The sequence below is a fragment of the Micropterus salmoides genome, unplaced genomic scaffold (genome assembly GCF_014851395.1).
Source record: "Micropterus salmoides isolate LMB-PRFRI ecotype aquatic unplaced genomic scaffold, ASM1485139v1 Ms_hic_scaffold_7, whole genome shotgun sequence".
NCBI lineage: Eukaryota > Metazoa > Chordata > Actinopteri > Centrarchiformes > Centrarchidae > Micropterus > Micropterus salmoides.
In genome coordinates this window covers 35,134,566-35,193,560 of record NW_024044459.1, presented here as the reverse complement: position 1 = coordinate 35,193,560, position 58,995 = coordinate 35,134,566, and the positions used below count along the sequence as shown (strand labels likewise).

Here is a 58,995-nt window from a genome sequence, read left to right as displayed (position 1 = left end):
TGTAAATGTGCACAGCTCTTTGTTGCAACATTTTAGGGTTTATGATCGCTCAACTTTTTTAACTTACCGCGGTGGTTCACTGTATGACTATGGCAACCACAGAAAGCAGCCTACTACACTATACAGTCCTCTTGACACCCACACAGTAGCTACAGACTCGCTTCATTCAAATGAAGGTGGGTCAGCACGTTAAAGTAGTATCTCTGACAGTTTAAGCCAAGAGCTGTTCTTAAATCAACAGTGGGGATTAAAGTTGATGGGAAACTCAAACGAAATGGTGGACTTTAATCTGATTTACAGTCATTTTGAGGTTTGGGGAAAAATTCACACCACTCCCAAACGTTTTGTCCTGATCTTTTATTTTCAAGTTACAAAAAGGCAGTCAGGTAATACAAGAAGAAAATGTTCTGAGGTCATTTGGTGCACAGTGTCATGTCTTGTCCTCACTGCTATGTGCGATCAGAGTATAAAACAACAGACAGCACGTTTATTATACTGATAACATGTCAAAGTCTCTGAGGATTCCTTTCCAACATAGAGGTCTACTTTCACTTTGGGATCTAAAGGCATTAGACATTTGTTTCAACTTGTTCAGCGCTTAAAAGGAAAACTGAAGACTTAAATAAACCACTAGATGTTTTTAGAAAATACACAGCATAAGAACTTCATGCTCAACTTTCAGTATGGTGGTCGGGTAACAGCGGGGTTGTGAAAGTTGAAATTGAGAAGCGGTGGCTTTCATTGTGATTGACAGCCCTTTAGCTTTTGGCTAACTCCGAAATATTTTATTCTCAACCTTTGCTTTGAGTAATTACAAAATGGCACACAGCAAATATAAGATGGTGCTTTTTACTTAGAGAAAACAACAACAGATTGATGATATGAAGAACAGGTCAGAATCTCTGTTGAGAAATAATAACAATTAATTTGATTTATACAGCGCTTTTCCAAGTACACACAGATGTATACTGGCAGTAAGATTTAAGATTAAAGTTATTGGTTAAAATAAAAAATAAAAATAATAATAATCACCTAAATTAAACATTTAAATCCAGGGATCAAGAATCAATCTTATCTACTTTCCCTTGGGGATTTAAAGTGTTACGGGGTGTGGTGTGTGGACAGAGAGGACCCAAATGCTGCACTCAGAGGGAAGGAGGTTTATTGAGGGACGTACAGGCACGGGGAACCAAGGAGACAGGGGGCCAGGGAGCCGGGGAACACAGGGGCCGAGGAAGCGAGGAGAGGCGGGAGAACAGGGAGGACGCCGTGAGGGAAGTCCGGAGAGGAGTGGGCCAGTGGACGAGCCCAGCCAAACGGAGAACGAGGGTGAGTGTACCTGGGAGGGAAACAGACAGAGAAGCAAGGTTAGGGAAGACAAAGACAAGGCACAGGGTAAGTGTGAAAAAACAAGAAACATGGAAGCTTGAACACGGAAGTGGCACCAGGTATGGAGCAGCGACGATCAAGCAAGGATGGTGTGGAGAACCGGGGTTGAAATACAGGCTGGGATGAGGTTGATTACTGGCAGGTGTGGCAGGCTGACGAGGTGGATGATGGGTTGCAGGTGCAGGTAGTTGGCTGGGCTCAGGAGCAGAGGGAGAGAGAGCACACGGGGGAGAAAACACAGAGAGGCGGGCAGAGAACAGGAAACCAAGGGAAAAAGCAGAAAAACTGATAAAAAGTAGAAAAAAACCAGGACACTCACCGTCAGCCGGGCTGCCACCACAACATAAAGTCCTTTATACATACAGTAAGAGACCTAAGAGCTGTCACTTTGAGGGTCTCCCACTTTATACAGACTTTGTGAGATTACATAAACCTGAAAACATGTGTCAGGTGGGACCGTATTGTTCCTCATCTGATTTTGAACTTGTTTTAGCAGCTTTAAGCATTTTACAAAGTGACAAAAAGACTCAAGATTGAATTTTACATGTTTTGTTTTGTGTGTGTTATTCTGTGTATTTAAAACATGATGGTTTTGACTTGTTTACAATTTATTTTCGACTCTGACGTGTATAGCAATTGCAAGTCGCTTTGGATAAAAGTGTCAGCTAAATGAATAAATGTGGATGTTGCAGGAGTGTTACAAATACTTCTTTTGGCCCAAATGAAATGTTTGCCTGGTCTACCTGCCCACGAACATGTGTTTTGTGGGAGTGGCTCTGGAGAGAGGCCAGTTCATCTCCTCTGGTGACTATAACGATGATGAAATATCCAGACAATCTGCAGCATCAGCAGGAACTCATGATGTCCAGGAGACAACATGCTGAAGCATTTGTAGAGCTCCTGTTGAATTTCATCATCATAGAAAGTTGTTTTAATCATTGCGGGGGTGTCAACCACAGCGACAGGCCGTCCATCAATCTCTCCTGTTGCTTTCTCACAGGACTTGGGGACAGTCTTCTGGAGGGATTTAAAATGTTCTTTGCCTAAAATGGTGTTTCCTGTTGCACTCTTCCCACTGCCAGTCTTCCCAACCAGCACCATCCTGAGAGGCTCTCTGCTGTGATCATCTATTCCTTTCTCACTTTGGCGCAGTTCAGCTTTAAGTCTTGTGTTAATGTTCTCCTGCTCTACAGCCTTCTCCATCAGAGCCCTGGTGAACATGTCCTTTGTGAAACATCTGGATCCTGCAACTCTCATCTTTTCCACCATGTCCAGCAGCTCTGGGATCTGCTGCTTGTCCTTGATGTTGAGAACAACATATCTTCCTCCACAGCTCTGACGGAGCTCCTGGATGTCCTTGTTTTCCTTTAGAAAGTTAACAACAGCTGGAGCTGCAGGATCTGACTCCACAGTGAACAGAATCATGGTGAAGTCATAACTCAAGAGCTGAATGTGTTCTGGATGGTCTTTAACTCTCCCTTGTCTTCATCAGTGAGGGGACCCACAGGTAGGACCAGGATGAAGAACCAGGTTTAAAGCTGGTTTGATGTGTTCAGACTTTGGTCTGATGGTCTCTTCAGTGAAGGTGAGGAAGGCTCCTCTGTTTTCATGAACAATGTTCTCAATGTTCTCCATTCACAGTCTGCGGTCATTTTCCAACATCCTGTAGTGTCTTCCTCCACAGTCTTCAAGCAGCTGACTGACCATTGAGTGTTTAAAAGCATCTTGAACAAACAAACTCAGGATGAACTTCAGTGTTTGTCTGTTCTCCTCAGTGATCATCATATTTTCTAAAAGGATATAAATGCTTTTTATTTCCTAACGGATTTCTAATCAGTTATCCTAACATGTTGTTACTTACCTCTGGTCGGTGGTATGTCTGCCATCGTTATTATAGAAGTAGTATATTCATAATTCCCTTCAGTTTAATTTGTGTCGAAGCTCCAAACTGTTCCGGTCCATATAGATCTCACCTGAACAGTTGACACACACAGTCCACACTGAGGATTAAAGTTAGCAGGTGTTTATACTGTTTTTACTGTATTTTTCAGATGAGTCTACTCACCCGGTGACATTCTTGGTGCTCCAAGTACACAGGATGAAATTACAACTGTTCCCCGGCCTTGCGCCCAATGTCAGCTGGGATTGGCTCCAGCCCCCCCGCGACCCTGTACGCAGGATAAGCGGTTGACGAAGGATAGATGGATGGAACATGATGTTTTCCTAAACCTAGCCAAGTATCAATATCAATATCAATTTTATTTATATAGCACACTTAAAACAACCAAGGTTGACCAAGGTTCTTCACAGGTTAAAATACAACAAAGACAATACTTAGACAGTAAAAGTACTGCAATAAATCATTATAACATTCAGTACACGATGTATAGTGAGTTACAATAGTCAAGGCGGGAAGTTGTGAAGGCATTAATCATCCTCTCTATATCTTTAGGAGGGAGATAGGCCTTTACCTTGGTCTCTTATCTTGTTCTCAACTGGAAAAAGCAGGATCTAACAGTGGCGGCTATCTCTTTAGCAAATTTAAACACACATTCCAATACAACACCAAGACTCCTCACAGTTGCACGGTTATTTGAACTCAAAGGGCCGAGAGAATCTACATCAAGCAGTTCAGGATGTCCAAACACTATGACCTCTGTCTTTTCTCCGTTTAGGTTGAGGAAGTTTAGGTTCATCCATGTTTTGATGTCCTTCATACAGTCAAGCAGGGGATGCAGTGAGCCCTTTGTTTTTACATTCAGGGACAAATAAATTTGAATATTGTCTGCAAAACAGTGGAAAGAGACCTCATATCTCTCAAAAATGGAGGCCAGGGGCAGCATATATAAAGATAATAAGACGGGGCCTTGAGGGACACCACAGGTAAATGGGGCCATCTCAGAGGAATAATCACCGGGGTGGACAGAGAAACTCTTGTCTGTTAGATAGGAAGGAAACGTCTCTGATGACACTGCGTCGGTTATGACACTATGGGAACGCCTCTAGGCGAAGCAGGTCTGAACGTGAATGAAATCACTCCAATCCTATTGGCTTGTTGCTAGAACGGTAAGGTGTGACGGAATAACCGGAGTATAAAGCACACCTGTACACTCATCATTAGCTTAAACTATGAAGCAGGCGCTTCAGGCGGGGAGAGAGGTGCGGCGGGCCGACGCAGTGTCTCGTTCCCCTTCTCGGGGAACCAGGGTTACATACGTAACTCGAGACGTTCCCCTTCGAGGGAACTCGAACTGCGTCGGTTACGACACTATGGGAACGAGATACCCACTAAACCGTGTCGAAAACCCCGCCTGCCCCTGTGTGCAATAAAGTGGCACGACTAAGAGGAGAGCGCACGACTGCCAGGTGCCGAAGGAAGGTCAAGACTGTAAAACCGAATGAATGTGTGCGGAGTGGCCCAGCCTGCCACTAAACAAACATCCTGCAAAGAGGCCCCGGAAAGGAGTGGTCGAGAGGCCGCCAGGCCAGGGAAATAGTCTGAACAATCCAGTTGCTAAATAGTATGTTTGGATGCAGGGAGCCCGGCCCTGGGAGACCCAAAACACACACTAGCAGCTGGTCAGCCTTCCTCCAATGGGAGGACCTCAGAGTGTAAATACTCAGTGCTCTGACAGGGCAGAGCAGATGAAGTCTCCCGTCCTCCGCCGTCACATGAGGTGGAGGATGAAATGCCTCCAGCACTGTGGACCCTGCCGCACAAGAAGGCACTTTAGGGATGTATCCTGAACGAGGGTGCAGGATAGCCCTAATATTCCCCGGGGCAAACTCCAGGCTTTGCGGGGAAACCGAAAGCGCTTGGAGATCCCCCACCCTCCTCAGAGAGGTGATAGCAAGGAGAAAGGCCATTTTGAGGGTCAAGTGCTTAGCCTCAGCTGACTCCAGGGGTTTGAAGGGGGCCTCAGCCACCGCCCCAAGAACCACTGCCAGATCCCAAGTGGGAACCTTGGACCGAGTCGCAGGTCTCATCCTCCGGGCACCACGGAGGATCCGTGTGGACGGGGCCCTGGAGCTCAGGAGGGTCTCGACTGCTCCGGCTGTTAGACCCGCCTCTAGGTACTGTGCCCCCTCAGGGGCCAGACTCACAGTCGCCATATGGCGGGGCAAGGGTGAAGAACCCGGCCCTGCGCCTGGGACAGCAGGTCTCTCAGGGAGACCCCCCACGGCGGGCCGCTCCAGGAGCGATGATGTCCGAGAACCACACCCGGGTTGGCCAGAACGGGGCTACGAGCAGTAGGCCGACATTGTCCTGGCGGACCCGCTCCAGAACCCCGGGAGCAGAGCGACTGGGGAAAAGCGTACAGACATAACCTCGGCCACGAATGTACCATGGCGTCCAGACCCAACGGGGCTGGAGGAACGAGAGAAACCATAGCGGGCAGTGCGTAGTCTCTTGAGACGCAAACAGATCCACGTCTATGGGGACGAACTCTTCGCACAAGAGCTCCACCACTTTGGGGTGAAGTCTCCATTCCCCGGGCCTCAGCCCCTGCCTCGACAGCAGGTCTGCTCCCTGATTCTGCGTCCCCGGGAGATACATCGCCCTGAGCGATAGTAACCTCTGCTGGGACCACAGGAGGACCAGTCTGCGCCAGTCTGTCCAGAGGGCGCGAGCGCAGACCGCCCTGGTGATTCAGATAGGCCACCACCGCTGTGTTGTTCTCTTCGGAACGAACCAGGACGTGGTGGCCTTGGAGATCGGGCAGGAAACTCCTTAGAGCCTGGAACACCGCCAACATCTCGAGACAGTTGATATGCCACTCGGATTGATGCACCTGCCAGGATCTCCTTGCAAAGCGGCCGTCTATGACCGCGCCGCAGCCCGTGAGGGAGGCGTCTGTCGAAATAACCAGCCGGCGACAAGACCCTCCCAGCACGGGCCCCTGGGACAGGAACCAAGCTTCCTTCCAAACTGATAGGGAACGAAGACACTTGCGCGTAACCCAAATCAGACGGAGAGGATTTCCCCTCGGGGAAAAACCCTTGTTCCTTAGCCACCACTGCAGGGGTCTCATGTGCAGCAGTCCAGATGGTATTACGCTGGACGCAGCCGCCAGGAGACCCAACACTCGTTGAAAGTGTTTCATAGTGATGGCGTGGCCTAACTTCACCCCTTTCATGGCAGCCAATATGGTGTCGACACGTGCCGGAGACAATTGTGCCCGCATCGTTGTCGAATCCCATACAACCCCTAGGAACATAGTCCGTTGGGTGGGCGCCAGCACGCTCTTCTTTGCGTTGAGCCTCAGCCCTAAACGCTGCAGATGAGCCAGAACGACATCTCGATGCCGAACCGCCAACTCTCGAGACTGGGCTAGGATGAGCCAGTCATCGATGAAGTTGAAATCCGGATGCCTCAGCGGGGCCAGTGCTGCATCCATACACTTGGTGAATGTGCGAGGGGAAGTGCCAGGCCGAATGGAAGAACCCGATACTGGTAAGCCACACCCCCGAAGGCAAACCTCAGGAACTTCCTGTGAGAAGGACGGATGGAGACCTGGAAATAGGTGTCCTTTAGATCTATCGTAACGAACCAATCCTCAGATTGGATGTGCGTCACAATGGCGGGGATGATGAGCCTCTTGAACCTGAATCTCCTCACAGACCGGTTAGAACCCGCAGATCCAAAATAGGGCACGCAGCCCTCCGTCCTTCTTGGGGACTATGAAGTACCGGCTGTAGAACCGACTCCCCTACCCCGGTCTTCCCTGAGCTCCGTCGGGACTGGATGACGGTCCTCAGATCGCGTCTCTCAGACGGCTGAGGGTGAGAGCGCCGTCTCGCTGCCCCAGCTCCTCAGGGGGGCCCCCGAGAAGCGACACTCTGCTTCCTCTCCTCTCCGTAGGAGCTCGTAGAGGGAAGGGACCTACGCCTGGCAGCCTCAGCTGCCTTGGGTCCAGACCGGCGAGGGGGGTACTGGCGGAACGCTTCGCCCTGCGTCTAACGCTTCGTGGTTCTGCGAAGCTCCGCCAGATCTTCCTCGGAGGGACCCCCCTCTGAACCATCTCCTGTAGCAGGTCGGCTTGGTAGGCTTGAAGCACCGTGGTGTGCAAGCTCGCATCTGCCTGGCCCGCTGCCATGTACGCCTTCCCCACGAGCGTGGATGTGGTGCGACATGGTTTGGATGGTAACGCCGGCTTCTCCAGGGAGGACGCAAGTCGAGGGGAGAGATAGCTCGCAAGCGCATCCTCCACCCGAGGCATCCTCCTATAACCACGGTCCCTAACCCCCATCACATTACTGTAGTTCAGTGATCGGGGTGTGGAAAGCCGTGTAGAGAAGGGTCTGCCCCATGATTACTCAGTTCATCATGTAAATCAGGAAAGAATGGCAGAGACCGGCGTGGAGGTGGCGTGTGGTGCTTAAGAAACCTTTCATCAAGCTTACCACTAGCCTGTGGTGTCTGCTCCTCCTGTGGCCAGTTGATGTTGAGCTTAGCCATGGCTCTAGTCACCACCTCCAGCAGCACGTCATAGTCGGGCGCCGCCAGATGACGCCGCCCCGACACCCGGAAGTCATCGTCCACTGCGCTGAGCACGTCCGCCTCCTCGGAGTAGTATTGCTGCAGCGTCTCCGGATCCAAACCGTGAGCGGGAGAAGCGGAGAACGGGCTCCCGAACGAGGAAAGGAAGCGTTGGAGCCAGCGGATGAAGGTCGGGAAAAAGCCTCAGCCGTCCCGAAATCCTCCAACAGATCACGCTGTGAACCCCATGAGTGAAGCCGCTGGGCTGCCTCAGCGGCCGCAGGGCCCACACCACGGGGAGAACACATCCGGCCATCCTCAGAAAAGAGAGCCATGCTGTACCTCAGTACCCGCACGGAAAGGGCTTCGCAACGGGCGCAGGCAGCCCCCTCGAGAGCTGCCCGGGCGTGCTCCATCCCCAAACATGAGACACACATCTCATGAGAATCTCCATCCGTGATGTACCGAGGGCAAGAAAAAAAACACACCTTCTGTACATCTGGTTGCCGGTCATGCTGGTAGACTTTTTCTTCAGGTAAGACACACTGCTCGTAGGACTGGAGCTTTCTTCAAACAACATACAGAGCGCCTCCTGAATAGAAAAAAGCTAATGATGAGTGTGTACAGGTGTGCTTTATACTCCTCTGGTTATTCCATCACACCTTACCGTTCTAGCAACAAGCCAATAGGATTGGAGTGATTTCATTCACGTTCAGACCTGCTTCGCCTAGAGGCGTTCCCATAGTGTCGTAACCGACGCAGTTCGAGTTCCCTCGAAGGGGAACCACAGTACCTTTGATTCCTACACAGTTTTCCAACTGTGACAACAGTATCAAAGGCAGCAGTGAGGTCTAAGAGCACTAGGACGGCAGAGACTCCTGAGTCAACAGTTAAAATCAAGTCATTAAAAACTCTTAAAACTGCCGTTTCAGTGCTGTGACGGGGTTTGAAGCCGGACTGGAACTTTTCATAAACATTATTATTAATTAAAAATGTTTTGCAGCTGGGTAAAAACTACTTTCTCCTGGATTAAGAAAGACAGTTTAGAGATGGGCCTGAAGTTAGAAAAGATGGGTCAAGATTTTCCTTTTTTAACAGGGGCTGCACAACAGCGTGTTTAAATGCGAACGGCACATAACCAGAGACAAAACAGGTATTTATCACTGACAAAATACATGGTCCAACGGTGGGAATGCTGTCTGAGGGACAATTTGTGGGCCGCAGATGATGGACCACCTCAGATAGGGAGGAGAGTGATATGGGCTCAAACTGATCTAGGACTGCAAGGCACATGGGGTTACAGAAGATCGAACAGCAAAAATCTTTTCAACAAAGAATTTTAGAGTCACAGAGGTCCAATGTAGGTGTAATAGGAGCAGAGTTGCACGGATTTGTAATGGTGTTAAATATATTAAAAAGAACCTGTGGCCTGTGACAGTAGTTTTAGTGCCTATACCTAACCAAATTGCGATATTTCACAATGTTAACCACTGATGAACAGCTGACTCTGACTCAGAGTCAGGGACAGTTCCTTTGCAATAACCCAGTAACTCTAATCAGCCACCTGTTTACTGGTTACCACTTATCATTTATTCATCATACTCTATTTCAGTGCGATTCATTCTTTTCATACTGTATTGTCACATTGTAAATACTGTATACCAAATCCACCTACCTCAAGTACATAACGCCTACACATAATGCTTATTTATTCTAGCTTCCTTTCACTGTGTACATGCATGCTGTATGTGTACCTGCATATCTCATCCACCTCCTACATGTACATAATAATTATGATAATAATTTACTCCTGCATCCTTTACACTCTGCTCATTGCACTATTGTCTCAACCTGTCTATATTGTTTTTGTTTGTAGTGTGTGTATATTGGTTCTCTGTACTGTAGCCTGTGTCTGATTATGTATTATTGTATGAGTAAGCACAATGTGAGCAATAAACAATCCTGATCTTTGCCAAAGGCTTATAGTCATCTTGATGTTTGGGGGTGAAATTTACACCACTCCCAATTGTTTTGTCTTTATTTTCTAGTTACAAAATGGTGGTCTGGTAACACAAGAAGGAAATGTTCTGAAGGTCATGTGGTGCACAGCATCATGTCTTGTCCTCATGCTATGTGCTATCAGAGCATCAAACAAAAGAAACCAGATTTATTAACATATCAAAGTCTGTGATGGCTCTTTTCCAACATAAGTCTACTTTCACTTTGGGATCTAAAGGCAGTTAGACATAAGGTTACTGTCATGATACCTTAAAAAATCACTGAGCAGTCCGTACTGTTAGGTCTCCTCACATGAAAGCAGGTGACGCCTTGCTGTTCCTCCTGAATTTGTTTCAACTTGTTCAGCGCTTAAAAGGAAAACTGAAGACTGAATCTGAATGTGATTTAAATAAACCACTAGATGTTTTTAGAAAATATACAGCATGATAACTTCTTGCTCAACTTTCAGTATGGTGGTTTATTACATATATTCTCATATGGAAATTGAGAAGCGGTGGCTTTCGATGTGATTGACAACCCTTTTTGGCTAACTCCTAAATATTTTATACTCAACCTTTGTTTTAAAAATGGAAATTAGGTAATACAAGATGAGTGAAACAAGGTCATTTTATAGCAGTGAAAACATGGTGCTTTTTATTTTTAGTACAAAACAACAGATTGATGGTAGGTGTATGATAATAACAGGTCAAAGCCTTTGTGACAGAAACTAAATATTCACCTAAATTAAACATTAAATTTTTGAATCCATGGATCAAAATCTTTTCTACTTTCCCTTCTGTGGATCTAAAGTCATTAAGGCCAATGTTACCGTCATACGAGACCTAAGGGCTGTGACCGGCCTGCACTTTGAGGTTCTCCCACTTTTTATGCAGTTTTTTGTGAGATTACATAAACCTGAAAGAATAGTGTCAGGTGGGACCGTGTTGTTTGTCATCAGCTTTATGCACTTTAAAAAGGGAAAAAAGACTCAAGATTAAATTTTACATGTTTAGTTTGGTGTTTATTATTCTATGTATTTAAAACTCGATGGTTGTGACTTGTTTATTTTCTTCTGTCCTGTTCTTTATGGAGCAAAGGGACAAACAAGATGGAGGAACACTGCTGTCTAAAATATCATCATATCCTGCAGCATTAAGGATTCGCTTCATTGTGACAACAAGCAATTCAATTCAATCAAGCTTTATTGGCATGAATGTAAAACAAAAATATTGCCAAAGCTACGAATAAATTACAAAAGAACAATTCATTTTATGCAATTCTAGCAGAACTGAAGAAGTCCTTTGGATGAGGGACGAAACGTCTTCCAGTATCTTCAACCAAGTCCAGTTGCCCTTGATTTTAACCTTCATTGGATAACTATGACCTGAATGACTGAGAATCTTCATAGACACCTTAAGTGGACAAAATTATTGATGGGCACAACTGCCCACTAGAATGACGTTGCAGCCCTTTTACCGGCTGCCGGCTGAGGTGATCTACTGGAAAACTTTTTGTACCTATACCCAGGTTTGAAAATACCGGAATTACCCTTTCATCAGCCTAACAAGCTGTAAAACTCTTCATGTGTGTTCTTTTGTCTCCACACTGTGTGAGTACAGAAATACACAACATAATAAAAATGACAGAAACATCAACAGCACAACCAAAGCAAATGTCCATTTTCTTCTCTTACGATTGTACTCTTCTTGGAGCTTTCCGAAGCTTGTTTTAAGCTCCTCCAGGTTCTGTTTATCCTCCTGATGTACTCTTTCCCAGATGTCCTTTCTTTCCTTGTCCCAGGCGTCTCGATCTCTCTTATTCTCTTGTCTACACAGGTCCAGTTTCCTCTCAGCATTTTCTCTTTGCTCTCTTTCTGATTTAACTATTTTCTCTGAAGTTTCCAGTTTTCTTCTCCATTCCTGTCGCTGAGTTTCTACTTGTAATTTCCATCTCCTTTCTTCTTCCTCCCGTTCTTTCTTTCTCTCCTGACGCTCCTTGTTGATGCATTCATCTTTGTCCTTCAGCTGTTTTGATCTCAGTTTTCTCTCCTGTTCAATTTCTTCACGCTGTTCGTCGACTTTCCTTTTCAATGTTTTCAAATCTTCCTCATGTTTTCTCCTGATGTCTTCATCCTCTCTCTTCATCTCTTCTTCCTTCTCTTTCAAAATCCTCTTCACCTGCATTTGTATGAATTCCTCTGTGTTGTAACAGCCGCCATTTTGCTTCCCCATGGCTTCGATCTTGAGCATCAGCTCACTGACTTGTTAGCGATTTGTGTGATTAGCTTTGTTATTGAACACCTGGTATCTCCCTCCACAGTCAGCTATGAGATTTTTTACAAAGCCATCACAGTCTTCAATATCAAATGACTGACTGTCCAGTTCATCTCCTCTGGCGAGGATAACGATGATGAAATCTCCAGACTTCTTGCCAAAATATTTCTTGATCAGTTCCACAGAGTCTTTTTCCTCTTGTTTAAAGTTCCCAATCTGCAGAACCAGCAGGAACACATGAGGTCCAGGAGACAACATGCTGAAGCATTTGTAGAGCTCCTGTTGAACGTCATCATTGGACAAAGTTTTATCAAACAATGCGGGGGTGTCGACCACAGCGACAGGCCGTCCATCAATCTCTCCTGTTGCTTTCTCACAGGACTTGGGGACAGTCTTCTGGAGGGATTTAAAACGTTCTTTGCCTAAAATGGTGTTTCCTGTTGCACTCTTCCCACTGCCAGTCTTCCCAACCAGCACCATCCTGAGAGGCTCTGTGCTGTGATCATCTATTCCTTTCTCACTTTTCTTTTTAACATCCTGCAGTTCAGCTTTAAGTCTTGTGTTAATGTTCTCCTGCTCTACAGCCTTCTCCATCTGAGCCCTGGTGAACATGTCCTTTGTGAAACATCTGGATCCTTCAACTCTCATCTTTTCCACCATATCCAACAGCTCTGGGATCTGCTGCTCGTCCTTGATGTTGAGAACAACATCTCTTCCTCCACAGCTCTGACGGAGCTCCTGGATGTCCTTGTTTTCCTTTAGAAAGTTAACAACAGCTGGAGCTGCAGGATCTGACTCCACAGTGAACAGAATCATGGTGAAGTCATCGACTCGAGAGCTGAATGTGTTCTGGATGGTCTCTAACTCTCCCTTGTCTTCATCAGTGAGGGGACCCACAGGTAGGACCAGGATGAAGACATGGACGCCCTCAGGATCACAGAGGGAGATACACCTGAGTGATTCCTCCAACACTGCCTCCTGAGGTTTTCCATACAAGGCAGGCAGCTCCACCAGGGAAACCCAACGTCCACACACCTCTCCCTGATGTTTAACACACTCTGATGAGACGGAGACTGAATGAAACTCTGTCTGACCTAAAATGGCCTTGGCTGCTGAAGTCTTCCCTGCTCCTCTCCTCCCACACAGAACCAGGTTTAAAGCTGGTTTGATGTGTTCAGACTTTGGTGTCATGATTAAACCTGCATCCTCACAAACTTCACAGCTCACATGCTCTCCATCGTTCTCCTTTGCAGTTTGACCCAAACATGTTAACAGCTCTGGAAGTTCAAGGTTCTCCTGTTTCAAGTATCTGTATCTACACATTCTAATAATGTCTTTTAAGGGCTGGTCTGAAACATCTTTGTCCATCAAACCTGGACTCTTGCCTCTGGGTGTTGATATCAGAACCAGTGAATGATCAAATGGTCGATCACTGAAGAGTTTCAGGACTCTGCAGAGCCTCAGTTTGTGTTTCTCAGTGAAGTCTTCAGGCTGTAGAACCAGCAGGAACACATGAGGTCCAGGATCAGAGAGTCTCACACAGTTTGTCACATGTTCTGTCAGTTTGTGTTCAGAGATGTTGGGATGCAGCAGATCTGGGGTGTTGATGAGAACGATTTCTTTCTCCTTCAACCGTCCTCTTTCTCTCAGACAGCGATCTGGTTCTTCCTCAGTGTTGAACTTAGTCTCTCCCAGTATGAAGTTCCCCACTGAACTCCTCTCAGACCAGCTGTTCCCCAGCAGAACAACCCTCAGCTCAGACACTGAAAAGAAAACACTAATTTTAGAAAACAATAAAATGTTTAACCAAAGATGAAATCAAAGCTATTTCAGTGAGTTCAGTTTAACTCACTGGTGGGTGGCAGATAGTCATAGCTGCTGCTCCGTTTCAGTGGTTGCAGATTCTCTGATACTGTAAGGATACAGAACACTGATTTATTGGAAGGATAGATATAATATTTTTAATTCAAACTAGTAAAAAACCAAGAATAAAACCAGGCGTGTATGAAGAGCTTCTGCCTTTGATCTACATAAAGTCTGCAGACAAAACTCAGAGCAACAAGAAGACTGAATGACAGCGTGGTACATCTTTGAGAAACATGTATTTTATACCAGAATTTTGTTATTTTTACAAACAAATAAAAATAATGATAATAATAAACTTTGTGTGTAGAGCAACTTTCAAACAAGAAATTATGCTCAAATTGCTTTACAGTATAGGAATTATATGCACAGAGTGCTTAACATGAACATAGATGTGAACATAAAAAGGAGTACATAGTATAACTATTATTCTCACTTTTTTATTCCTATTAAGTTTAGTATTTTCCTGATGTATTTTTCTTTAATGTGTATTTTCTGTCGTATCTGTTGTAATGTGTTGTATCTGGCGCTGCTGTAAGTTGAGAATGTACCCAGTGTGTGATCAGTAAAGTCCATCTAATCTCATTATTCCATGTTAAAATCACACTTTTAATTGTTATTGCCTCTTATTAGTTTTTGTTTTTTTTAAATGTTATTTAGTGTCCTCATTCAGTGTTATACAGTATATGGGTTTTTTTAACAAGTGGCACTGTTTGCAACAAACAAAAATGTAAATAGGGGAGGGGGGGGGGGGGGGGGGGGGCACAATGGATAAGACACATGCCTTCGGTGTGAGAAAGAGACCCGAGTTCAATCCCCCACTGTGACCCATCCAACAATGTGTCCCTGAGCAAGACACTAATTGCTCCAGAGGCGTGTGACCTCTGACACGTATAGCAATTGTCGCTTTGGATAAAAGCATCAGCTAAATGAATAAATGTAAATACAAAGTTAACCTGCACAAAGGTGAAGATAATCAAAGAAAATAAGTCTCTTTCAGAGCTTAAATTTAGGAATGACTCAGTGAGCACATTACGTAAAAGGACTTATGTTGCGTGAACCATCACAGTAACACATTTTTCAGCAGCAGAGGATATGGAGAAAAAATACAGTTCTTTAATGCAGATGGTGAGAGCACACAGACTGTTATCTAGACTAACACAGTCTGACTGGACTCACCTGCTGCTGCTGCCATGATGTCACTCAGCTGGAAACATCAGAGAAGAATTCAACTGGAAAGCAGCTGCTGGGTTTAAGAACCTAAAGAGAGGACAGCATAAAATGTTAAACTGTCTTGTTTGTTTACCTGTCTTACCTGTCTGATGCTGTCTAATGTTACAACATTTTTTGGGGCCAGTAATCTACTTTTAACTTCACTACAATTGCCTATTTAATTTCATTACAACTAGTCTGTCATCTACTGCATTACCCAAAATGACTTATCCAAGCTGTGTACTGATGCACCTGAGCCAGATATTAATAAGCAGATGCAAATATTTACAATCAATCATCAAGCAAATACCTCTATTTGCCATCCTCCAGAGCCCTATTGTGAACCCAGAAATGTTGAGTACCCCAAAGTTTATTCTAGAAAAGTTTATAGTCTGGCTCCTCAGCAGTTGATTGCCCAATAGGCATAAAGTAGCAAAGATCACATAAATGGACACTAGTTCAGAAAATGCTCAATTAATTAACTTTGTCTTGAACTCCTACCATGACATTTTAACAATTTAAACTATTGTTTAGAAGTACGGCGATATTATATTTCGAACTTCCCATTATATACTAGGCCTACTTCTGCAACTACCTCTAGGGCCTACTACTAGTATTACTACTACCAATAATAATAATAATAATAATAAGAGCACAGGGAATGTTTACTGTCATCACATGTCTACTTTAAATATTGATGAGTGGCATGTGGAAGGAAACTAGTTTCTAGCTATATAACCGTGTATCATTGCACTACTGTGTACCTTCTATACACAGTTTACAGTTACATACCTGTTTATAGACTTTGTGTGTTAGTGTCCACTATTGGTCATACACAGGTTTATCTCTATTAGCTTGTTGTCATTGTTTTAGCTGCATGTCTTCTGTAGGTATATACTAATGTTTTGCAACCCCCCAAATATTCAGAAAGTCGTAGGCATTTATTGTGTTTGTGACTTGATCAGCGTTACAAAAGTAAGGCAATGTAGCCCATTGCTTTTTGCTGTAACGCAGAAATATATTTCAACATTGTTAAAATAATCAGTAGCCTAATATGGCGTTTTTACATTACCAGCTCAACTCGCCTCGACTCGGTTTGGCCGTGCTCCGTTGCAGGTAGCGCCCAGAAATAGTTCCTTCTGCCGTTGCTGCTGCAGCTGGCCTCTTCAGCTCACTTTGTACTAATCGTTGACAGAAACTTTTGTCTCCTGATTTCAGAGAGACTTTAGAGATGAAACACGGACTGAAAACAGATCAGGACTCTCGGTTCAGACAGTTCAGTGTTAGTGAAGTTAGTGTGATAATAACAAGCTGTGAGTCTGATGAGAACAGCTGACTGACGGGAGGAAGATCGCTGATTTTACAGTTAATAATGTGAATCTGGAACCTGCTGCAGTTCTATCATCAGCTCTACTGACCCACCAACTACACAGAGAAAATACTTTGACTTTAATAGTTTTCTGGATCTAGTTTTGCTCGAGTTCACCAACCTGTTGAGTTTCTTGCTGCGACACAATTAGAAGAGGAAGAGAATCGATGAATGTTTATAATAAAGCGTTCCTGCTTTTGTACGTGTGGAGTTCAGGGACTCTAAACACAAGCACATGAACCAAAAACGAACAAACACATTTAATGAAACCTCCGTGACCTTCACTGTATACAGGTAGCCTGTGATTTCCTATCGTGTTTTTATGTTGTAGTTTCCTGGACTGGAGTTAACTGTCCGTGTTCAGCAGAAAACATTGACCCACTGGAGGATAATAATGTTCTTGCTCAACTTGCCGAGCCTCTCTGTCCTTTGTACAACCAGTGACTCTTATTAAGCTCAGCTGGACGTGTGGTAGAAGACAGGACACAGATGATGAAAAAGCAGAGATGCTTCTGTATGTGAAAAATAAATAAATAATTGCATTAGGCTAATAGGCTACATATGTTGACAGATTTCAAAAGGTGCTTCATTGTTTCTGTTGCACCTGTTTTCATTTGCAGAACTACAAATACTGCAATTAAATTTTAGTTGGCTTTGTATAAAAAAAGTTTTTATTTTGAGATGTGTAAAAAAACAGAGAGAAAGGTCAGGATCCTGGTGTATTTTTTAAGGTAGGCTTGATGTAAATAAATTACATTTTATAGATCTGTTACACCCGTTTTCTGTTTGTAAAGTAAAACATGCTAGAGAAAGTAGGATATACTGCAATTCATTGTCAGTTTAATTTTATTTGTAGAAATAGAAAATAATCTGTCCAATAACCTGGTGCACTTTTTGAGATTTTGAGTCATATCACTGTTCTATTATCATTGCTTTATCACTTTAATTGATGTTTAGAGTATTACCACTACCATTATTAGTGTTTTAAATTTCTTTGTGGAACTTGCACTGGGCTGCTGTTTATTGCCACTGCAGTTAATCATATTTAAAAAATGAAGACATTCAGTTAAAAACACTTAATATAAAATTATATAATATATATATATAAAAAATACATTTTTTTGAATGAATGTTTTTGTGTCCTCAGGTTGGGCCATGTTGATACATGTTGAGCAGCCAGATTTGTCCTGTCTCCTTCTGCTCTGAGTATTTTAGAGCTGAGAGCTCATTTAGCTCATGTGGTTAAACACTTCACTAAATGTTTACATTAAAGGAGGATGTACATTTACATTGCATTATAATTTGGTTTTCTCTCTTTGGTGTTTGGAAAGCAGAGGCTGGTCAGAGTGTATCTGAGAGAGGACAGTTAGTCTCAGCACCAGCTGACACAGAGGACTCTTCTGGGCTCAGCTTTTGGGTTGGGAGGGCTTGGAATGGAGGGTGTCTATGGGGCTGGATTCAGGGTAATTTATTTATTTAATTTATAGGTGTTTTCTGTTTATGTGAAAAAATGTATCTGCAGAATTCTGCATGTAAAGATTCTTGGTTATTCCAGAGGGTATAGCTGTGATGACTGAGTGGAGCCCATGCTTCACTAGATCAGGGACAACTGGAGATTTAATCCATTTTCCAGATAAAAAACAAAAAATGGGCCAATTTACAGTTCACGTCAGCCTAAATGTGGACATAAATATTTGTCTCAGTCGGAGAGATTTTAGAGATGAATCAACACTTTAGGACCAAAATACACAAAATCATCCAGGTACTAACAGATCTGCAGTTAGAGCTCCACCTGCTGGACAATACCCTGTCAACACAGCGGAGGTGCAGTCGATCACAGTGGATCATTGCAGATTACACTGAATCAGCAAAGGTTGTTATGATCAGTCTGCATCCACCTTAATTGAGGGTTTAATGTGAATCTAATTTAATACTACTGTTAGCACTGCTACTGTGTAAAACAGCAGACCTGACCAGACAGTACCAAAAGTTTGAAATCACCTTCCACAAAAGCTTAATTAAAGCTAATGAAGATGTAAAATTAATCTTGATAGAGACAGACTGGTTGGGACTCTGGTCAAAGAGAAGGACAGAGAGTTAAATTCAGATTCTTTAATGATCATTCAGTGGGCATGGAGAAAAGTCTGTGTGTGGTTCTAAAAGTAAAGGGAGCATACCATACCGCTGTATGTACAATCAACAACATTAAAATTTCAGTATGTATGCTGTGTATATTTTGTTTAATTGTTTGTCATCGTTATTATTATATTTATTTCTAATAATTTGGTATAATATCAATTGACAATCCAGAGGGGAGGTTTCACTATACGTTACTTACCTCTCCTGCATAATTCATACTGTGTTCTTTTTAATATCTATTTTATGTGTCTTTGTGCTACTGAATAAAATAAAATACATATATAAAATAAAACAAATCTCAACATTTCAATAAGCAGCATATTTTCACCGTATGTTAAGTAGCAAAAGTACAGGTCTGTGGTTAAACATGCCCTAATGTTAACACCACATGTATTGTTTGTTTAGCAAGACTATACACATATCAGTAATATATGTTTAAAGGGTTGTATGTTTTAACATAAATTATGTTGCTTAAGCCAGTAAAAAGAACTATCTCTCCTTTATTAGCCTTCATTTCCATTAGAATCACTGCAACTAGACTGATTGTTGCCTACAACACAGCATCCAAACTAACAATTCTCTGCAGGACAGCAATCTACAAAATATTCAGATTTCTGTTCCAGTTATCGGAGAACAAATATTACTCACTTTATTCTTGAGAAAGTACTTTTTGTACACATAGGGCTCCGTGGTCAAGTTAGTAAGAATAAATACAACATCCGGTTATGAAACTAGTGGTTAATGATGTAAAACGGCACAGTTTGGTTATGTTTAGGAAAAGATCATGGTTTGGTTTAAAGTAATTATGTTACTTACGTAACTTAAATAACGCTAAGCTTATTTAAGTAACGCTGTTTACATAAGTTTTGTAACATCACCAAAAGGAATCGCTGTTGAGTTTTTGTTTTACGTGAGGAAACAAACACCGCTCTCCTTATTGAAGGTCTGGTTTTTGTCCCACCCATCCTCACTCAGACTTTTCTGTTATTTATAGTGTGCCTACTTTTAGCGTTAAACAACAACGCTAAAGGGCTTCCAGAAGGGTGCTGTGTGTGTTGCTACCAGACGCTGAAAGACATGACAAAGTAGGCTCCAGCTAGGCTATTTGACACTCTGGGAATGAGAACAGGCTGGTGTTCCAATTTTATGCTACTTTCTACTTCTTCGTCTTCTATGCCACTATATCGCAGATTGAAAAGTACTTTTTTACGGCACTACATTTCTCTATCAACTTCAGTTACTTGGTTAATTCTTAATAGTATAAAATTTGATTCTGTGCGATGGACTAAACTATCCAACAGTATAAAGGAGTTACAATGTGCTCCAACATTTTACTCTTTTTTATTAACGATCCACCTTTAATAACATCTATTAATTAAATGATTGTATAGTTTGTGTTAATATGATTTGGCAACATCAAATTATATGCATTAATGTCAATGAAGCCACTTGAAATAAAACTAAATGGCTCTGGAGCAACTGCAGCAGCGGACTAGCTACATCAGCTATGGCAGAGCCTGTCGAGGAGAAACCTAAGAAGCGCCCAAGAAACATTTATGATGCTCCAGAGAAAAAAAGAAACTCAGAAGACAAAACATTTCAGTTAAAAAAAGAAAGCGATGCGAGGACAGACACGGAGAGCCATTGGTGTAGCTTTGCATGATGGAGAGCGCTGAGAGAAGAGAAGGACTGAGAGCATATGACAAGTTGGTATTTGTAAAATATTCGGAGAAGGCTCTGTAGCTTTTACATTTACTCTATCTAAATAAATAAATATAAATACAAATAAATATATTTCTGTTTACAAACAGCAGGTTTAAGTACATTTTGCTAATAATACTTTTTGTAACTTTTTACTTAAGTGAATTCTTGAATGCAGGACTTTTACTTGTCACAGAGTCTCTCAGTTTTGCTTCATTTACTTCAAAGATCACCACTTGTGATGTCATCAGCTACAATAAGTCAACTGAGCTAAACTCACAACAGAAAGAGGTTTAACTTCTTAAACTAGAAAATAGACAGATTAATTTAAAATGTATTCTTCTTGTTGACACCCCTGATAAATGTTGATAAATGAGGACATGCGATATGACATTTTATCAAATGTTTCAATCACATGCAAACAGTGGGCTGAAACAATCCAGCAAATGTGAAAGTGTTCAACTCTGTTTCTGTTCCAGTCATCTAGGATCTTCTGATGAGCATCCTGTGTGATATATCTTGCTCTGTAGGGACACAGAAAATTAAGATATTAATTTATTCTTTTATTCACATGTAATCTGTGTTGCTGAACCTCAGAGATCTCTGGAATATTTTTAACTGCAGGAAATTTAATGAGCAGATTTCATATCAAGTAGGACTCACCTCTTAAGTTCAGATGCTCTCCATTGTTCTCTTTCGCAACCTGACCCAGGCGAGTTAACAGCTCTGGAAGTTCAAGGTTTTTCCTCCACAGAAACCTGTAGTGACATTTTCTGATCATCTCCTTTAAGGGCGGATGGTTCATGTATTTTTCCATGAAACCTGGACTCTTGTCTCTGGGTGTTGATATCAGAACCAGTGAATGATCAAATGGTCGATCACTGAAGAGTTTGAGGACTCTGCAGAGCCTCAGTTTGTGTTCCTCAGTGAAGTCTTCAGGCTGTAGAACCAGCAGGAACACATGAGGTCCAGGATCAGAGAGTCTCACACAGTTTTCTAGAGGTCTTCTCAGACTCTGTTGTAAGATGCTGGGAAGCAGCAGATCTGGGGTGTTGATCAGAACTATTTCTTTCCCCTTCAATTGTCCACTGACTCTCAGACAGTCGTCTGGTTCTTCATCAGTGTTGAACTTAGTCTCTCCCAGTATGAAGTTCCCCACTGAACTCCTCTCAACACAGCTGTTCCCCAGCAGAACAACCCTCAGCTCAGACACTGAAAAGAAAACACAATTAAGGAGGAGCCAACAGGAAAAAAAATTAAATAATAAAAAACATTGTAAAAGTGAAGGAGCCTTTCTCATTTACTTATTTTGTGCCTCCTCACCTCCTCAGTACTCCTGCCTGTGCCCTGGAAATCGATCTCAGCGCGCCATCAATTAAGACATCTTAATTCCAAAAATGCATCTGGAGGAGCGAGGAGGCCTGCAGGAGGAGCTATAAGCGAGGATACACCAGTATATCCTTTGCAGAAGTCTTACTGGCAGCTGTGACTTTTAAAAGAGGCGTGCAGAGCTTGGAAATGCAACCCATGGCAGGAGCAGGACTCTACAGTGTTCTTTTGTAGTCAGAAGTTTTATTAGTTATTTGAGATTTAAGATGATCAAGTGTGTGGTTACACTTTCCATTTGCGTAGCGCCTTGTAAGTCACCATTTTTACCTCATTCCTTAATGATATTTCACCTTAAATGGGATGTTTGAATGGGCAGGCCGGGTCAAAAACAAATCAACAATGTGAATAGGCCAAGAGGATCAGTCAGGATCTAATGTCAATTAATGTTTTACACATCCAAAAGGTCTCACACACAGTCCAGGTTTACACACTGAAACAGTTTGTAGTAAAGAAGCCGTCCTATGCTAACATATGCTATAATGGTTATCGCACCATCTGCTATTTTGAAAATATGATCTGTAGCATTTATGTGTTTGTGCCAACAGCTGGTCTGCTCCTCTGACAGAGATCATAGCGGCAGGCTGTAACAAAACAATGACAGATGATGTCTCATGTCTCCTTCTCGACTCTTCCTCTCGCATCTCAGGTGGGAGGGACTAAGACGTGATGTGGGGAGTTGAGGAGTGAGGAGGTACAAACATGAGAAAAGTCTCAAGTCAGAAAACAAGGTGGCTTCTTACTAAAGTCAGTCCAGTGAAACATAATAAATCAAATCTACTTAGAAATAAAGATGTATCTCTGATATAAGCCTGCTTCAAAAGAAGACCTGGTACTCTCTGGCCTCTTCAGGACGGCGGGCCAATATCTGAGAATTTATTTTGTAATTTTATTCCTGCACAAACTGCTGTAATTCTGGATGTTAAAGGTCAAGTGTGTAAGTTTTATTGACATCTAGTGGTGAGGGTTGCAAATTGCAATGAATTGCAACACAGCTCTCTCACTGCTTTTGTTTCATCTTGGGAGGGTTGGTTCATCTGGACCAACATACCAAAGGATAAAGGAAGAACATCTCAAAAACTGTCACATCTAGTGCATCAAGCCCCTTTTCCTTTTTTTGGTTTTCCATTGTGGAAAAGTTGTACCTGTACCCGCTACCTTACATACTTATTGAGGTTCCAAGCGAGCTGAGGCGATACTAAAATGTGAGGTGAAAACACAGCAGACTGCTGATTGGTCCTCGTCATCACGCCTGACAGAGGCCAGCAGTTGAGCTGGTTCTGGTAATGGAAAAAACGGCATTTGACCACTGACAGATACCAGGACAATGTAAGCCTCACTGTTTCTGCACCACAGTGCATTATAAACCACAGAGGCATTGTTTTTGAAATACAACGGAAACACAAAGTAGTACTAATAGCCACAATTTCCGCTTGTGGTAAAGCAGTGCAGCGTTTATCATGTTAATTATCAAATTACTCATTAGTATGCACAGCAGTGAAGCTGTAGCCCACAAACAAATACTTTTTTTTAATGCAAATTCTTCACACGGTCTTGTTATCGTAACACTGTTAGCAGTAAAAATAAGTGTTTTCCACCAGGGCAGTGAAATGAGAAGCTTAACTCCTGATCTGAGCTTCCAGCTGTAAAGTTTTATTGCAAATAATATTCATCAGAAGCCAAAAAGCCACATCGATGTTTTATTCTTCTAAGGTAATTAAAACATTTCATTATGTAAGGTCTTACACACCACTGAAAACATAGTTATAGATTTTATATTGCATTTCTGTCAATAGATCCTCCTAAATATTACGCACTGAATCTTTAAGGACGAAAATATCACAGACTCAGTTCAACTCACTGTTAGGTGGCAGGAATTCAAAGCTGCTGCTGTGCGTCAGAGATGACACATCTGGCTCTGCAGGGATACAGAAAATGTAGATAATTCTTCATTCTTCATTTACATCTGTAATAAGTAATTATAATCTGTAATAAACCTGCTCATTACTACACAGGCAGCATTAAAATTTTCACTGCCTTTACGGACTGATTCAATTATTATCTACTCTGCCCGAACCCAGTCGACTATACTTGCATCTGTATCTACACCTGGAGGCCACGCCTCTGTACCTGTGATGTCTGTACTAAAAAAAAGACTTGATGAAGAAACAAAACAAGGAGAAGAAGAGAAACTTCCTGCATTCAGGGCAAAGATGTGATTTTTACACCTTCAGAGTTACCAAACACTGACCAGGAGGAGGAAAGTCGGCCTCCCATTCCTCAGAATCTATAACACACTTAATAATTAAATATCCTCTTTCCCACCTCCACAGCGTGCACTCTGGTAGGTTTTGATGGTTTGGTTCAGACACCACCTCCCTAAATACAATTTAAAGCCTCACTACCTCGTTCCTTCTCCTGTCTTTGGCTTTCCTGTTGGTTTTATCTCAGTTTCTTCTTCTTTATTCTTTCACTCTTTTCTCTTCTATCTTCCTAATTTTGACCTCCCTTTCCTCACCTTGATGACGAAACATGTGAGGTTGCCTCATCATCTCAAACATCATGTGAGACATCATCTCTGGAAGATGAAACAGTGAATTAGAAAACACAGTAAGTGCAAACTGAATGCATGTCGAATACAATAAAATTGCATTAATAACCAGTGAGGACGTCACCAGACACACAAGCAGATTTAACATTTTCACTTTCATTTCAAAGGTCTGACTTGCTGATTTAGATTTTTTTTCTAAGAACTATAATTGACAGCATACACAAACATTTTTGTAACTTTTCTTTATTGGAAAATTCTCTTTATTAGGATCCCCATTATTATTGACTTTTCTGTCTACAGTCAATTCAACTGTATGTTCATTAAAAAACACTGACTATTAAATAACATTAATTTTCTCCAAACTGCTCTCACTCAGACACATCTGAAAATAAAAAGTGCCCCAGTTTAGATTACCGTACGAATAAAATGTAACTCAAAATTAACTGCAGTGTAACACGGCTCAGTGTTTCCCACAGAATGACGGTGGCTTTATTTGTTGGAAGTTTTTACAAGATGCAGTCTGTTTGTAGGTTCACTCTCTGTGCTCACAGGATGCATGGTTTGGTTCAGACACCATCTCTTTCTGTTTATCCTTCCTAAATACACTCAAAAGCCTCACTACCTCGTTCCCTCTCCTGTCACTGACTTAATTGTTGTTTTTATTTCAGTTTCTTCTTCTCTGTTCTTTCTCTTTCTTCTCTTTTCTTACTAATTTTCCCTCCCTTTCCTCACCTTCAAGATGTGCGATGTGATGTTGCAGATCACTTTTGTCCAAAACCCATATTGCCCGAGACATTCTAGCCACTGAGAAGAAAACACTGTATTAGAAAGCTCATAAGTGTGGACTGAATCCATGTTTTAAACAGTAAGGAAGTCACCAGACACACAACCAGCATTAATATTTTCTTAACAGACTGATTCTTGCATCTGTGTCAACATCTGGAGGCCACGCCTCCGCATAAAAAAAATACTGCTTTAAGAAACAAAACAACAACAACAAGAACAACTTGCTGCCTTCAAAATGTTGATTCTTACATCTGGACAAGTCAGCAGTCACTTACAGTCATTCCGACAGGTAATTTTCAGTTACCAAACACTGACCAGGAGGAGTAAAGTCGGCCTCCCATATCTCAGAATCTGAGTGTGAGTAGTACAAAACTAAATGGGCCGCGTTTGTTGTTTATATCTCTCTGTTTTTTCTTCTTCTCTGATGTTCTGTTCTTTCTTTCTCTTATTTTTGGTTGTTCCCTCCCTTTCCTCACCTCGGCTAAGTAACATATGATGTTGCCACTCATCTTCGTACCCACTGATCATCATCTCAAACATCACGTCAGACATCTCAGACATCATCTCTGAAAGAAAAAAAAGGTGAATTAGAAAACACAGTAACTGAATCCATGTTGAATACAATGAAATTGCACTAATGACCAGTGATCAGCAGTTGTTTTTATCTCTCTGTTCTTCTTCTCTGATGTTCTGTTCTTTCTTACTTCGACCCCAATTCCAATGAAGATGGGACGTTGTATAAAATGTAAATAAAGCCATAATACAATGATCTGCTAATCCTTTTCAACCTGTGCCAACCTGTGTTCAATTGAATACACCACAAAGACAAGATATTTAAAGTTCAAACTGATAAACTTTATTGTTTTTTGCAAATACTCACTCACTTTGAATTTGATGCCTGCAACACGTTCCAAAAAAGCTGGTAGAGGGGCATGTTTCCCACTGTGTCACATCACCTTTCCTTTTAACAACACTCAATAACAGTTTGGGAACTGAGGACACTAATTGTTGAAGCTTTGTAGGTGGAATTCTTTCCCATTCTTGCTTTATCCAACTTCAGCTGCTCAACAGTCCGGGGTCTCCGTTGTTGTATTTTGCCTGTATGTACCTTTCAGCATTAATGGTGCTTTCACAGATGTGCTAGTTCCCCATGCCATGGGCACTAACACACCCCCATACCATCACAGATGCTGCCTTTTGAACTTTGCGCTGATGACAATCCGGATGGTTCTTTTCCTCTTTGGCCCGGAGGACACGACGTCCATAATTTCCAAAAACATTTTGAAATGTGGACTCGTCAGACTACAGCACACTTTTCCACTTTGCGTCAGTCCATCTCAGATGAGCTCGGGCCCAGAGAAGCCGGCGGCGTTTCTGGCTTTCGCTTTGCATGGTAGAGTTTTAACTTGCAATTGTTGATCTAGTGACGAACTGTGTTAACTTATAATGGTTTCCCAAAGTGTTCCTGAGCCCATTCCATTTTTTGGAACGTGTTGCAGGCATCAAATTCAGAGTGAGTGATAATTTGCAATAAAAAAGTTTATCAGTTTAACATTACATATCTTTTCTTTGTAGTGTATTAAATTGAACACAGGTTGGAAAAGATTTGCAAATCATTGTATTCTGGTTTTATTTACGTTTTACACAACGTCCCAACTTCATTGGAATTGAGGTTGTAAATTTTCCGTTCCTTTTCTCACCTTTAAGATGTGAGATTTCATGTTGCAGATCAGCTTCGTCCACACAGGACATCATCTCAGAGACTGAGAAGAAAAAAGTGAATTAGAAAACACAATAAGTGCAGACTGAATCCATGAGAATCTGTCATCCATTATCAACTTGAAACCAGTGTTAAGTTTGGGAGCTATTTTAGATTTAATTTTAGATGAAAATGCTTCTTGGATTTTTCTCTTTCATAGTTTTAGTTTAGTTTTAATCAACAAACACTTATTTTACTCAACATTTAGTCAAAATGTTTTCTCTCTCTAAACCAATATAATTAGGCTAATACAGATATTTAAACATGCCAGAAAGTTTGATCAGGCATTTGTTTAGGTTGTGCTTTCCATTATTACCTTTAAACACTATCACACTAGTGCTGACACAATTAGTCAAATAATATGCCTACTTGTCCTTAGAGTTAAAAAAAAAGACAAACATACACTAATATCTTAGAAATAGATTGCTGTGTAATCTTAGAAATACTGTAACCGTTTGACTGGATAGTAATTGAAATCCATGTTCAAGGCTCTCCATTGAGCTTTGGTAAGGACAAGCAAGTGAAAACAGCTCAAGCATATTTTACAAGCAGCTTGTTCAAATATATAAATAAATCAACTTAAACAGGCTATAAACATTATAGCAGCAACATGTGATGCATATTTAGACACATTAGGAAACAGGTCTGAAAAGCCAACACATTTTTTTCTGTTGGGATGAGTAAACCAAAAAGTTTACTCACAAGCTTTGAAGCTAACGAGCTGATGTTAGCTAAAACATTAATCCAGCCAACGTGAGCCAGGTTCTTTTATTCATTTGCTTCTGCAAACTTCCAGCCAGACTACGCCAACGTGGCTTGGAAATTTCAAAAAGTTCACTTCTTATGCACTGTGTGCATAAATTAAAAAAAAATAAAAGATCCTGACTAAACCTGTTTTACTCACTTTCATATAGCACAAAATCCAAAGCTGCTGCTGAACATCATGTGTGACATGTCTGGCTCTGTAGAAAATGTAGACATTCATTTATTCTTTTATTCACATGTAATCTGCGATAAACAACCTCAGAGATCTCTGGAGTTTTTTTTAAGTTGAATGAACTTTGACGAGCTGATTTATTGCTAGTAGGACTCACCTCTTAAACTCAGATGCTCTCCATTGTTCTCTTTCGCAACCTGACCCAGGCGAGTTAACAGCTCTGGAAGTTCAAGGTTTTTCCTCCACAGAAACCTGTAGTGACATTTTCTGATCATCTCCTTTAAGGGCGGATGGTTCATGTATTTTTCCATGAAACCTGGACTCTTGTCTCTTGGTGTTGATATCAGCACCAGTGAGTGATCAAATGATCGATCACTGAGATATTTGAGGATTGTACAGAGCCTCAGTCTGCCTTTCTCATCGAAGGCTTCAGGCTGTAGAACCAGCAGGAACACATGAGGTCCAGGATCAGAAAGTCTTACACACCTTTCTACAGGTCTTCTCAGTCTGTGTTGTGAGATCCTGGGATGCAGCAGATCAGGTGTGTTGATCAGAACTATTTCTTTCTCCTTCAAACGTCCTCTGACTCTCAGACAGTCGTCTGGTTCTCCTTTAGTGTTGAACTTAGTCTCTCCCAGTATGAAGTTCCCCACTGAACTCCTCTGAGACCAGTTGTTCCCCAGCAGAACAACCCTCAGCTCAGACACTGAATAGAAAACACAGTAAGTGTAGACTGACTCCATGCGGAATAAAATAAAACAACCAGTCAGAAAGTCACAGCTTCTTTAAAGTGGACTTTATCTGTCATCCATCATCAACTTTAAACTTGCAGATTTACAAGTGAGCTTGCAAATATTTGAATGAAATAAAATGTTAGTTTGTGTTTACCACCTACAACCACTGTAAATACAAAAACAGAAAAATATTTCTGACTCAATTCAACTCACTGTTAGGTGGCAGGAATTCAAAGCTGCTGCTGCGCGTCACAGGTGGCACATCTGGCTCTGTAGCGATACAGAAAACACTTTAAGCAGTCCAGCATACTTAGCATATGAAGTTTATGTATTTTTTTTGTTATATAATGTTTATTGTTTTTGTTTGTAATGTAAGCAAGACAGAATAGCAATGGAGAGATAGAGATGTGTAAGCAAAAGCAAAACATTAAATTAAATTTTTTAACAACTTTACTAGGTCTGTATTGGTCTACAAATGTTGAACTTTTTGTTCCCTGTCCCGTCATTGACTTTCTGGTAGTCTTTATCTCTTTGTTTCTTCTTGTCTGATGTTCTGTTTTTTCTCACTCTCTCTTCTGTTGTTAAGTTTTTCCTCCTTTTCCTCACATTCATGGAAGATTCTGTCACATTGACTCACAGAATTAGAGCTGAGCGATACAGCCTAAAAATCATTAGGTCTGACCCCGAATAGTCATACATGGTGTGTTTGTAGTGGCAGAAGAGGAACTTGCTGTAGAGACGGAGCCTTAACTTCACCGGTGTTTGGATCATTTCTCACCATTGATGAACCACACAAAGAATATTACATCATTTTTAAATAGTGCTTGAAATAGACCCGCGAGGAACCGTGATGTGCATGTAGCTGTCGGTCGAGCCTGTGTGAAATGTAGCCTCAGTTTCTTGTTCTTAGCTGGCAGGAGTGGCACCCGGTGTGGTCTTCTGCAGCTGTACCCCATCTGCTTTAAGGTTCAACATCTTGTGCATTCAGAGATGGTGTTCTGCATACCTTAGTTGTAACGAGTGGTTATTAGAGTTACTGTTGCCTTTCTGTCATCTCGAACCAGTCTTCCCATTCTCCTCTGTCCTCTGACATCAACAAGGCATTTATGTCCACACAACTGCCGCTCACTGGATAATTTCCCTTTTTTAGACCATTCTCTGTAAACCCTAGAGGTGGTTGTGCGTGAAAATCGAGATCAGCAGTTACTCAGACCAGCCCGTCTGGCACCAACAACCATGCCACGTTCAAAGTCACTTAAATCCCCTTTCTTCCCCATTTTGATGCTCAGTTTGAACTTCAGCAAGTTGTCTTGACCACGTCTACATGCCTAAATGTATTAAGTTGCTACTATGTGATTGGCTGATTAGCTATTTGTGTTAACAAGTGATTGAACAGGTGTACCTAATAAAGTGGCCAGTGAGTGTGTATATTCTGTATATTTTTAATTGTCACCTGCAACCTGAATTTTCTGATTTCCTTCACATAAATAAAACAATGAAACATTTTAATAAACTGGCACAGAAACTAACCATTTAATGATCAAAATGTTCATTTAACTCGGGACTGAAGATTTCTTAAAAATAGTGTTAAAATCCTGTCTCGTCTCGATCTCGTGAGCTAAGTGTCTCGTCACACCCCTACCTATGTTTAGGAAGGTAGAAAAGTGGCCTTTATTTCTCTTTTGTGCTTTGTTTGATTATGTAATCTAGTGAGTATGATTATCGGATGTTTTGTTTATTGCTTTGGCCATGCTCTCCCTGACGCCTAATTTACCCTGATTGATGAATAAATGAATTCTCTGTAGACTGTATCAGCTGTGGCAATAGTCACCTTTGGGAGTGGGGAAAGAAGGAAGTCATTTTTTTGCTGCCCTCAGGTTTCCCTTCAGGCAGGTTTAATAATTCAGGTTTTTTCATTCACATTTAATCTGTGATAACGAACTTCAGAGAACTCTGGAGTATTTTTAAGATGTAAGAAATTTGATGAGCGAACATGGCTTGACAGCAAATTTGCCACAAGTTCACATACCCACTGCCCAGTAACACTGACTTTAATGTTGGTAAATTTATATGCTTAGTTAACAATAGGGTTATTCAATATCTGAGACTGCGGGCCTCCCCTTACTTTATTTGGTTTGCTTAGTTTCAGTAATACATAGCTGTTTGACGTAACTTCAATACCAAATACATAACAAAGGCCTTAAAGCATTTATCAGTTCCTGACTCTGAGAAAGTGCAAAAACGTAAAATATCTCAAACTACTGTATCTCTGAACTCCCTCTTTAACCAGATCACACAATTCAGCTATTGTATGTGATCTCCCTGGGGAGGCCCACCACCCACTTTGAAAACCCCTGCATTAGGAACTTCAAATAGCAGGGTTGGTTGTTCTCTTAGTCTCTCGTTACCACAGTGCATTGTAACATCCGTTCATTGAAATTATAAGTGTGTCCATAGATCCCGACCAAAACCATTTACCTTGAAACCATCGTTTTGTCGTCATGTAATTAATGCTGCTTGAAACATCGAAATTCACCAGTGAAGTTGCAAATGTTGCATTGAAAGTACATTTAAGTTTGTTTCCACTACCTACAAACACCTACATGTTAATACACAAAAGAATATTTCTGACTCAGGTCAGTTGAACTTACGCACAGACTGCTGGTGGCCATTGCTGCTGCAGCTTGCAATTTCTCTTAAATAGGCAGACTCCTGAAATCCACATCTGATGCTGAACATCATGGGTGACATATCTTGCTCCGTAGGAACACAGAAAATGTAGACATTAATTTATTATTTCATTCACATGTAATCTGTTATAAACAGCTTCAGAGATCTCTGGAGTTTCTGGATCTAGGAAATATGACGAGCAGATTTTATTGCTAGTAGGACTCACCTCTTAAGCTCAGAGGCTTTCCATTGTTCTCTTTCACAACCTGACCCAGGCGAGTTAACAGCTCTGGAAGTTCAAGGTTTTTCCTCCACAGAAACCTGTAGTGACATTTTCTGATCATCTCCTTTAAGGGAGGATGGTTCATGTATTTTTCCATGAAACCTGAGCTCTCCTCTCTGGGTGTTGATATCAGAACCAGTGAATGATCAAATGATCTATGACTGAAGAGTTCCAGGACTCTGCAGAGCCTCAGTTTGTGTTCCTCAGTGAAGTCTTCAGGCTGTAGAACCAGCAGGAACACATGAGGTCCAGGATCACAGAGTCTCACACAGTTTTCTAGAGGTCTTCTCAGACTCTGTTGTAAGATGCTGGGAAGCAGCAGATCTGGGGTGTTGATCAGAACTATTTCTTTCCCCTTCAATCGTCCACTGACTCTCAGACAGTCGTCTGGTTCTTCCTGAGTGTTGAACTTAGTCTCTCCCAGTATGAAGTTCCCCACTGAACTCTTTTCAGACCAGCTGTTCCCCAGCAGAACAACCCTCAGCTCAGACACTGAAAATAAATCACTGAATTAGGAAACACAGTAAGTATAGACTGAATCCATGCGGAATAAAATAAAATGGGGTTAACAAGAATTCAGGACGTCACAGCTATTAAGGTTTTACCAGTGGGTTTTGTTGTTGCACATCCACCAATGTGTCACTTAACCCCTAGTTACTCCAGAGGTGTGTGACCTCTAACTCTGAAACTATTTTGATCAAATCTACTTTTAAAATAAAGTCCTATCTCTAATATAAACCTGCTTCAAATAAAGACTTGTGAGTCGGCCAATATTACAAAATTAATTTTGTTATTTTAGAGAAAATGTGAAAATATCGAGTCATAAATCATATATATCATGGCATAGCCTAAATGTATTGAGATCTTTCTTTTATACCCGTAGCGCCCAGTCCTGCCTACAAACGCTGTAATTCTAGATTTTAATATGGAAGAAAATATTTTTGACTCCGTTCTACTCACTGTTAGGTGGCAGGAATTCAAAGCTGCTGCTGCGCGTCACAGGTTCCTCTTCTGGCTCTGCAGGGATACAGAAAATGTAGATGATTATTCATTCATTCATTCACATTGAATCTGTAAGAAACCTGCTCATTACAATGATTGTTGGTGTCCACAAGTTGCATTAACATTTTCACTGCCTGAAAACACTGATTCAATTATTATTTACTCTGCCCGAACCCAGTTGATTATTGTCACTATCCTGTTCTGAGTATAATAATATAAACACAGACAACCCATGTTTATATTATTTTGGCCATGCCTTCCTCTTTTGATTCTTGTTTCTCTTTTTACGGGTTTTGGTTCTTGATTCTGAAGTTTTGGTTGAGTTTAGTTCTCTGTGAGTTCATTTATTGATCAGTTCAGTAACCGTTTCAATCCTGTCTGTTGTCTTGCATCCAGTCTTCTCGGTGTGTGTATGTAGTTTGATTTGGTCCTGTCTATCTGTGTCTTGTGTAGTAGGTACTATGTTGTTCTGTCTTCTGCATGTTCTGTGTGGTTGTTCTGGTCTGATCTATCCTGTTGATATTTCGCTGCCTGCCTTGGTTCTTTTCCTGTCTGAAAGGTCGAAAGGATCAAGTTGAGGTGGTTTGGGCATCTGGTAAGGATGCCTCCTGGACGCCTCCCTAGGGAGGTGTTCCAGGCACATCCAGCTGGGACGAGGCCTCGGGGAAGACCCAGGACTAGGTGGAGAGATTGTATCTCCACACTGGCCTGGGAACGATCCCCCGGTCAGAGCTGGTTAATGTGGCTCGGGGAAGAGAAGTTTGGGGTCTCATGAGATGTGTGTTTCATGTTTGGGAATGGAGCACGCCCGGGCAGCTCTTGAGGGGGCTGCCTGCGCCCGTTGCGAAGCCCTTTCCGTGCGGGTACTGAGGTACAGCATGCTCTCTTTTCCGAGGATGGCCGGATGTGTTCTCCCTGTGGTGCGGGCCCTGCGGCCGCTGAGGCAGCCCGGCCGCTTACTCATGGGGTTCACAGCGATGTCGGAGGATTTCGGGAAGGCTGAGGCTTTTTCCCAACCTTCATCCGCTGGCTCCGACGCTTCCTTAGTGTCGTAACCGACGCAGTTCGAGTTCCCTCGAAGGGGAACGTCTCGGGTTACGTATGTAACCCTGGTTCCCCGAGAAGGGGAACGAGACACTGCCTCGGCCCGCCGCACCTCTCTCCCCGCCTGAAGCGCCTGCTTCATAGTTTAAGCTAATGATGAGTGTGTACGGGTGCTTTATACTCCTCCGGTTATTCCGTCACACCTTACCGTTCTAGCAACAAGCCAATAGGATTGGAGTGATTTCATTCACGTTCAGACCTGCTACGCCTAGAGGCGTTCCCATAGTGTCGTAACCGACGCAGTGTCTCGTTCCCCTTCTCGGGGAACCAGGGTTACATACGTAACCCGAGACGTTATATTGTGTGTATTTCTTGGTTGAATCTCTTCTTTGGGTTTCACATCCACTGTTTCTTCGGTTACAAAGCACAGCCTCAAATTAGTATTTCACTTTTCAAAGTATTGTCTGTGGCATCAAAAGCCACCAAGTTCTTGCCGAAACCCGGGATCGAACCAGGACCTTTAGATCTTCAGTCTAACGCTCTCCCAGCTGAGCTATTTCGGCCGCTGTTGCTTTGTCGGCCCACCAGAGGCCGATCTAGCATAGGATAACGTTTCTGATATAATGCAGCACAGGTACTCTTGACTTTTGAAGCAAATATTTTGATTATTTTCTCACATTATTAAAAACAACTACTTTTACTTAAATAGCATTTTAATCCAGTGTCTACAAACGGTTTCCTGAATTAGATGGAATATGTAGCGCGGGGTGATGGGGTCCCTCCTCAGGGCTATCTAATCCCTGTACATCCAAAGCGAGAACTGTGTCCGAGTACCCGGCAGTAAGTCGGACTCTTTCCAGGTGAGGGTTGGCCTTCGCCAGGGCTGCGCTTTGTCACCAATCCTGTTTGCGACAGTCATGGACAGGATATCGAGGCGTAGCCGTGGTGGGGAGGGGTTGCGGTTCGATGGGCTTGGTATCTCGTCACTGCTTTTTGCGGATGATGTGGTCCTGATGGCGTCATCGGCCCTTGACCTTCAGCTCTCACTGGATCGGTTCGCAGCAGAGTGTGAAGCGGTTGGGATGAGGATTACCACCTCTAAATCTGAGGCCATGGTTCTCAGCAGGAAACCGGTGGAGTGCCAACTCCAGGTAGGGAATGAGTCCTTACCCCAAGTGAAGGAGTTCAAGTACCTCGGGGTCTTGTTCACGAGTGAAGAGAGACTGGAGCAGGAGATTGGCCGCAGAATTGCACTCGCTTTACCGCACCGTTGTGACGAAAAGAGAGCTGAGCCGTAAGGCAAAGCTCTCGATTCACCGGTCAATTTTTGTTCCTACACTCACCTACGGTCATGAAGGCTGGGTCATGACCGAAAGAACGAGATCGCGGGTACAAGCGGCCGAAATGGGTTTCCTCAGGCGGGAGCTCAGAGTAGAGCCGCTGCTCCTTTGCGCTGAAAGGATCAAGTTGAGGTGGTTTGGGCATCTGGTAAGGATGCCTCCTGGACGCCTCCCTAGGGAGGAACGATCCCCCGGTCAGAGCTGGTTAATGTGGCTCGGGGAAGAGAAGTTCGGGGTCCCCTGCTGGAGCTGCTGCCCTCTTACCTGAAGAAGAAGTCTACCAGCATGTCCGGCAACCAGATGTACAGAAGGTGTGTTTTTTCTTGCCCTCGGTACATCACGGATAGAGATTCTCATGAGATGTGTGTTTCATGTTTGGGAATGGAGCACGCCCGGGCAGCTCTTGAGGGGGCTGCCTGCGCCCGTTGCGAAGCCCTTTCCGTGCGGGTACTGAGGTACAGCATGGCTCTCTTTTCCGAGGATGGCCGGATGTGTTCTCCCTGTGGTGCGGGCCCTGCGGCCGCTGAGGCAGCCCGGCCGCTTCACTCATGGGGTTCACAGCGATGTCGGAGGATTTCGGGAAGGCTGAGGCTTTTTCCCAACCTTCATCCGCTGGCTGCGACGCTTCCTTAGTGTCGTAACCGACGCAGTTCGAGTTCCCTCGAAGGGGAACGTCTCGGGTTACGTATGTAACCCTGGTTCCCCGAGAAGGGGAACGAGACACTGCGTCGGTTACGACACTATGGGAACGCCTCTAGGCGTAGCAGGTCTGAACGTGAATGAAATCACTCCAATCCTATTGGCTTGTTGCTAGAACGGTAAGGTGTGACGGAATAACCGGAGGAGTATAAAGCACACCTGTACACACTCATCATTAGCTTAAACTATGAAGCAGGCGCTTCAGGCGGGGAGAGAGGTGCGGCGGGCCGAGGCAGTGTCTCGTTCCCCTTCTCGGGGAACCAGGGTTACATACGTAACCCGAGACGTTATATTGTGTGTATTTCTTGGTTGAATCTCTTCTTTGGGTTTCACATCCACTGTTTCTTCGGTTACAAAGCACAGCCTCAAATTAGTATTTCACTTTTCAAAGTATTGTCTGTGGCATCAAAAGCCACCAAGCTCTTGCCGAAACCCGGGATCGAACCAGGAACCTTTAGATCTTCAGTCTAACGCTCTCCCAGCTGAGCTATTTCGGCCGCTGTTGCTTTGTCGGCCCACCAGAGGCCGATCTAGCATAGGATAACGTTTCTGATATAATGCAGCACAGGTACTCTTGACTTCTGAAGCAAATATTTTGATTATTTTCCCACATTATTAAAAACAACTACTTTTACTTAAATAGCATTTTAATCCAGTGTCTACAAACGGTTTCCTAAATTAGATGGAATATGTAGTGCGGGGTGAGGGGGTCCCTCCTCAGGGCTATCTAATCCCTGTACATCCAAAGCGAGAACTGTGTCCGAGTACCCGGCAGTAAGTCGGACTCTTTCCAGGTGAGGGTTGGCCTTCGCCAGGGCTGCGCTTTGTCACCAATCCTGTTTGCGACAGTCATGGACAGGATATCGAGGCTTAGCCATGGTGGGGAGGGGTTGCGGTTCGATGGGCTTGGTATCTCGCTTTTTGCGGATGATGTGGTCCTGATGGCGTCATCGGCCCTTGACCTTCAGCTCTCACTGGATCGGTTCGCAGCAGAGTGTGAAGCGGTTGGGATGAGGATTACCACCTCTAAATCTGAGGCCATGGTTCTCAGCAGGAAACCGGTGGAGTGCCAACTCCAGGTAGGGAATGAGTCCTTACCCCAAGTGAAGGAGTTCAAGTACCTCGGGGTCTTGTTCACGAGTGAAGAGAGACTGGAGCAGGAGATTGGCCGCAGAATTGCACTCGCTTTACCGCACCGTTGTGACGAAAAGAGAGCTGAGCCGTAAGGCAAAGCTCTCGATCCACCGGTCAATTTTTGTTCCTACACTCACCTATGGTCATGAAGGCTGGGTCATGACCGAAAGAACGAGATCGCGGGTACAAGCGGCCGAAATGGGTTTCCTCAGGCGGGAGCTCAGAGTAGAGCCGCTGCTCCTTTGCGCTGAAAGGATCAAGTTGAGGTGGTTTGGGCATCTGGTAAGGATGCCTCCTGGACGCCTCCCTAGGGAGGAACGATCCCCCGGTCAGAGCTGGTTAATGTGGCTCGGGGAAGAGAAGTTTGGGGTCCCCTGCTGGAGCTGCTGCCCTCTTACCTGAAGAAGAAGTCTACCAGCATGTCCGGCAACCAGATGTACAGAAGGTGTGTTTTTTCTTGCCCTCGGTACATCACGGATAGAGATTCTCATGAGATGTGTGTTTCATGTTTGGGAATGGAGCACGCCCGGGCAGCTCTTGAGGGGGCTGCCTGCGCCCGTTGCGAAGCCCTTTCCGTGCGGGTACTGAGGTACAGCATGGCTCTCTTTTCCGAGGATGGCCGGATGTGTTCTCCCTGTGGTGCGGGCCCTGCGGCCGCTGAGGCAGCCCGGCCGCTTCACTCATGGGGTTCACAGCGATGTCGGAGGATTTCGGGAAGGCTGAGGCTTTTTCCCAACCTTCATCCGCTGGCTGCGACGCTTCCTTAGTGTCGTAACCGACGCAGTTCGAGTTCCCTCGAAGGGGAACGTCTGCTGTCTTCATGGAGGCCTCATCACCTCACTCTCGGATAGTGGGATCTCCGCGGCCCTCTTCTTGTCCAATAGAGGTTTGTGGGATTTCAATGCTGTGTGAGGTTTTTGTTCCTACAAACAAAAGAGCCCTCTCGCCTGTCCAACCATACGTCCGTACAAATGGAGCAGTGCGTTGCTCCTGCATTCTCATAAAATTCAAGCCAGTCATGTCGTTCATCCGTTTCACTAACCTTCCATAAAATATCTTTGTTTCTTGTTGTCTGTCTATTTATATCCACCTCAACTCATTTTACAGGCTTTTGTATATTTTGAAAACAACACCAGATTGTTGTAGCTAAGTTGTTCATACTTAAAGTGAAGCTACTCAGTAAGGAGTAGGTGTGCATGCGATGTGTCTTTTTATTGGTTAGAATTCTAAACTTCCACTGTCAATCAAAACAAATACGGCTCTACAGCCAATAGCATCTTTTCAATCATAGTCTGGCCATACATTGTGCGTTTCCCTGTCCACCAAAGTGGCAGATGGAATGATGATTTTACCCACCACTGCTAACAATTTACCCACCTGTGGCAGGTGGCGGATGCTAATTTCAGACCCTGCAATAATTGTAAGAGTGTTTTCATTTTGAATTGTCCACTATTAAATAGTTTTATAGTATTTTAATAACTTACTGTTGCAATGCATTTATTGTGAATTGTCCCCAGAATTGGGGACAATTCACAATTGCACATACATTTGATTATTTCTAAATTGCATGATACTTCAAATGTGTTGATATTGATTCAATATGTAATATTTCTTATTTTATTTATTTATTTTATTCATCCACCACATGATTACATTTTCTTTCTGATGACTAAATGTGCTTAAATTGTAAAACACTGAAATGGAAAACAGAACCTGGCAACAAATTAAAACAGATTTCATAGGGTCCACGGTCTCGTCGCCCGGAATGTGAATGAAGCCCCATCAGCAGAGGTGGGTAGAGTAGCCATAAACTGTACTCAAGTAAAACTACTGTTACTTTGCAAAAACAAGTACTCAAGTAAAATTAAAAGTGGTTATCAAAATAACTGCTTAAGTAAGAGTACAAAAGTATTTACAACAAAAAGTACTTGAGTAGTGAGTAACGTAATAAATAAGAAATAAATAACAGTGGGTCTTTTCCCCCATGTTCTTTATTTGATGTGGATATGACTAGAATTATTTCAGATGGTCTTTGCAAGTAAAGAAGTGATGATACACTCCTGATTAGATAACCTGTCACATTTACAACAGAACAAAATTCCCAGTGTGTATCCATTAAGTGTGATTACAAAATACTACATTAATATTATAGTATGTTAGAACTCTAATAAGTAAAGATTGTTTAAAAATATAAATTATTTTCTTGGTGCGTCTTATGATTTGGCAAACAAATGAAATTACATAAAAATTCGGTTTTGTTTCAAAATTTATTGCCTTCTTAAATACAGGTGTGTTCCCTTAAAGTAACATAGTGCAAAGAAAATAAAACACATAATAACAAATACACGATAAAAGCAAGAAAATACTTAGGGAATAAAAAAGTAAATAAAATAATAATATATATAATAATAAAATAAAGTAATAAAATATATATAAAAAAGAATGAAATAAAATTAACTAAAATCAGGAAAGGCTCTTCTATAAAAGTATTTTTTAGGAGGGGACTTAAAAGAGTTCACTGACTCTGCAGCCCTGATTTCCTCAGGCAGGCTGTTCCAGAGTCTCGGGGCCCTGAATGCAAACTACTCCCTTTAGTTTTTAAGTACGTGCTGGTGGCTAAAAGGTCAGAGAATATTGTGTGTAGCTATTTATTATTAAACATATTAGCATGAACACAACAGACACTGCTCTCTGTCTGCTCAGTGTCAGCGCGGTGTAGCCTACTGACTTCAGAACTGAAACCTGCTGTACCAACCCGGTTTCATCCCACATCGTCAGATACTGACGCTTTGAGAAAACCCGACAAAGCGTCAGTATGGGACGACCTGGGATGAGACCGGGCTGGCTGCACATTGCACAACATTTTAATCTGTAGCCAAAATGTTACAGTATATAGTATTTGAAAGACATACTGCTGTGGCCATTACTCTTCTCTAACAGAGTCATGCGGATAGCCTACATGGCTGCGGTAAAGTGCTGAAGTAGTACAATGAATGTCTCCAAATGTAGCAAAGTAAAATAGCCTAATGATTTTTCTCTTAAAAAACTACTCAAGTAAGTAAAAAGTATGATACATTAAAACTACTCTCACAAGTCCAGTTTTCTCAAAACAATTACATGAGTAGGTCTGGAGGAGTAAATGTAACTTGTTACAACCCACCTCTGATCAGGAGGTAGTAACTTTAGCAATAAAAATGTGGAGAAACGGAGAACGTGATGAGCCTAAACAAAATTAGTGTGCCGCTGTTAAATATATCTGATCTATTTAACACATACAGTACAAAGTACTTTTGGTAAAATACATCCAGAGTGATGATTAGGATGATATGAGATGAAAGTCACATCAGGGTGATTTACTTGCCTACAAACGGCATGTGTCCCCACGCACAAAAGGTGTGACCTAATTCCTCTGACATAATGTAATAATATTTATAATATATATTCTTGAACCCAAAATCCATGTTACAAAGTGCTTCACATCGGCAGCAAAATAAAACATAGAAGTCATCAAGTTTTAAAAAAAACAATTTGGTGCATGAAAAGGAATACAGTGTAGGTAAAGGTAAGAAAAAACATAATGGAACAGTCATTTTCTAGTGAAACTGGACATGTGGTGTGTAACATGTGGACAGTGAGCTCAGACAGTGTGTCATCCACAACTAATAAAGTCTTACTGGACTGAGAAGATGATGAGCCCCCCATAACGTCACTCTGCTGAAAGACCAGAGGCCGACTGGGAACCAACTGCTGGGTTTAAAAACCTAAAGAGAGAATAATGTAAAATGTAAAATTATCTTGTTTGTTAACTTGTTTTACCTCCTCTGACGCTGCCTCACATTACATCAGCAAACCTCCTAACACAACACACACACACACACACAAAGCAAGTATAACATCAGTTTCTATGTGTAATAACCATTAGGGCTGAACGATTTTGGAAAATTGCTGCAATTTTTTTAACCAATATTGTGATTAATAACGTTTTTCGTTTTTGGCAAACATTTTATTGTTATTTCTTTTTGAACAAAGAGAGTCTGTGAACTTCAGTCAACTCGTGTTTCGTTATAAACCAAAAACGGAAGTCACGTGGTCTGTTCCTTTTATGGAAGCGAAAGTAACCGGTAAAACCTTCAAAATAAAAGTAGCCCATGTACCATGTAGTTAAAGAGGTGATTTTAGACTAAAACTAAACTAAAATAAAGTTTTTTAGTAAAACTAAAGTAGCACTGGGTGTGAAAAAAACACTAAAAATAATAAAATAAACTTTGCTATTTTCGCCAGTTTAAAATACTCATGTTAGTTAAGTTAATACTTTTAATGCAGCCTGTAGTTCTCATAAGTTATGTAGGCATACTTATGTGTGAAACCTGGTGAGCATTACTGAGAGTCAAAAATTATCTCTGGCTCTGGGGCTTTCTGATCTTTTAATGCTTTTTGGGTTTAATTCTGTTAGAAGAACCAGCAGGGAAAGGCCGTGCTCTGAACTGTTCGTACTTGTGTAAAGTAAAATAAAAGTGAAGTTGAGTCAATTAGTTTTTCCTCCGTGGTACTCATCTCAGGACCTCCCAGATTTTCCCCAGTACCTGGAGGATGTGAGCCAGTGCAGGTTTAAGGACTGATGATAGTATCAAGGCTGGTCCCATCACCTACCGTCACCCTCTTCAAATTAACGCTGGACAGGCAGGACAAAGCAGAACACCACTCCTTCCTCCAGCACCAGAAAAGGCCCTGTTGTCACTTTCAGAATTATGGTAACCACACCTTGTAAATGTGGCGCTGTTTTTGTGGATTTGGATGATGTCAACTTATGTCTTTTAATAAACATTTATATAATATACAGCAGGCTTTTGTGTACAACAGTACAGTGAAGCAGGGCTCTGCAGTGCAACTCTTTCACTCACATATGCTCAGAAATGATTTACAAGCACAGTGGGTTAGTGAAGACTAAAACCTACTGTAAATAATGTTAAGGTTATATTATACCAATAGTCATTTATACTAGTTCCTCCTCCAGGTTGTGGTTAGAGCCTCTGCAGTGGACAAATGTAGATTTAGTTCAGTCTACAACATTTTCAGGCCCATGTTGAGCATTCAGAGCCAGTAGTCTTCACATCATAAAACAGTCATTGCACTCAAGGAGAAGGAGCTCAGGCATATTATAAATATGCATAATAAATTTCTATCAATTAATTCTGTGCTACTTGAACATTTTTGGACTACTGTCCTCCTTAAGAGAAAGGTTAGCATAGCACTACAAGTAAATAAGCAAGTCTGGGAACAGATCCATGATATAATTTTATCCCATGGGATTTATTTTTTATTTTTACACAGAGCACTTCTTTCCACGTCACGCAGCCCAAAAACAAGTAAACTGCCCCACCCTTAGCAGAGCCTAGCAGTTCTCATAAAAATAATCCCCAAATCAGGACACAAAAATCCACAGTTGATCAGGCAGGTAAAACAGCAGTGGCTATATAACCCTCAACTAATGCAGTAAATCATCCACCCAGCTCTGACTCCACCTCATTCAAGGAGCAGACGTTAAGGCAACTCAGGGTATCAACCTCCACGGCAGGGACGTGCACAGGAATTTTGAAGGGCAGTTGCTCTGACCTGAAAAAAGGCACTAAACACAGTATCCAAAATGTATTAACAATATAAATGTCACCAAAATACATATGAGAAAAAGAGTTCCTTATATTATTGTTTATTGTTTTTTTAATCATTATTATTTATTTATTTTTTTCCTTTTTTTTTTTATTTGAAAATAAATAATCTAGATTGAATTGACAGATGGGGAAAACTCGCTTTTAATAAAATATTAAATAAAAAAACGCTTAGATTTCGGAAAAAATACAATCCTTTTTTAACCTTTTGGCTTCCCGTACATTCAGTTGCGCTTCTAGCTCGTATTCACTTCTGTTGGTACGTATCACGTATGGTAACTGGGCAAAACTACGCATGATTTGTTGTAGTATGATTGCATAAAGGAAGGAAACAGGAATTCCGGTAGGGAACAGAATCGACTGACGTGCAGGCAGCGCTGCAGCAGTGCAGCCACTTAAACAGAGTTTGCCCTTCCCCTACTGACTTTCACTTTCGGTGCCCGAATGGAAGTGAATGAGGCTTTGCGATCGCGATTATTTTTTTATTTTATTTTATTTTCTCGGAAGGGCGAGTCGGAAGGGCAACTTGAGTCAGGAAAGGCAAACGGGCAGTTGCCCGGGCAACCAGAGCAACCCCCCTGTGCACGTCCCTGCTCCACGGCCTCCTCTGTGGTGAACTCTAGCAGAACAGGCCATGCAGTCTACAGGGTCTTGGCGACAGGTGGTTTAAAATTCCTGTAATAAAAACAATTTAAAAAGTGTTCACAAAAGTCAGATGGCATACCATCCAAAATCCTAACCTGCACCTGACCACACTACAACACAATGCATCAAGAGAGATCCTGAGCGCTCCCTGAACATCAACTCTTACTGAGGTGATTGTCTCCAGGTGTGTGCCGCTACTGGAGAGGCAGGGTGGAGCTTACCTGAGAGGGTGAAACTAGATAGTGGCATTACCAGGCCGAAAGCCACCACAACAAGAAAATGGATAACCACACAGGCTAACTAATTCACTGATATACAAGCTTACATTTAAACAGCTCGCCTTGTTATCAAACTGGAACCATCGCTTAATATTTAGTTTTATCAGAGTTACTAAGCAGCTAGCTATCAACACACAAACACAGTAGTTTTTTTGTTTGTGTTTTTACTAAAGGGGACCAGGACCAAACTCCCCTAAACACATGAGAAAGTCTGAGCACATTGTTCAGTCTTCTCCAGAGCAGCCTTTACTGCCAGTTAACAATCTGAGGAGTCATCAGTCAGATGAACACCGAGCTTTATTTAGACATTAAACCTTTCATTCACAAACACCTCAGAAGAAAAAGCTTCTGATATTCCCTCTGTCACGTCACAGAATACCAACAGCAACTTCTAATGACATTTTCTCACATCTGATACAAATCAGCAGACTCAGAGCAGGACTGAGTTCTAACATATCAAGCATGTCCCACAAAACAAGCAACATGCAGGATAAAGAATAAAGATAGAACCACATCGACAGTGCTGGACATACTTTTGAAAACAAATTGCAACAAACACATAACCCACCAAATGATCAGGAACATTAAGACACAGTTACCATCGCATATTACATTCAGCCTCCAAGAAACCGATAGGATGACCAAGTAAACAGCAGATTTCCCCACAATACTCAAGTTTTTCCTTTAATGCTCACCAGGTTTCACACATAAGTAGGCCTACATAACTAATGAGAACTACAGGCTGCATTAAAATATTTAATCTACTTAACTAATATAATAAGTATATTACACTGGAGAAAACTGCAAAGGAAAATAAAGGTTTACACCTCCACAGACTTGTTTTGGAAGAGTTTTGTTTTGACACATAACAGTGGAAGCTGAGAGTTTTTAGCAGCTACAGCATGATAGAAAGAGAAGCTGGAAGGCAGGTGAAGTTCTGCAAATCCTTCAAACTCAGTGATCAGCTTCCTCTGGTCGCAGTGCAGCCTTCTCTTTGATAGAAACACAAGTCAAAAGGTCAAAACCTTATTGCCTTTTGGCGCCACAGAAGGGGGCAGAGTGACCTCTGCTGGTTGTGCTACCCAATAAATATGTTAGGAAACTAAAATATGAATTAAATAATATAAACTTAAATAAATAGGCTAACTGCTGTCCTAAGCTGCATATAACATTAGTTAACTTGTCTTAATCTGAAGTTACAGGTCACCAATGGCCTTACAAATGTTTAATTCTCCCTAACAGCCTAACAGTACTACTACCTACTGCTAAAAACGTTAATTTAGTTTAGTTTTAGTCTATAATCACCTTTCTAATTACATGGTACATGGGCTACTTTTATTTTGAAGGTTTTACCGGCTGCTTTAGCTTCCATAAAAGGAACAGACCACGTGACTTCCGTTTTGGTTTATAACGAAACACGAGTTGACTGAAGTTCACAGCCTCTCTTCATTCTTTGTTCAAAAAGAAATATCGATTAAATGAATCGCCAAAAACGAAAAACGGGCCGTTTTGAATCATTTTTTTCGTTTTTTGATTCTGACACCAAAAACGGTTATTTGGTTTTTCGTTTTGAAACAAAAAACAGATAAACGGTATTTTCGTTTTTGTATTACAAACGAATTACAGATTATCCAGAGATACTCAGACCTTTGAGGTTCAAAACAAAAGTTGGCCAACAAAAATAAAATCAAGTGTGTGTGTGTAGGCAAAATTGTGATAATGTATAATAAATATATATTGCATTGTGAATCTGAGATATATTTGGATTTTGATTGACTATATGTCTAATCATAAATCTAAAAATATGTGTGTGTTCTTTCTGTTGGCCCATAATAACCATGACAGAGCAGCATTTTCCTTTCACATTAACATTTTATTCCTTTGTCTGAAATCTATTTCTTCTTCATTTCATCTCATTTAGTTCATATAATAGGTTTGCTATTAAATATATGCAAATACTGTTTAAAAAGGGCTTATAAGTAGGCTATAATTCGGAGGAATAAATAATAAACCTGTTTTACCTATGTTGTTATAATTATTTTAAGGCACCCTACGTTTTTTATTAAGTTACTGTAATAATCCTAGTTCAAGTGAAAGGTTTTTAGTCAAATTACATAAAAAAAAAATACAATACTTCGCGACGCCCGTGAAACTTTTCTCCTTCAAACAGCAAAAACTAAATGAACAGAGCTCCTTTTGTTTATCTGTGCGCAGAAGCAACGTTAGCTGTCGGCACAGTGTTGGCAGCAAACGTTACCGCTACTGGCGACACGCAGCAACACACAACTACTGAGCTGCTCTCTTTGCGTCTTTCTTGTAAAAAACATCCAACTATCCACAACAAGCACGTTGAGGTAAACCCCTCTTACCGGCGGGATCGCAGGTGTCCTGCAGGCAGAGCTGCTGAATCACTATCGGTGTCTGAACGGGAGGGCTCGTCACAGATGATGTCATCAGGTGAAAGGTCATCATGTGGGTCATTTTATTTACAGCGAAATTATTATTAATTCATTTTACTAATAGTTTGATTTAGCAGGCCTTCACAAAAGGACCTTTACAAATTAAAAAAATGAATGAATGAATTAAATTTGTCATTGACAAAAAGGCACTTTGGGCATCAAAGGGCACCCATTGCACCCCCCTCTGCACGTGCATGCTCCAGGATCTTTCATTCCCTCTAAAACGGCTGTGAGCTGCGCTTTATCAGAGTTGCTGAAGTGAACATTTGTGTAGAATTATGGTGATATTTCCGTCTGATCACAGAAGTGTTTTCAGTTTCGGTTTCCTTCCTCTGATGAAGATCAGTTCCTCTCATAGGCTACAGTCCCAGACGGGCTCTGTGTCTGTCAGAGAGGGGGGTAGCCTCAGGGGTGGACTGGTAATCTGTCATATATATAGGGCTAACTGATTTTTAAAAATGAGCCAAGGATCGGCCCACTCCCTCCCCCTTTGCTCGAGCTGTTTCTTGAGGGCCAAAAAAATCGCCAAATATGCGAAAATAACTGATATGTTTGGCACTGAAGCTGCATTAGCTTCAGCATAAGCTGCATAGCCTCCCCTGCAGAGAGCAGGCACTTGAAGGAGTAAAGGAGAGCCGTGGCCACTGAAAAATAGCTTGCACCAAGAAATGTTAATTAATAAATAAAATGCTATGAGAAAGGTTTATTTGCACAATAAGAAAACCTGCAATGCAATATAAATATAATGTAATATACATAATATATTTTTAAAAAGTAACTTAAGGTAAAAACAAGAATAAGCTACTGCATTACATTTAATTATATTTTTATATTCTGAATTGTCACCTGCCACCCAACTTATGTCCTTCCCTTTATAAAAAAATAAAGACATTTCCACCATAAATTGGTGCAGAAAATGTCTCCAGAATGCAGAGAATTAAGTTTTTAATGCTCAAAATCTTCTGGGACGGAGGGGTTGATTGAACATTTCATCAATATTTCTTTTTAAACTAAATTCGAATTAATTAAGCTAATTTATCATTAAGGTGAAAAGGTGCCACATGCACAAAGACTTTAGGCTACTTCAAGCATGCCTGCATGTATGTAGACTCTGCTGGGATTAAATTAAATTGTTTTACAGAGGTACTTTGGGTGGCAACAGAGGGTGGGGATGAAAACATGTGAAAACCATAGACTGTATATAAAAACGTGAAAAGATTTCTGGGCTGGGCTAAGCCCCCAATGTTTCAAGAGCCTGGAAACGCCCCTGGCTGTAGTAAAGGTACCCAGCTTGTTTGGTAGCTTGTTTAGAAGCTGCTTGGACAGTAAGTCACCCACTACAGCTAACATGGCGATAAGTGTGAACTGATATTAAGCTAATACTATAGATCTACCGTTTATCTGGTTTTGCTCGATATGTTGTTAAGTGGCAGATCAGTGGGTTTGCTGCAGTTGAATATCTTAGTAAGAGCCGTCCTCTTATGTTAATATTTATCCTCAGTATGTTAAAACTGCTGTAGATGGTGACATTATGTTGGGCCTGAGTACTTATTACTGTTATCTCTGCCAGTCAAAGCATCAATACAGCACAAAATCTACAACTGACAACACATACTCGTAAGAGTTAATAGCACCTAGGGGGGGTAAATACCTAGGGAGGGAAGTGCTATCAGAGTTTAAAACAACAGACAGCAGGTTTATTATACTTATAAGGTGTCAAAGTCTCTGATGGCTCCTTTCCAACATAGAAGTCTATTTTCACTTTGGGATCTCCACACTTTAGATTAAATAGATGTGACAGCAGGTGACACCTTGCTGTTCCTCATGAATTTGTTTCAACTTGTTCAGCACCTAAAAGGAAAACTGAAGACTGAATTCAATAAACCACTAGATGTTTATAGAAAATACACAGCAGGAGAACTTCTTGCTCAACTTTCAATATGTTGGTTGGGTAACAGCCCTTTAGCTTTTGGCTAACTCCTAAACGTTCCTTTGTTTTGAAAGAACAAAATGGCACGATGAGTCAAACAAAGGTCATTTTATAGCTGTGAAGATAAGACATGGTGCTTTTTAACTTAGAGTAATAAACAACAGGATAGATTGTAGGTTTATAAATTAATAACAGGTCAAAGTCTTTGAGGCAGAAACTAAATATTCACCTAAATAAAACATTAAACCTTTGAATCCAGGGATCAAAATCTTTTCTACTTTCCCTTTTTTGGATCTAAAGTCTTTAACGCCAATGTTACCGTCATAAGAGACCTAAGGGCTGTGACCGGCCTGCACTTGGAGCTTCTCCCACTTTCTACAGTTTTTTGTGATATTACATAAACCTGAAAGCAAGTGTCAGGTGGGACCATGTTGTTCCTCATCTGATTTTGAACTTGTTTTAGCAGCTTCAAGCATTTTACAAAGGGAAAAAAGACTCAAGATGAAATGTTACATGTTTAGTTTGGTGTTTATTATTCTATGTATTTAAAACTCGGTGGTTGTGACATCTTTATTTTGTTCTGTCCAGTTCTTTATGGAGCGCAGAGGTATTGTCATGTTGAACCGGGAAAGGTCTTGATGCAGTCTGGAACTCTTGACTTGAAATAAATGTCTTCTTTGAGTTTTTTCAAGGTTTGTTGATGTCTTAAAATAGGCAAGAGGCAGATTTATCTTTTCACATGGATACATTTCAGGAGAAAATCAAGAGATTGTTTCTTTAAATTTATTATAAAAATCTCTATCCACACTGTAAGACTACATAAGTCTGTCAGACAGAAATAGTCAAAGGTCTTGCACAATCATGTGATTCACATTTCAGCTAAATGTAGACAGATTGAATAAACTAAGACTACATTATAAATTTTGAGAAAAACACTTTTGATCCAAAAGAGTGGAGGTTGTTACAGACACAATAATAGTACACTTTATTTGATGGGTCCTTTTATGACTCTCAAGTTCGCCTTAAGCTGATCATACACGGGGGCAACTGTTTGAACAATCTAGCTGGTGTTAAGTCTGTGCGTGGCGGAGTCGTGCGGGAAGGGGATTACGGTAGTAATCTTTATTCATTACCATTGACGGCAACATTACCCAGCACCATTGCTGCAAAAGTTTCTCCGTGTATCATCAGCTTTACATCATAAAATATGACAAGCAGCAATAGTACATATTACAGCGAGTATGCTAGTTTGAAAAGATGAGCTTTGAGAGCAGTTTTGAATTTTGTAAAGAGTCCAGTTTGGGAGAGAGTTCCTGTGTTTAGGTGAAGTGTAGGAGAAGGCCCTAGCGCCCGTTGTACTGAGGTTGATGGTTGCTGTGGAAGACCTCAGGGAATGGAGTGTAGGTTAGGAGGGTACTGTCCAATATTACACAGAGGCTCTTAACCAAATGGAGACAGGTATGTCGTCGGCTCCACTAATGGGGAGTGAGCTGATGTAGGTTTTTGACAGAGTAGATTTTGAACCAATGAGCAGTAGTTCAGTCTTACTATTGTTGAGTTGTACTTAATTAGTTGTCATCCATGTCTGTATGTCATGTAGACAGGCAGTGAGTGTACTGGGGGGGAGTGTGGAGCTGTAGTTTGTGGACACATAAAGCTGTGTATCATCAGCGTAACAGTGAAAATGGATGTTGTAGTGCCAGAAGATGTTGCCAAGAGGGAGGAGGTAAATGATAAATAACAGTGGTGCTAAAAACTGAATCCTCCACTCTGGAGGTTTCTGACCTGTAGTTTTGGATTTTTACATATTGTGTCCTTTTTGAGAGGTAAGAGGCAAACCGCTAATTCCAATATTTGCCAGAGGAGGACCTTTACTTTACTAACAGACTAGCTGGACTTGTGGCATATATTATTATAGATGTAGGCCTAAACACCTCTGTTGGATCCAGCTCCATGTAGAATCACGTTCAATTAAATTAATTTCAATTCTGTTCAGTTCAGGTGGAAACACATAAGAAAAAAGAAAACACACAAATGGCACACCCAAAAGTATATAAAAAAATGAAATCCTGTATCTGTGGCCGGCCTACCTGCTCGTCTACCTGCCTACCTGCCCATGAACATGTGTTTTGGGGGAGTGGCTTTAGACAGAGGCCTGAAGGGAGGCGGTGGAATTATTCTTGGCTGACACTTTCAAAATCTAGCTGTCTCTTGCTAGTTTCCCCGACATTAACTACCCTAGCAAAAAGGTTGATCTCTGTAAGGACCCTTTACATAATGTTGTAAGAATAACAAGCTGAGCCAGCCAGTGACAAAAAAGCACATTTGGTAGACATACTATTGAGGGGCACAATCATGTGCAGAAATGACATTGCAGCTATTGCAGCCCTTTTAGCAGCTGCCAGCTGAGGTGATGTACTAGAATAATTCCTAAACTTTCTGTAATAATTTCTGTTTAAACCTCAGATTATGGCCCAGGTTTGAAAATACCGGAATTACCCTTTCATCAGCCTAACAAGCTGTAAAACTCTTCATGTGTGTTCTTTTGTCTCCACACTGTGTGAGTACAGAAATACACAACATAATAAAAATAACAGAAACATCAACAGCACAACCAAAGCAAATGTCCATTTTCTTCTCTTACGATTGTACTCTTCTTGGAGCTTTCCGAAGCTTGTTTTAAGCTCCTCCAGGTTCTGTTTATCCTCCTGATGTACTCTTTCCCAGATGTCCTTTCTTTCCTTGTCCCAGGCGTCTCGATCTCTCTTATTGTCTTTTCTACACAGGTCCAGTTTCCTCTCAGCATTTTCTCTTTGCTCTCTTTCTGATTTAACTATTTTCTCTGAAGTTTCCAGTTTTCTTCTCCATTCCTGTCGCTGAGTTTCTACTTGTTTTTTCCATCTCCTTTCTTCTTCCTCCCGTTCTTTCTTTCTCTCCTGACGCTCCTTGTTGATGCATTCATCTTTGTCCTTTAGCTGTTTTGATCTCAGTTTTCTCTCCTGTTCAATTTCTTCACGCTGTTCGTCGACTTTCCTTTTCAATGTTTTCAAATCTTCCTCATGTTTTCTCCTGATGTCTTCATCCTCTCTCTTCATCTCTTCTTCCTTCTCTTTCAAAATCCTCTTCACCTGCATTTGTATGAATTCCTCTGTGTTGTAACAGCCGCCATTTTGCTTCCCCATGGCTTCGATCTTGAGCATCAGCTCACTGACTTGTGAGCGATTTGTGTGATCTTTGTTATTGAACACCTGGTATCTCCCTCCACAGTCAGCTATGAGATTTTTAACAAAGCCATCACACTCTTCGATATCAAATGACTGACCGTCCAGTTCATCTCCTCTGGCGAGGATAACGATGATGAAATCTCCAGACTTCTTGCCAAAATATTTCTTGATCAGCTCCACAGAGTCTTTTTCCTCTTGTTTAAAGTCCCCAATCTGCAGCACCAGCAGGAACACATGAGGTCCAGGAGACAACATGCTGAAGCATTTGTAGAGCTCCTGTTGAATTCATCATCAGACAAAGTTTTATCAAACAATGCGGGGGTGTCGACCACAGCGACAGGCCGTCCATCAATCTCTCCTGTTGCTTTCTCACAGGACTTGGGGACAGTCTTCTGGAGGGATTTAAAATGTTCTTTGCCTAAAATGGTGTTTCCTGTTGCACTCTTCCCACTGCCAGTCTTCCCAACCAGCACCATCCTGAGAGGCTCTCTGCTGTGATCATCTATTTCTTTCTCACTTTTCTTTTTAACATCCTGCAGTTCAGCTTTAAGTCTTGTGTTAATGTTCTCCTGCTCTACAGCCTCTCTCCATCTGAGCCCTGGTGAACATGTCCTTTGTGAAACATCTGGATCCTTCAACTCTCATCTTTTCCACCATGTCCAGCAGCTCTGGGATCTGCTGCTCGTCCTTGATGTTGAGAACAACATATCTTCCTCCACAGCTCTGACGGAGCTCCTGGATGTCCTTGTTTTCCTTTACAAAGTTAACAACAGCTGGAGCTGCAGGATCTGACTCCACAGTGAACAGAATCATGGTGAAGTCATCGACTCGAGAGCTGAATGTGTTCTGGATGGTCTCTAACTCTCCCTTGTCTTCATCAGTGAGGGGACCCACAGGTAGGACCAGGATGAAGACATGGACGCCCTCAGGATCACAGAGGGAGATACACCTGAGTGATTCCTCCATCACTGCCTCCTGAGGTTTTCCATACAAGGCAGGCAGCTCCACCAGGGAAACCCAACGTCCACACACCTCTCCCTGATGTTTAACACACTCTGATGAGTTGGAGACTGAATGAAACTCTGTCTGAGCTAAAATGGCCTTGGCTGCTGAAGTCTTCCCTGCTCCTCTCCTCCCACACAGAACCAGGTTTAAAGCTGGTTTGATGTGTTCAGACTTTGGTGTCATGATTAAACCTGCATCACAAACTTCACAGCTCACATTCTCTCCATCGTTCTCCTTTGCAGTTTGGCCCAAACGTGTTAACAGCTCTGGAAGTTCAAGGTTCTCCTGTTTCAAGTATCTGTATCTACACATTCTAATAATGTCTTTTAAGGGCTGGTCTGAAACATCTTTGTCCATCAAACCTGGACTCTCCTCTCTGGGTGTTGATATCAGAACCAGTGAATGATCAAATGATCGATCACTGAAGAGTTCCAGGACTCTGCAGAGCCTCAGTTTGTGTTCCTCAGTGAAGTCTTCAGGCTGTAGAACCAGCAGGAACACATGAGGTCCAGGATCAGAGAGATTCACACAGGTTTTTACATGTTCTGTCAGTTTGTGTTGAGAGATGTTGGGATGCAGCAGATCTGGAGTGTAGATGAGAACTATTTCTCTCTCCTCCAACCGTCCTCTTTCTCTCAGACAGCGGTCTGGTTCTCCTCAGTGTTGAACTTAGTCTCTCCCAGTATGAAGTTCCCCACTGAACTCCTCTCAGACCAGCTGTTCCCCAGCAGAACAACCCTCAGCTCAGACACTGAAAAGAAAACAATCAATAAGAAAATCTTGGTCAGTATGGACTTCAACCAAAATGAAAATAATACAATTGGACATGTAATTGCTATTATAAAGCTTTTTAAACACCTTCTTAAAGGTGGACTTCAGAGAACATGTGAGCTGTTATCATCTTGAAACTTACAAATTAACCTGTGATTTGCACAAATTTAAATAAAATAAATGTGAGTTTGTACCAGGCAACCTACAAACACTGTAATTCCAGATGTTAATATACAGAAGAATAATTCTGACTCAGTTTAACTCACTGGAGGGTGGCAGCAATCCATAGCTGCTGCTCCGCTTCACAGGTTTCAGATCATCTGAAGCTGTAAGGATACAGAACACTGATTAATTCACACATAATCTTTAATTAAAGGGACACTGTTTTGGACAGGGCACATTGCTGTTGATTATGCTGAAATTTTAATAGTTTTAACTAAATCTAGTAAAAACCAAGACCAAAAGAAGACATGTGGGAATAAGACATAGTTCTGTCTTTGATCCACATAAAGTCTGCAGACAAAACTCAGAGCAACATATGGGGAAGTTGATTATACAAGGTTGCAGATTTAGTTATGCATGTAATACAACTTATTTTTACCCTGGACCAAGGAACACAATATTTTATTTAGATTTTAAGTCAATGGTACGGAGCTTTGAAAGGTAAAATATACAAAATATGCAACTTTTGCACAATTTCACACATAGTCAACTAGTTCTTGACTCTATCTGCAGTAAGAACCCCTCGGTTATGAGGAAAATGAGTTACAAATGAACATGTTCAAAGGAATGCTACTATGTTAACATTACATTGCATCCATTTAGCTGACACTTTTTATCCAAAGCGACTTATCATTGCTATACATGTCAGAGGTCGCACGCCTCTGGAGCAACTAGGGGTTAAGTGGCTTTCTCAGGGACACATTGGTAGATATGTCGCAGTAGGAATTGAACACCAAAGGTAAGTGTCTTATCCACTGTGCCAATGCCACTTCCGGTAATGCTGGTTATAATAATGAACCAAAAGAACTCTTTTCTGCAGAAGTGGATGTGGAGAAACCAAATGGCTTGTAGTGCAGGTGGTGAGAGCAGACAGAGTGTTACCCACACTTACGAAGTCTGACTGGACTCACCTGGTGCTGCGGCCGCCATGATGTCACTCTGCTGGAAAGTGAGACTGCTGGCTCTGAAGAACCTGAACAGAGGACAACATTTAAACTGTCTTCTTAGTTAACTTGTCTTACATCGTCTGCTGCCTCACATTACTTCTTCTAAAGCTTCTTTGAGTAAAACTACTGTTTGACCCAAAACTTTACTGTTTACATGTACTGTTTATTATAATAATTAGAGAGTCCTGAGCCGATCTGAAGAATCTGTATCAGACCAATAGAGGCACATTTTATAGAATCAGTATAGAACCATCCAGTTCTGTCTCATGGACAGTGGAGACGGTCCCGAATACTTCCCATAGAAAAGCTCAGGGAAGCGGTTATGTACTGCTCTTCAGAGGCGGTGGGGAAGTTAACCTGAAGTACATACATATGCCAAAATAACTGCTTAGTCCTCATCCTTTTGTCAAGAGCTTTTTAAAAGATTTAAAAGAAAACAGAAACTGTTATTCCCTCACTTTAACCAAAGATGCAGAGAAGATGAACTATAATGAAAGCGCCACCTTGTGAAGTGTTTCTTTTAACCGTCAGACTCGAAGAGAGACAGTGAACATGAGTAAACCTTATGTTCCACTTAACTTTTCCAAATTTTAATTCAGTCCACAATCCATGTAGATTTACTGAAAACTATTTACAGCTTTAATTTGCAGTGTTCAAACCTGTAGCTAAAATCTGAATGATGACAAGATCTTTTTGTCTAATAGACACAAACCTGTACCGACTTTTGCAAATTCCAAATTGCATTCAACTTTACTTACAGTGATAATAACATAATTTTAGTGGACATACAAACATTCTACAGACCTCAGACAAAAAACAAATGATTTAATTCTACAGCACAAGTATGTAAAGAAATCCTGGGGTTTATGAACTTTTCAAAGCATTAAATGTTAAAGGAAATAATTATATTTGGGTAAAAGTCATTATGTTTGAATATGAGTTTGCAGTCTTATTAACAACCTTCTCTGAATATATATGTGTTTTAAAATGCAGCTTGTATTCTTATTCATAGCAGTAACAATAGTGGTAAAAATTTAATGTGTTATCAGTGGTGGTAAAAGTTGCAATAGTCTTTTTTTATGTTTACATTTAATAAATGTTTGCATAACTTCCTTGATCTCATTTAGTCTGAACTTTAGACTGTGGTCTTATGTGTAGGCTACATTTATAGACTAATAAAGCACCATCCTTTTCTCAGACTCAGTAAACATTGGACACTGAGGCAAACTTAGTAGCATTAGGCTTTTTTTTAGCATTAACAAAAAATTACAAAAAGTTTCTTGAAACAAACAACTTCCATGTGATTACTCACCTGTGGCTGCTGTTATCGGTCTCCAATCAGGGGTTTTGATATTCTTTTCAGCTGAGTTCATGTTTACTTTGGGAAGGCAGACAGTGATACTTAACAGTCAGCTCCACACCTGAGGATTGATAACAATCCCTTTTTTACTTATCAATCTAAGAGCGTTGTCTTTCTTACAGTAATACACAAGTTAGAATTTATATTTCAGTTGTGTCTACTCACCAGGCGAGATCCTCTTTGCTGCCAACGACTCTACATCTGTGAAATTACAAACTCTGCACTGATGCCAAACTCACCTGGGACAACCTTTCCTTTCAGAGTGGGCAGGACAGTCAGGTTAATGTTTAACATTACCAAACAATAAGCTCAAAATTTTAATTATGTTACCTCTGGATAGTTTCCTCTGCCCTGTCATGTTTATACATGTTTGTTTTGTTGCTAAAATGCACCACAATTCCTGCTGTGACTTTATTGCGCACATGGAAACGTTTAAAATTACTGACAGCCTCTCTAATTATGAAAATAAATTGAGTCTGAGTCTCTGCTGGCCGACAGAGAGCTGCAGAGCTATGGGGAGCTGTGGAGGAGAGAGCCGGGGCTTTCAGACGAAGTTGGGCCGGTTTCTTCTCTGACAGCTACGCCGTTTACCGGCGGGAGGAGCTCAGAGTTAATTGCTTTTATTAAATTAACTTTTCACTTGTAATTTTTGGGAAAGCTCTCCTGCACCACCTCACGTAAACTGGAGATTGGCAGGTCTATGCTGCCCTCTGCTGGACAACACTGAAATACAATTCATCACTTTGTTTTCAGTGCTGTAATTGGATCCAACTGGTTGCATCACAACATTGTCAGATAGATGGATAGCAGATTGCAGTGTATTTCTATTTAGTTCATTTTATTTATTTAGTGCCAATTCATAACAAACGTATCTCATTGCTCTGTTCATATAGAGCAGGTCTAGACCGTACTCTTTGTAATATTTACAAAGACCCACAACTCCCACCGTGAGCAAGCCCTTGGCAACAATAGCAAAGAAAAATGGGTAGAAACCTTGAGCAGAATCTAGACTCAGGGTGGGCAGCGATCTGCCTGAGTTAGCAAATTGTGAATAGTGCATTTGTAGAAATTGTCATTTGTAAAAAAAAAACTTCTGAAAACAAATGGGAAACAATCTACAAATAGAATATGACCCTCGTGTGCAGACAAATCATTTTGCATTCAAATCCTGGTTTAGTACAAGTCAGTGATTTTTATTTGTGGATTATGGTGAGTTTGATTTGAATCTATTTGTAGATAATTTTATCTTCACAAATTGTAATATATAGTTTTGACTCGTACTACATTGTGCATTTACAGTGATATTGACATCAATTTACTCCCCATTACACATTGTAAGTTCTCTTGATTACAGTCACTTATTTATTCCAGGAATGCACAAAAATGCACATCTTGTTTTAGGGCATTTACTTGTTTGGAAAGGTTCAAGGTCAGACTCGTAACCTATGTTGTCGCTGTCCTGGTTTCTTCAAGTCTTTTGAGACACACTTTAATGTGATAATCCAAGCTTAACACTGGTAAAAAGCATTGTGAATGGGTCCCCACAGAGACCTTGTTGAGATAATAGAAACCTGTTGTACAGTGTAGTGTTGTGACTGACTGACTTAAAAGCTAATGGCCTCGATTTCTTCTCTTCGCTCTTCTCCTTGTCGCTCTCACATTTTTTCCTAATAGCAGGTCACTGGTGTGGGAGGGGAAAGGAAGCAATTAAGTGACGGACTAGATGAGCTTGAAAGGATTTGTGGACCAGGGATTTCCCCCTAAGGGACAGATGTTTAAAGGCACTGCAATAATAGCGATGGTGTTCAGCACCTCTGGGTGTGTACTTGTTGGTTTGTGTCTGTGTTTATTTATTTCTTCATCCATCTTTTTGTGATGGTTTGTTTGTTTTGTACTTTATTACCTTGTGTTGTGGGTTTTTTTTGATTGTTAAATTCTGAAAAGAGGCATGATATCCACTTGAAGGACTTTTGTATTGTTATTCTTACACTCCACAATTCAAAATATTTGCTACAGAAAGCAATTAAGTGATTGGGCAGCACCATAGATGAAGCTTTCGATCACTGCCTCTAGTTTGAGAGAGCGCTACAGCACTCGGTTGGCAATCACCACACCACTGTAATCAAAATCAGAATCTGTTCCAGCCTGAGCAGAAAATAAAGCAACTCAACCAAACATGTTCTCACTTCAATGTTTTTATTTATCGCGCAACATAAAACAATATTGTGGGGTCTTTACCACATACACTATGTATTCACATAATACACCATACAACTACAAAGAGAGAGAGACTGAACAAAAACACTTTTTTTTTTTTTACATACTGCATCCTTGACATGAAATAAAGAACCAAGAACAATCCTAAAACTCAAAAAGGAATGTAGCTGCCAGTTGTGTAGGTTCATTTATATTTTTAGTATGGGCCAGGGTCCAAGTCTCGATCCCAAAATGTGGAGAGATGTGTTCATTAAATTAGGTGTTCAATAGACTTCTAAAAGTGGGCCATACACAGCGAGATGCGTATGTTTATCTATGTTTGCGTGTGCGAGAAAGACAAAATATACAAGGTGTGAAGAGAAAGAGGGGCAAAGGAAGTGCATGACGAGGGAGAGGAAGAGGGAGGCAGTACACAATTGTTATTCTTGTTCAAATATCTTAGCATTCAGTTACCATGAACATGTACAACATACTCACAAGATCATTTCAATAGCCTTTGGTACTTGCGCTGTACCAAATGAGAAACCCAAATAACAGTCTTCATATAATATGATTCTATATCTCATCCTATTTTAAATGAGTTCAAGTACAATGTGGAATGAATATTAATAATCAACTGTCTCAGTGCCCCCCTTGCCCTCAAAAGAGATGTAAATTTGTAGCGTTGTAACAAAAGACTTTTCATAAAGTCAGCACCAGGGCAGCTTCCCATCCTGTGAAACTGCTTGAACCAGAAGTATAGTTCTCTTAACATTCGAAGAGCTCAGAAAAATATTTGTGGTAATCATTTATCCCTCACATTTGTTAATTTTTTTTTTTTAACACAGTGAATTTTTAAGGTGTAGCATCATAGCACCAGCTGACTGACCCCCTATCTCAGGCACAAGCTTGGAGGAGGCGCCTCTCATGAGAACCATCTACCAAACTCGTGAGACATTTAGAAATTTACAAAGTCATTAAGATAACATGTACACTGTATCCTCAGCACCCATTGGTAGGCAAGTATGTGTGTGTGTGTAATGTGGGCCATGCATTATGGTTACAAAGTCAAATGGGTTCTGTTCCTGTACCAGTCCCAGCCCATGCACCAGTCGAACGACTGATGTGTGTCATATTTTTAATTATCACAAACTAAACACCAGGGTTTTCCACAGGGCATCATGATTATTATGCCAAGTGCGTACTTACTATTATGAGAACTAGATTAGATAATAATGATAGGTACATCTAAATAAGCAGGGAGGCAGTTTCTTACCTGATAGTCTAACACAACTGACAAAGATTGCTGGGCTAAAACTCGCTAAAACAACGCCCACTGATTCACCTCACACTGGCTCAGCAACTACCAGTACGTTACTAAACATCCCCCCCCCCCACCCTCTTGGATGTGGTCCTGCACATGATAGGTGGTGAATCTATCAAAGGCAACTCTACTGATATCAAAGAAATGGTTCAACATTTTGGGAAATAAGCTTAATCAGTTTTTTGTTAAGACATAGGTGAGATTACCATCACTCATGT

General features: G+C 41.6%; 2 protein-coding genes, 2 non-coding genes and 1 pseudogene across 4 annotated transcripts; all 5 read right to left on the bottom strand.

Moving 5' to 3' along the window:
* Positions 1 to 11,224: 11,224 nt before the first annotated feature.
* Positions 11,225 to 26,906, bottom strand: LOC119891549 (GTPase IMAP family member 8-like). Its single transcript, XM_038703280.1, has 6 exons — positions 26,849 to 26,906; positions 25,625 to 25,714; positions 25,095 to 25,166; positions 24,330 to 24,389; positions 23,673 to 23,729; positions 11,225 to 13,904 (listed from the first exon to the last, which is right to left on the bottom strand). The coding sequence occupies exons 1-6, from the start codon at positions 26,901 to 26,903 to the stop codon at positions 12,133 to 12,135; spliced, it is 2,106 nt and encodes a 701-aa protein (XP_038559208.1). The 5' UTR covers positions 26,904 to 26,906; the 3' UTR covers positions 11,225 to 12,132.
* A 907-nt stretch (positions 26,907 to 27,813) lies between these two features.
* Positions 27,814 to 40,527, bottom strand: LOC119892334 (GTPase IMAP family member 8-like). The gene is made up of 7 exons (XM_038704534.1): positions 40,425 to 40,527; positions 32,492 to 32,548; positions 31,475 to 32,023; positions 31,230 to 31,331; positions 28,792 to 28,848; positions 28,002 to 28,550; positions 27,814 to 27,869 (listed from the first exon to the last, which is right to left on the bottom strand). Exons 1-7 carry the CDS (start codon positions 40,450 to 40,452, stop codon positions 27,814 to 27,816), a joined length of 1,398 nt encoding a protein of 465 aa, XP_038560462.1. The 5' UTR covers positions 40,453 to 40,527.
* On the bottom strand, positions 34,069 to 34,140 carry trnaf-gaa. The gene has a single exon. It is a non-coding gene; the product is annotated as a tRNA-Phe (tRNA).
* Positions 36,041 to 36,113, bottom strand: trnaf-gaa. The gene has a single exon. It is a non-coding gene; the product is annotated as a tRNA-Phe (tRNA).
* A 7,783-nt stretch (positions 40,528 to 48,310) lies between the features above and the next one.
* Positions 48,311 to 53,880, bottom strand: LOC119892333 (annotated as a pseudogene).
* Between the last annotated feature and the right edge of the window lie 5,115 nt (positions 53,881 to 58,995).

What these genes read in the sequence shown, in the direction of transcription:
- LOC119891549 (XM_038703280.1), bottom strand. Translation starts at nt 26,903, where the DNA reads ATGATGTCCTGTGTGGACGAAGCTGATCTGCAACATGAAATCTCACAT. An exon ending in TGAAATCTCACATCTTAAAG is followed by an intron (nt 25,715 to 26,848) that starts GTGAGAAAAGGA and finishes TTTTTCTTTCAG; the next exon opens with AGATGATGTCTGAGATGTCT. An exon ending in TCACATGTTTCGTCATCAAG is followed by an intron (nt 23,730 to 24,329) that starts GTGAGGAAAGGG and finishes GTATCCCTGCAG; the next exon opens with AGCCAGATGTGTCATCTCTG.
- LOC119892334 (XM_038704534.1), bottom strand. Translation starts at nt 40,452, where the DNA reads ATGGGGGGCTCATCATCTTCTCAGTCCA. An exon ending in AAAGCCTCTGAGCTTAAGAG is followed by an intron (nt 31,332 to 31,474) that starts GTGAGTCCTACT and finishes CTACGGAGCAAG; the next exon opens with ATATGTCACCCATGATGTTC. An exon ending in AGAGCATCTGAGTTTAAGAG is followed by an intron (nt 27,870 to 28,001) that starts GTGAGTCCTACT and finishes CATTTTCTACAG; the next exon opens with AGCCAGACATGTCACACATG.